General features: G+C 43.3%; 1 long non-coding RNA gene across 1 annotated transcript; it reads right to left on the reverse strand.

The window, feature by feature from the left end:
- Positions 1-31,070: 31,070 nt before the first annotated feature.
- LOC127530172 (uncharacterized) lies at positions 31,071-42,074 on the reverse strand. The gene is made up of 3 exons (XR_007936691.1): positions 41,747-42,074; positions 31,618-31,797; positions 31,071-31,542 (listed from the first exon to the last, which is right to left on the reverse strand). It is a non-coding gene; the product is annotated as an uncharacterized LOC127530172 (long non-coding RNA).
- Between the last annotated feature and the right edge of the window lie 30,015 nt (positions 42,075-72,089).

Consider the following 72,089-nt stretch of genomic DNA (forward strand, 5'->3'; position numbering starts at 1 on the left):
GCACTATATAATAGATAGATAGATAGATAGATAGATAGATAGATAGATAGATAGATAGATAGATAGATAGATAGATAGATAGATAGATATGAAAGGCACTATATAATAGATAGATAGATAGCACTATTTAATAGATAGATAGATAGATATATAGATAGATAGATAGATAGATAGATAGATAGATAGATAGATAGATAGATAGATAGATCGATCGATCGATCGATCTATCTATCTATCTATCTATCTATCTATCTATCTATCTATCTATCTATCTATCTATCTATCTATCTATTATATAGTGCCTTTCAAATCTATCTATCTATTATATAGTGCCTTTCATATCTATCTATCTATCTATCTATCTATCTATCTATCTATCTATCTATCTATCTATCTATCTATCTATCTATCTATCTATCTATCTATCTATCTATCTGATATGAAAGTCACTATATGATAGATAGATATGAAAGTCACTATATGATAGATAGATAGACAGTGAGAGAAGCGTAGTTTCTCTGAAAGGCTGCATCATCTGATTATTCACAGAGAACTCTGCCGCTGCTAATCAGGTTTCTTGGGGTCCCATAACTCGAGCTCTCTTTCCAGAATGAGGTTTGCCTGTCATTTTAGATCTCTGGGCTCTCTGAATATTTGAGTTACTGAAGCCCATATAAACTAATTGAGAGGGTGGGCTCTAATAAGTATGACTGTTATGGATGTAAAGACTGTGAGATATGGAGCACACTAAACAAAATAAAGAGCAACTTTTTGGTTAAATGCCTTTGTAAGAATGATGTCTTTTAAATCATTTTTATTAGGAAAAATTAAATTAAAGCTATAGGCTAGGCCTTCATTTTAAATCAATATTAATAAACCGCTTTTGTATGATTTATTGAACTAGGCATACTGTAAAAAATGCATATTTCTCAGGGATGAATTTTGGCTCCAGTGCATGCCAACATCAGACTGCCATCACGCTGGCATTTATTGAAACATCCTGAGTCACAGGTCAGCTGCAGCACTCAAATACCTGCCTGCCGATTTTAAAGGCAGCCTCACAGCTTGGGGTTCTCGGCTGCTTTTGCCAAATTGCTGACAGAGGCCTGTTTGAAGCCGCCCGTTTGGCCTTGGGGGGCGCAGCACACTGCAGGGAAAGGCAGGCGTGAGCCTCCCCTTATGGGATGAGTTCCTCTGCACTCACAGAAAAGGAATCTGCATCCTGAGTGTCAAGCAGAAGGAATTTCCCACAGAAAACATCAGGAGAGTCCAGTGAGCCACAATAGAAGGGGAGGTCTGCCCTTAAAACAAGACGGCATTGCTGGATGGTTAAAAACTGGAGCCAGACAACATGTGCTTAGTGAACGCCCGACTGCGCCTCCTCTGGTGGAATTGTCCACCTCTGTCATTTTGTCTTTCATATTTTATGTGGATAGAAGATTGGCGTGATAAATAACACTGCTGCATTACAGGTCTGGGCACAGGGGCAATCCCCAGCTCTGTCACTGTTTGTGGACAGCATGCATGTTCTCCCAGTGGCTGGGTGCCATTTACTACAATTACTTGTGTGAACTGGAGTTGGCTTATGCTTTGTGTTTGACATAACTGGTGAAGGTTCTGCATTCCCACAACTACATAAAGAAATAATATTAACAATAATAATAAGAATACTAGTAATAATGTTACCACTATAGTTTAGAGACAGCACTACTGCCTTGCAACAAGAAGACCTGGGTTTGAGCCCTCCATTGAGTTTTTGATGTTCTCCCCATATATGTGTGGCTTTCTCCTGTTTCTCCCACAGTCCAACAACATGCACGTTTAGTGAGTCGGCGATGTTAAATTGGCTCGTGTGTGTTCACGCTGTTTTGGTCTAGCACCCTGCCCAGCGATTGTTCCTGCCTTACAACCAATGCTTTTTAGGGTGGGCTCTGTGGCAAAGCTCTGGGAGAGATGGTTTTGTAAATGAATGAACTGATGGATGGATATTCCACCTAGAAAAAAGGATAAGTGTCTACGCATCTGTGTATCTGTATTTCTGTTCAGTTGCTGTGTCTCTGTCACTCCAACAGATGGTGCATCTGCTTTTATGAATTTCATACCAAATTTCATATAACAGAGACATATGCATTACATTTGTTATTCCATCAGATGAGGCATCACAAATATTTTTACAATACATTGCATTATTAGACATATTTATGCCATCCGTTGGAATGACAAATGCAATGCTTTTTATTACAACAAATGTATGTGATGCACCATATTTTTGAATGACAAATTAATTTTATTACTACAAGTGTTTGTGATGAGACCTCTGTTGGAATGAGAAACGCAATGCATATGTCTTTGTTATATGGCATTTTGTGATGGGCCAATTGTTGGAATGACAAATGAATGCACATGAATGCTGTTATAAGCCATTTGGTATGGGAGTTGTAAAAGCAGTACTAATGTTTGTGATACACCATCTGTTGGAATGGAAAACATGATGCATATGTCTCTCTTATATGCCATTTGGTATAGTATTCTTAAAAGCAATGTTAATGTTTGTGATGCACCATCTGTTGGAATGATAAACACAATGCATTTTATTATTGCAAATGTTTTGATACGCCATCTGTTGGAATGCAAATAAATATATATCTCTGTTTAATGCCATTTATTATGGAAGTTGTAAAAGCAGTGTGTTAATGTTTGTGATGTGTCATCCATTGGAATAACAAATGCAATGCGTTTTATTACTACAAATGTTTGTGATGTGGGCAGCACAGTGGTGCAGTGAATAGCGCTGTTGCCTCGCAGTTAGGAGACCTGGGTTCGCTCCTCCCTGCGTGGAGTTTGCATATTCTCCCCGTGTCTGTGTGGGTTTCCTCTGGGTGCTCTGGTTTCCTCCCACAGTCCAAAGACATGCAGGTTAGGTGGATTGGCGATTCTAAATTGGCCCTAATGTGTGCTTAGTGTGTGTGTGTGTGTGTGTGCACACCCTGCGGTGGGCTGGCGCCATGCCCGGGGTTTGTTTCCTGCCTTGTGCCCTGTGTTGGCTCTGATTGGCTCCAGCAGATCCCTGTGACCCTGTAGTTAGGATATAGCGGGTTGGATAATGGATGGATGGATGGATGTTTGTGATGTGCCATCTGTTGGAGTAACAAGTGCAATTCATTGTATTAAAACAAATGTTTGTAAGGTGCCATATTTTTGAATGAGAATGCAATATCTACAAATGTCTGTGATGCACCATCTGTTAGAATGAAAAGCACAATTAATTTTATTACTACAAATATTTGTGATGCTCCATCTGTTGGAATGAAAAACACAAAGCATTTTATTACTACAAATGTTTGTGATGAGCCCTCTGTTGGATTGAGAAATGAAATGCATAAATTTACCACAATTGTTTGTGATGTGCCATCTGTTGGAATAACAAGTGCAATTCATTTTATTACAACAAATGTTTGTAAGGTGGTATATTTTTGAATGAGAAATGCAATGCATTTTAAATGCAAATGTCTGTGATGCACCATCTGTTGGAATGAAAAGCATAATTCATTTTACTACAAATGTTAGTGATGCTCCATCTGTTGAAATGAAAAATGCAAAGCATTTTATTACTACAAATGTTTGTGATGAGCCCTCTGTTGGAATGAGAAATGAAATGTATAAGTTTACTACAAATGTTTGTGATGTGCCAACTGTTGGAATAACAAGTGCAATTCATTTTATTACAGCAAATGTTTGTGATGCTCCATCTGTTGGAATGAAAAATACAAAGCATTTTATTACTACAAATGTTTGTGATGAGCCCTCTGTTGGAATGAGAAATGAAATGTATAAGTTTACTACAAATGTTTGTAATGTGCCAACTGTTGGAATAACAAGTGCAATTCATTTTATTACAGCAAATGTTTGTAAGGTGGCATATTTTTGAATGAGAAATGCAATGCATTTTAAATGCAAATGTCTGTGATGCACCATCTGTTGGAATGAAAAGCATAATTTATTTTACTACAAATGTTAGTGATGCTCCATCTGTTGAAATGAAAAACACAATTCATTTTATTGCTACAAATGTTCGTGATGCACCAGCTGTTGGAATAACAAATGCATTTTATTACTACTCTGACACTACTCTGTGTGTTTGACCCAGGTGCGGAGAGTGTCACACAACTCATGCTGTTTTAGAACTATCTATTCCACTCGACCATTGGCTGGATTAACAGACATGTATCACCGTACATGTAACCTTCATTCGCTGATGAATTTTGATAGGTTTCACAGATAACAGAATGCTCCTCCTCTTCGTTCCAAGTGGAGCGGCCATCTTTACACTGCTACTATGACATCAGGTAGCTCATCTGCACCAGGCTTCCACCTGCTGGACTCTCCCTCCTGATGCCATTGCCAACGATGTTGCAAGCACACTTACATGACGATGGCAGAGTGGACTTTTGAGGCGTTCCTTTGACTCCCCTCATAGTTTGCACATTCTCCTTTTCTTTGAGTCACGTTTACTCCCACCCAGATGTTCGGTGACTCAGAGCATGCCCTGTGACTGACTGCAGCCCCGTCCAGGGCCATTTTCTGCCTGTCCCTGTGCCTCCTTAACCCTCATTTGGTCACTCTGAGGATACTTGTATGCCTCTCGGTGTGTCACAAGTGCTTTATGACAACAGCCTGATTCTACTTTCATAATACCGGCCCACCCAAAGCAACCCTCAGTGCCAAGATACATCCAATTATTAATGCAAATCGTTTGTTTCTTATATTTAATTTTTCAACTCGAAGCTTACACCCCACCCCTCCGCCCCAATAGCAAGTCCTCAAGACCCTCGAGTCTCAGGGAGTTAACTTTCTGCTGATGGCCTGCGCCCGTCTGCAGGCAACCCTGCAATTTGCAGAGCAGATTTTTATCGGCTGTATTTTGTTGAGGTTGTCTGGCGGTTATTCCCACTGTCGATGCTGCGGTTTTTATGAGACTGGGGGGCGGGGGGGGGACCCCCCCCCTCCCAAAAGTCCCTGCCTTTGCAATCACTTTACTGTATCGGAGCGATTTTGTCTCGTTCCCTGCGTTGACCCCGAACTGATTGCAACCGTATGTGAGGAGCTAATGACTGATAAACAGAACAGAGGCCTGAAATGCCGCTACAGGAACCATTCTTAATGGGCCTCGCCTTCAGCCTTTTTGCTTTACATTTAAATGGTGGGTGGGACGAGGTGGGGTGGGCTGGGATGTTGGGGGGGGGGGGGGATTCTGTGTTTCGGATTGAAAATGACTTGCTTGTGATTACGCTTCTAATCTTATTTGGTCCTCCCCTGACCATCCCGTCCCTCTGCACATGACTCAAGTCATTTGTCATTTCTTAGTTCTGTCACCATCCCGGTCTAAAATGACGACCAACAATACAATACAATAATGCAATTTATTTTTGTATAGCCGAAAATCACACAAGAAGTGCCGCAATGGGCTTTAACAGGCCCTGCTTCTTGACAGCCCCCCAGCCTTGACTCTCTAAGAAGACAAAGAAAAACCTTGTAGGAAAAAAAATGGAAGAAACCTCCGGAAAGGCAGTTCAAAGAGAGACCCCTTTCCAGGTAGGCTGGGCGTGCAGTGGGTGTCAAAAAGAAGGGGGGTCAATACAATACAATACACAGAACAGAACAAATTGTCAAGACAGTATAAAAATAAAAAATTATAGAAGTACGGAGTAGAATTTAACAGTAGATGATATCCCATAATATGATTTGGATTTGTTTAGAGTCCTGAAGACCTCATCCTCATCCATCAAGCTGCCTCCTCCTATTGGCCATTCCACAGCTGAGACAGCCAATCCGATGAAAGGAACCCTCTACCCCACGATTCCTGTGATCCTCCATCAGAGATTACTTTACCTTAGGCAGGCAAAACAACTTGGCAAGTGGGCAGTGGGCACCATGTGCCAGGTAGGTGGGCAGTGGGCACCAAGTGCCAGGTAGGTGGGCAGTGGGCACCAACTGCCACATTTAAGTACCGAGAAGACAAACAGAATAGGTGAGGGTTAGTATCAAATTCTAACTCTCATGTTACTTATGTGACATTCCACGTCCCAAGAGCCAGCTTCTGTAGCCGAGGATCGGACCGCCAAGGTCCCCGCCTTCGGCCACCACCCAACTCACACTGCACCTGACCTCCTTGACCCCTCCGATAGGTGGTGAGCCCATGGGAAGGGAGACTCACGTTGCCTCTTCGGGCTGTGCCCGGCCGAGCCCCATGGGTGCAGGCTCGGCCACCAGGCGCTCGCCATTGAGCCCCACCTCCAGACCTGGCTCCAGAGGGGGGCCCCGGTGACCCGTGTCCGGGCAAGAGAAAACGGCGTCCAAAGTTTTCATTCATCATAGAAGGTTTGTTTAACCGCTCTTTGTCTCATCCCTCACCTAGGACCAGTTTGCCTTGGGTGGCCCTACCAGGGGCATTAAGCCCCGGACAACAGAACTCCTAGGAACATTGGGATATACAAACCCCTCCACCACAATAAGGTGGCGGTTAAAGGAGGGGTGAGAAGATCAGTCATCCGGGAGGGGCTCAGAGTAGAGCCGCTGCTCCTCCGCATCGAGAGGAGTCAGATGAGGTGGCTCGGGCATCTGATCAGGATGCCTCCTGGACGCCTCCATGGTGAGGTGTTCCGGGCACGTCCAACCGGGAGGAGGCCCTGGGGAAGACCCAGGACACGCTGGAGGGACTATGTCTCACGGCTGGCCTGGGAACACCTCGGGATTCCCCCGGAAGAGCTAGAAGAAGTGGCCGGGGAGAGGGAAGTCTGGGCATCTCTGCTCAAGCTGCTGCCCCTGCGACCCGACCTCGGATCAGCAGAAGAGGATGGATGGATGGATGGATGGATGGATGGATGGATGGATGGATGGATGGATGGATGGATGGATGGATGGATGGATGTTCCTTATGTTTTAGTGCTAATGACTAACCACAGAGATGCAGTCTATTCAGTTAATCAGCAGCTCTAGTCAGGGTGTGCTAAACTGAAGTTGTGAGTCTTCAGCCGGGATTTGAGACCGAAGGGGCATCTCTTATAGTAGCAGGCAGACCACTCCACAGTTTAGGGGGTCCTGTAACTAAAAGCTACAACCCCCCACCCCTGTGTTATTTTATTAATCCTTGTAATCCTAAGCAGACCGGCATCTTGAGATCTTAATGTGCGCTCAGGTTTGTAAGTCCTGATAAGTTCAGACAAGTAAGCCGGACTGCGGCCATTTAATGCTTTATATGTTAAAAGGAGGATTTTGAAATCTGCCCTAAACTTAACTGGGAGCCAGTGTAAGGATTTAAGAACCGGAGTTATGTGTTCGTATTTTCTTGTTCTTGTAATCATTCTTGCAGATTAACTGGCGGCTGTATAAAGAACAGTCTGATCATCCAGTGAACACTGCACTGCAGTAGTCAATCCTACTAGAGATAAATGCAGGAATGAATTTCTCAGAATCCTGTTTATTTAGAAAGCACCTTAATTTCCTAACATTTTTAAGATGGAAGAAACCTGATTTGGACAACTTTGTAATACGCGCTTTAAATGACCTGCTAGAGTCAAAGAGAACTCCGAGATTGTGGGCTGATTTACTAAAATTAATTGGGATTCCAACTGAGTTAAATGATGACAGAATATTGTTGTGATCAGCGTCATTCCCTCCAACAATGGACATCTCTGTTTAAAGACAAGTAGTTCTCATCCAGTCCTGCGGTGGGTTGGCACCCTGCCCGGGACTGGTTCCTGCCTTGTGCCCTGTGTTGGCTGGGATTGGCTCCAGCAGACCCCCGTGCCCCTGTGTTCGGATTCAGCAGGTTGGAAAATGGATGGATAGTTCTCATCCATCCACTCCTTTATTTCACTAACATAACTAATTAAAGACAACATCGGAGAAACTTCATTTGATCTAAAAGAAAGGTGTGTCATCTGCATACGAGTGAACATGAACATGATGTTTCCTAATGAGAGATCCCAGTGGAAGCACGTAAAGTGAAAACAGTAAAGGTCCCAGTACTCAGCCCTGCGGGACACCATATTGAACTTCTGTGTGTAATGATGGAGTCCTGTCAGCACATTTCTGTACATATTGGAATCGATTTGATAAATCAGAACTAAACCAAGCGAGCACGGGGCCTGTGAGCCCAACATCATTTTCTAGCCTGTGTAGTAAAATAGAGTGGTCAATGTTGTCAAACGCTGCACTTAAGTCCAACAACATAATTACAGTGGAGTTTCCTTCATCATAGGACATCAGAATGTCGACCGACAATCCTCAGTTAATGGGACGTCTACCAAGGCGTCACACTTCTCCCCGTCCCTGGTGACATCTCCAACAGCGTCATCCTGGAAAGGATGAGGAGCAAGCAGGTTTTGTGAACGGAGAGTGGAACTCCTCACGCTACACCTGCTTTACAGACCATCAGAAGGCGTCTGGCAGCCTGGTTAGTAGAAATGTGATGGCGGCTGTTATGTCACTGGGGGATTCCACAGAAGATCACCGACGTTATTCCAAACTTATACAACGACTTGACATGCAGGGGGGTGTGCATGGAGGACATCTGACTGAGGGGCTATCTATCTGTCCTCTCTCACCCTTCTTGGAATCCAGTAGACGTTATGGAGAAACCTGGATCTTGCTGATGATCTCACATTGTTCTTCCGCTGCCAATCAAAAGCCTCAGATCTGTTCAGACTCTCAGCACAAGTGGAGCTTAATATCAATGAGAGATAAGCTGCTGAAGATCAACACTGAATGTAGAGAGTCCATAATGTTGGTCGATAGACCACCAGAAGAAATAGAAGCCTTGGGGTCGTATGGTGGATAAGATGGGCAGGACAGCAGTGGGCATCATGGCACGGATCAGTTAGACAAGAATAGCGTTCACCCAGCTGAGGACTATCTGGAACTCAGCAAACAGCTGGCCAGTCCACCAAACGTCAATTCGGCATTGATCTACAGAGCAGGAACATGGAGGGCAAAAGAGGTCCCCCTAAGGAGGATCCAGACTTCCACTGAGGACCACCTATCAGTGCATCCTGAGAATCCACTGGCTGGAGACAATTAGCCAATATGGTGGAGGGGGTCACCCTCGATGTTTGGAGCGCACGCCACTTGTGTTACATAGTCGGGCCCCTCGTTGTCCTTAGCATTCATTAATTATTTAAAGATGGGGTCTCTCGGTGGTAGTCGTGTGTCCTCTGTTTATGTTTATAGTGTCGTTTGTTATTTTCCTGGTCCCCTTTCCTTATTCAGTTACATTTAGGGTCTTACTTGAAGAGGTCTGCGTACCCCCACCACCCCCTCCTGCCCATAATATCGATTGTCTCAGTCTCTCTTTCTTTGTGATTCTATCATGTGGTTTGTTGACCCTTGGGTAGGGTTCAGGTTTGGGGTCTGACATTTGGCTCTTCATTTTTGATTTCTTTATCTGGTGTCACAAAAGCAGACCACAGAGATATAAAAAGGTTTGGGACAGTCACCTGTCTACTGAGCCTTGGGCTGCAAATGGGTTTAAAAATTGATTGAGATGATCACAGGTTCAAGTCCAAAACAGAACTGAATGTAACAGGAAAAGATGGCTGGCTTTAAAGCCCGGGATTGGAAGTGGCATCCTGTGGACCAGAATTGACGTTATCACTGGCACCGGAAACTGGAAATGGTGTATTTTTTACCGGAAGTGGTGTCATCCATGCCGCTGGGACCAGGAAGTGACATCATCACTGGCGCTGAAAATGGAAAGTGACGTCGTCCATGGCACCAGGACCGGGAAGTGACATCATCACTGGCGCCAGAAACAGAAAGTGACGTCATCCATGGTACCAGGACTGGGAAGAGACATACTCATTGGTGCTGGAAATGGAAGTGGTGTCATCCATGGCACCAGGATCGGAAGTGACGTCACCACTGGCACCGGAAATGGAAAGTGATGTCATCCATGGCGCCGGGAAGATTTCACATGGATGGTCTGCAGAAGATTGAGAACGATGGTTAGTGAAGCTCGCCACCCCCTGGTCTGGCGTGGTATTACAATTCTTAAGGCCTTTCAGATGTCTCCAGTAGGCACCTCGGTTTGTTTTGCTGGTGTTCAGTTGTAGGTGGTTTGAGTCACACCATTTAACAAAGTCCTTGATTAAGGAGCAGAGGTTGGATGGTGTTGAAGGTGCTAGAGAAGTCCAGAAACATAATTCTTACAGCACCACTACCTCTGTCCAAGTGGGAGAGGGATTGGTGTAGCATGTAGATGATGGCATCCTCCGCTCCCACCTTCTCCTGGTATGCGAACTGCAGAGGATCGAGGGTGTGATGGACCCGTGGCCTCAGGTGGTGAAGCAGCAGCCTCTCCATGGTCTTCATCACATGTGACATCAGCATTCGGGCAATGCCCAGTGGGCCACAGACTCTGGTCTGGTCATGGGCTGGCCGTTTCATGAAATAAATAATAATAATAATTCATTACATTTATATAGCGCTTTTCTCAGTACTCAAAGCGCTATCCACACCGGGAGGAACCAGGAAGCGAACCCACAATCTTCCACAGTCTCCTTACTGCAAAGCAGCAGCACTACCACTGCACCACCTGTGAGGACGTTATGCACTGGTTACAGTTTTTCTTTTTTAATAAATCTGCAACAATTTCAAAAATTCTTTTTTTTGTCTGTCAATATGGGGTGCTGTGTGTACATTAATGAGGAAAAAAAATTAATTTAAATGATTTTAGCAAATGGCTGCAATATGACAAAGAGTGAAAAATTGAAGGGGGTCTGAATACTTTCTGTACCCACTGTACATTAGCTGTGTCTGCCTCCCTTATTGTCCCACTGACTCTTGGTCCTGATCCTTCATGTCACTTCAAGTTCTATGACAGGGACTCTCTGGGGTGTGGGGGGGTTTTAATGACTGACCCTTCTGAATTTGGCTGCATTCATCTTTCCCTCATTTCTGACGATCTAGTGTCCCTGTCCCTGCACTGCCACCACCGTCACCGTGCTTCACATTAGGTGGCTGGTGAGCAGCGCCTGGTCTTCCCCAGACGTATAGTTCTTGCAATTCCAATGAAAGAGTTTGATTTTTGTCTAATCTTTTCCCCGATGGTCTCAGAGTCCAAAACAGGTTGTCATTTTCCTGTCTAGACGCTCTACTATAAATGGAGGGCTGCTCAGATGGCGATCCTTCTGACAGATTCTCCTATCTCAGCAGAGTACTTCTGAGGCTCTACAAGAGTGACCATTGGGCTCTTGGTCACCAACCCTGACCCATTCCCTCTTTGCCCAGTTACTCAGTTTGAATGGATGGCCAACTCTACTGTAGGAAGAGTCCCAGTGGCTCCAAACTTCTTCTGTTTTGTAATTGAACTCCTAGGAAGGCTCAGAGCTGTCCAAATGGTTTAATCCCCAGGAGATCTTCAAAAGGGTCCCAGTGGTATCTTACACATCACTAGAAATGTAAGCATTCTGAGGGTCCAAGCTGGGCTGCAGGAGCATAAACAGATCTCATGATCTCACGCCTTAGCACAATTGAGGTCTACGGGTCTAAATGAAGTCTAATTGAGCCCAAAAGTCCAGTTCTGTCCACTTACAAAAGTGAGGACACCCCTCACATTTTTATAAATATTTGATTCTATCTTTTCATGGGACAACACTGAACATATGACACTGTGACACAATGTAAAGTAGTCCGTGTACAGCTTGTATAACAGTGTAAATTTGCTGTCCCTTCAAAAATAACTCAACACACAGCCATTAATGTCTAAACTGCTGGCATCAAAAGTGAGTATACCCCTAAGTGAGAAATGTCCAAATTGTGCCCAAAGTGTCAATATTTTGTGTGGCCACCATTATTTTCCAGCACTGCCTTAACTCTCTTGGGCATGGAGTTCACATGAGCTTCTCAGGTTGCCTCTCCTCCATAACGGAGCTGGTGGATGTTAGAGACCTCGCGCTCCTCCACCTTCCCCACAGATGCTCAATAGGGTTTAGGTCTGGAGACACGCTTGGCCAGTCCAGCACCTTTACCTTCAGCAAGGCAGTGGTGGTCTTGGAGGTGTGTTTGGGGTCGTTATCATGTTCAGTTTCCGAAGGGAGGTGATCATGCTCTGCTTCAGTATGTCACAGTACATGTTGGCATTCATGGTTCCCTCAATGAACTGTAGCTCCCCAGTGCACTTATGCAGCACTCCCACCACCATGCTTGACTGTAGGCAAGTCCAAATTGTGCCCAATTAGCCATTTTCCCTCTCTGGTGTCATGTGACTCGTTCGCGTTACCAGGTCTCAGGTGTGTTACATTTGCTGTTATCGCTCTCACACTCTCTCTCTCATACTGGTCACTGGAAGTCCAACATGGCATCTCATGGCAAAGAACTCTCTGAGGATCTGAGAAAAAGAATTGTTGTTCTACATAAAGATGGTATAGGCTATAAGAAGACTGGCAACACCCTGAAACTGAGCTGCAGCACGGTGGCCAAGACCACACAGCGACAGGTTTGACACTCAGAACAGGCCTCACTATGGTCGAGCACAGAAGTTGAGTGCCACGTGCTCAGCGTCATATCCAGAGATGGTCTTTTGAAAATCGACGTATGAGTGCTGCCAGCATTACTGCAGAGGTTGAAGGGGTGGGGGGTCCACCTGTCAGTGCTCAGACCATACTGCATCAAATTGGTCTGCATGGCTGTTGTCCCAGAAGGAAGCCTTGTCTAAAGATGATGCACAAGAAAGCCCGCAAACAGTTTGCTGAAGACAAGCAGACTAAGGACATGGATGTCCTGTGGTCTGATGAGACCGAGATCAACTTATTTGGTTCAGATGGTGTCAAGGGTGTGTGGCATCAACCAGGTGAGGAGTACAAAGACAAGTGCGTCTTGCCTACAGTCAAGCATGGTGGTGGGAGTGCTGCATGAGTGCACTGGGGAGCTACGCAGTGGTGTGCTGGGGAGGCAGAAAAAAGAAGAGGGACGCCTCACACCTGGACAAACTGGTGAGGAAGGCAGGCTCTATTGTAGGCACGGAGCTGGACAGTCTGATATCTGTGGCAGAGCGACGGGCACTGAGCAGACTCCTGTCAATCATGGAGAATCCACCATATCCACTGAACAGGATCATCTCCAGACAGAGGAGCAGCTTCAGCCACAGACTGCTGTCACCATCCTGCTCCACTGACAGACTGAGGAGATCGTTCCTCCGCCACACTATGCGACTTTTCAATTCCACCTGGGGGGGGTAAACGTTAACATTATATAAAGTTATTGTCTGTTATACCTGCCTCACTCTGTCCCCTTGAACTTTATAACTTGCACTTCGTTTTTATCACTTTTCAATTAATATTGTTTTTTATCAATATGCTGCTGCTGGAGTATGGGAATTTCCCCTTGGATTAATAAAGTATCTATCTATCTATCTATCTATCTATCTATCTATCTATCTATCTATCTATCTATCTATCTATCTATCTATCTATCTATCTATCTATCTATCATATAGTGCCTTTCAGATCTATCTATCTATCTATCTATCTATCTATCTATCTATCTATCTATCTATCTATCTATCTATCTATCTATCTATCATATAGTGCCTTTCAGATCTATCTATCTATCTATCTATCTATCTATCTATCTATCTATCTATCTATCTATCTATCTATCTATCTATCTATCTATCATATAGTGCCTTTCAGGCATATCTATCTATCTATCTATCTATCTATCTATCTATCTATCTATCTATCTATCTATCTATCTATCTATCTATCTATCTATCTATCATATAGTGCCTTTCAGATCTATCTATCTATCTATCTATCTATCTATCTATCTATCTATCTATCTATCTATCTATCTATCTATCTATCTACCTATCTATCTATCATATAGTGCCTTTCAGATCTATCTATCTATCTATCTATCTATCTATCTATCTATCTATCTATCTATCTATCTATCTATCTATCATATAGTGCCTTTCAGGCATATCTATCTATCTATCTATCTATCTATCTATCTATCTATCTATCTATCTATCTATCTATCTATCTATCTATCTATCTATCTATCTATCTATCTATCTATCATATAGTGCCTTTCAGATCTATCTATCTATCTATCTATCTATCTATCTATCTATCTATCTATCTATCTATCTATCTATCTATCTATCTATCTATCTATCATATAGTGCCTTTCAGGCATATCTATCTATCTATCTATCTATCTATCTATCTATCTATCTATCTATCTATCTATCTATCTATCTATCTATCTATCATATAGTGCCTTTCAGGCATATCTATCTATCTATCTATCTATCTATCTATCTATCTATCTATCTATCTATCTATCTATCTATCATATAGTGCCTTTCAGATCTATCTATCTATCTATCTATCTATCTATCTATCTATCTATCTATCTATCTATCTATCTATCTATTATATAGTGCCTTTCAGATCTATCTATCTATCTATCATATAGTGCCTTTCAGATCTATCTATCTATCTATCTATCTATCTATCTATCTATCTATCTATCTATCTATCTATCTATTATATAGTGCCTTTCACATCTATCTATCTATCTATCTATCTATCTATCTATCTATCTATCTATCTATCTATCTATCTATCTATCTATCTAAACCTAACCAACTTGTGCCATCGGTGCCCACACACTTATTAAATGTCATTAAACGAACTGGTCATGTGACACGGTTTGACCCCTCGACGTCCTATCAGAGTGTGTTTTATCAGATTTGACTCGTGTGTTGATTTCCAGAATCCCAATGAAGTCCTCACAGTAAACATCAAACGCTGTGTTGACGGAGTGTCCTCAGTAGAGTGCAGGGTGAATATCATTTTCAAATGTCTCCTTTATTGTTTTTACTCACATTGTCTCTACTGTCCCAACATTTGTAGGATTGGGGCTGTAAATGATTTCAGAGATGCTTTTATAATTTTTTCAGGACAGCAAAATAAAAGACTTAAATGTGACACTCTTGAGTGTCCTTAGTCACAGCCGGGGGTTTCTCACGTCACCGGCTGAGACAGTCGTCTTTTTTTCTTCTTGTTTTGTTTGTTTTTCACATTTCATGAGGATTTCAAATCTCCTGGTAAACAGTCAAGCTGGGACTACAAGAAGCCACACGCTGACGTCTGGGAATGGATTTCCTCCTCCCTGAGTTTTAGTTTCCCACGTCCTCTTGCCAACACAATGCCCACCCACTGGGAATTTAAACAAAGCCGCTTACTTGTAAGAACCGAATCTGTGCCACAACCGCACACTGTAGGTGGGACTGCCCATATGGAGAGCTCTTACTGAGCCCCCCTTATTAATGAAGCTGTTAATGACGCTGCACACCAGCACTCCCAGGGGGCATTTTGGGCACTGGGTGTGAGCCCATGGCGAGCAGCTTTCATGATCAAGTGCCTCTACTGTCACCTCTATGATCCAGTGGCTGACACCCCGTGGTAGGATTGGCATTCATACCACCTTAAATTTAAGGACTTTGATGCTGGTGGTCCAAGCCTGACAAGCGTGCCACCCACAAAGTATACATGCCATCTTTTGTATAACAGGCTGTGGATGTCCTGTGAGAGTTTAGGACTTCATTTTAATAATTTCACTTTATTTTCGTATCTTCTTTGACTGACATCTTCATCCAAGGCGACTTACTGCATGTGAGATCCAGTCGGTTCCATTTCTTCCAACGCCAACCAAGTTAAGGATCTCAATTTAAAACACTAAACCTGACCTGAAAAGGTTCTGTGCCCGCTGGTTTGTGTCAAAGTTTTTGTGGTCCTTTTACACTTTGTCCCTTGATGCCCCCCAGTAGTGCAGGGCCTCAGTTGAGCACATTGACTATGTTTTCTGGACAAGGAAAGCAGGACTGCGTGTAGATGATAAGCCATTGATGCAGTGGTGCATTGGTAAAGACCAGCAAAATGAGACCATGAGTGCCAGGGGCAGAAATGAGGTTTCTTCACAAGGTGACTGGGCTCTCCCTTAGAAATCGGGTGAGAAACACAAACATCTGAGTGGGGCTCAGAATATAGTAGAGCCATTGACCCTCCGCACCAACAGGAGCCAACTGAGGTGGTTTGGCCAATTTTATACGGATGCTACCTGGACGCTTCCTTGTGGAGGTTTTATGGGCACAACCAGCTGGGAGGAGACTCCGGGGAAGACTCAGAGATCACTGAGAGGATTACATCTCCCACATGGCCTGAAGTCATCTGCCCAGGATGATTTGGCAAGTGCGGCTGGGGAAAGGGACATGTGGGCCTCACTGCTAAGACAGTTGCTGCTGCGACCCGGTCCTGGATGGACAGTGGAAAATGAATGGATGAATATTTAAGCCATACACCCTATTCTCACACTGTCATTCCAACAAATGGCACAGCACAAATATTTATAGTAATGAAATACATTTAATGTGTCCTTCCAACAGATGGCAGATCACAAATATTAAAACCGTGTTTATAAATCCCATTCAAAATGGCATACAAAAGAGACATGTGCATTGCATTTGTCATTCCAACAGTTGACACATCATAAATATTAAAACCGTGTTTATGAATCCCATTCAAAATGGCATATAACAGAGACATATGTACTACATTTGTAATTCCAACAGTTGGCACATCATAAATATTAAAACCGTGTTTATGAATCCCATTCAAAATGGCATACAACAGAGACATATGCGTTGCATTTGTCATTCCAACACATGGCACATCACAAATATTAAAACCGTGTTTATGAATCCCATTCAAAATGGCAAATAACAGAGACATATGCATTGCATTTGTCATTCCAACAGATTGCACATCACAAAAATTAACACTGTGTTTATGAATCCCATTCAAAATTTCATTCCAACAGATGGCACTTCAGAAACATTAACACTGGGTTAATGAATGTCATACCAAATAACATATAACAGAGACATATGCATTGCATTTGTCATTCCAACAGATGGCCCATCACAAACATTAACACTGTGTTTAGGAAGCCCATTCAAAATGGCACATAACAGAGACATATGCATTGCTGTCATTCCAACAGACGGCACATCACAAATATTAACACTGTGTTTATGAATGCCATACCAAATAACGTATAACAGGGACATATGCATGGCATTTTTGGTTCCAACAGATGGTGCACCACAAATATTAACACTGTGTTTATGAATGCCATACCAAATGACGTATAACAGGGACATATGCATGGCATTTTTGGTTCCAACAGATGGCGCACCACAAATATTAACACTGTGTTTATGAATGCCTTATCAAATGACATATAACAGAGACATATGCATTGCTGTGTTTATGAATTCCATAGCAAGTGACATATAATAGGCACATATGCATTGCATTTGTCATTCCAACGGATGGTGCATCACACACACTTAGTGATGCATTTTATTCCTACAAATGTTTGTGACATGCCATCTGTTGAAATGACAAATGCAAAGCATTTTATGGTTACCTGCATCATCAAATAGATTCCAATGAGTGGTTACAGTGCAAATGTGTGGGGACTCATTTGAATACATCAGCTGCTTTGTGGGGGCAAGCAAAGTGGCATTATTTGCAGATGATCAGTTGGACAGCCCTCCCCAACCACACGAAGCACCCCAGCTTTATAAGCACTGTACCCAGCCTTCCATAACACCGTGTTAGTCTTACAGATTGTGGCTATGCCTTGACCCCGAGTGCCCCCCTAATAGCGGTGAGCCTGGTTTGAACATGTCAGCTGTGTTGTGGTTAGATGTAATTGTGTATCGATGATAAGTCTGAGATGCCCTCCAGCCAGTGCCAGCCAGCCCTTTCCCAGCCCCACACGTCATATTCAAAGTGCAGCACTTCACATCTGTGCCAGGACGCCTTCGGTAAAGTGGGACTTGATTGATGATCAAAGCCTGCTGGGTACCAACAAGATGTAGAGAGCGGTGACCTGTTGGGGACAGTGGTAGCCCCCCATGTGTTGTTTTTTTTTTTTTTTTGAAGGGGATGTCTCTATTTTATACTCCCTGGCACCTCAGAGAAGGGCTCACTTTTTGTACACTCATGCTGGAAACACACAGACGGAGAGATAGAGAAGCGGACAGCCCCCCGGGCCAACCTCATGTGCCGGCAATGTGTGGATTCTGATGAAGGAGCTCCATTAGGGAGGAAGCCGGGGCTGCTGCCTGCGGAGCCAGTCGGAGGGTGGAATGTTTATCCTGTCCAGTGCCTTTGATCTCGGCAGTTAATAACTTCCTGCGCCACGTCCATGAACTGGGGCGGAGATGGTGCTGCTGGTGGATTCCACCTTCTTGGAGTTATTAGATGGCTAAAAATGATAAGGAAGAACCTCGAGGGATTTCGGCGGCACGTGAGTCATTCCGACGACCGTCTGGACTCCAGTTTGGGAGCTTTGCCAGGATCCGCGAGAGCGATTAGTCTTCGACACTGGTGGGAAGCAGTTCTGGCTGCTTCTGGAAAAACAGCTCCTTGTGAACCGACGGTGAGGCTTGGCATGCCACAGTGTGACTCGTTGGGTTCAACTGAAGAGTGGGCACAGGATTAGCTGGAAAGGGACGGAGCCCCGTTTACAGGTGTAACCCTATTGTGTGTGTCACAAGAACAGTCCACAGACATCAAAAGGTTTTGGGGCAGCCACCCGTATATTATGCCTTGGATGCAAAAGGGTTACTTTTGTTGAGTCATTTACAAGTTGGAGTCCAAAACAGAACTGATTCAAGTTACGTCGAATGGCAGCTTTAAAGGCCGTGACCGGAAGTGATGTCATCGAGCCTGGAAGAAACATCAGCCAGAGCGCTGGAATGGGAAATGGTGTCTTTGGGACCAAAAGTGACATCATCCATGGCACCGTTACCGGAAGTGGCGTCTTTGGGAATGAAAGTGAAGTCATCCATGGCACCGTTACCAGAACTGACATCATCCATGGCACTAATATCAGAAGTGGCGTCTTTGTGACTGAAAGTAACATCATCCATGGCGCTGGTACCAGAAGAGCTATCATCCATGGCGCCAGTACCGGAAGTGACATCATCCATGGCACCGGTAACAGAGGTGACGTCATCCATGGCACTGATACCAGAAGTGGTGTGTTTGGGACTGAAAGTGACGTCATCCATGGTGCCAGTACCAGAAGAGGTATCATCCATGGCGCTGGTACCGGAAGTGACGTCATCCATGGCACCAATACCAGAAGTGGCATCTTTGGGATTGAAAGTGACGTTATCCATGGCACCATTACCGAAAATGATGTCCTCTGGACCAGAACCAGAAGTGATGTTATCGAGCCAGGAAGTAACATCAGCCAGAGCGCCGGAACCAGAAGTAGGCATCTTCGGGACCAAAAGTGACATCATCCATGGCACCGTTACCGGAAGTGGCGTCTTTGGGAATAAAAGTGACATCATCCATGGCACCGTTACCGGAAGTGGCATCTTTGGGAATGAAAGTGATGTCATCCATGACACCATTACCAGAAGTGACATCATCTGGACCGGAACCAGAAGTGATGTCGTCGAGCCAGGAAGTAACCTCAGCCAGAGCGCCGGAACCAGAAGTGGTATCTTCGGGACCAAAAGTGACATCATCCATGGCACCGTTACCGGAAGTGGCGTCTTTGGGAATGAAAGTGACGTCATCCATGGCGCCAGTAACGGAACTGACATCATCCATGGCACCGGTAATGGAAGTGATGTCATCCATGGCACTGATATCAGAAGCGGCGTCTTTGGGACTGAAAGTGACGTCATCCATGGCACCATTACCGGAAGTGACGTCATCTGGACTTGAACCAGAAGTGATGTTGTCGAGCCAGGAAGCAATATCAGCCAGAGCGCCGGAACCGGAAGTGGCATCTCCGGGACCAAAAGTGACATCATCCATGGCACCGGTACCAGAAGTGGCGTCTTTGGGAATGAAAGTGACATCATCCATGGCACTGTTACCGGAACTGACATCATCCACGGCGTCAGTACCTAGTGGGATTTCTCTAGGATAGTCTGTAGAGGATGGAGAGTGAAAGTTAGTGCAGCTCGCCACCCTATGGTCTGGCATGGTACTACAATTAGTTAAGCCCTCCCATGCACACGTGTGACAGTAGTAATGGGGAACTTAATGAGGGTCCCCCCAGCTCTCCCAGGACTTCACCATTCAGGTCATAACTGACAGAAACAGAATCTGTGAGGCTATAATACGAGGGGAAAATCAAAAAGCAAAGGCAAATTGAAATATTCCGTGGTTACCGCAATGTATAGAAGCGCTCGTTCGTGATGGATTATGGGTATTTCAAACACACACTGTGCATCGCTCTCCTGCTAATCTAGTAGAAGCCACGGTCAAACAAACACGCTGGGGTGGCACCACTGTTGAACGATGGAGGGAGTGAAACCTCCTGATGTTGGCTCCGTAGGGAAGTGAAAACGGCAGGATGCAATGAAAACTTTATGAATCGGCGGAAAAGTTTAAGGTGGGAAGAGCAAGTGTAACTGATGAATCTCGATCAGAGAAGACCGACAGATCACATTGTGTCGCTGCACATTAGGATATCAGCTATGGATCTGCACGTTCTGGAATTACTTGGGGGGGCGTACTGTAAAGTCTGCACAAGATGGCTACCCAAACAGCTTCCTGATCTGCACAAGCCAACGCCCTTCGGTGAATTTCAGCAGGGTGCACTCCCCCTACGCCACGTTGTCCAACAATGGAAGAACCCGTCCATGTTCATCTGACCTCGGCTTCAACTAGAGGCTAACGGAAGAACGTGCTGCACTGTGTGTGATCGAACTTCCCATAAGCCATTGCAAACATGTTGTGTTGTGTCGGCTTCTGTCTATTGCAGTTCTTTGACATCACGTTCTGCCCCACCGAGTGCCTTCATGTCCTCCCTCACCACATCCATAAACCTTCTCTTTGGCGTGGTGGTCCCATCCTTGACATTCTTTTCCCAATGTACACTTCATCTCTATTCTTCACGTGCCCAAACCGTCTCAATCTTGCATTTGTCACTTGGTCACCAAACTGTCGTACTTGTATTGACCTTCTTAATATCCTCGTCCCTAATCCTGTCTACCCTCATTACTCCGAGCGAAAATCGTAGCGTCCTCAACTTGGCCACCTCCAGCTCTACCTCCAGTCTTCTTGTCACTGCCACCGTCTCCAGACCATATAATATGGCTGGTCTCACTACCATCCTGTTGTCCTTCCCTCTCTCTCTTACAGGTACTCGTCTATCACAAATCCCTCCTGCCACTCTTCTCCACCCAGTCCACCCTGCATTCACTCTCTTCTTCACCTCTCTGATGCTCTCTCCATTGCCTTGGACTGTTGAACCCAAGTATTTAAATTCCTTCATCAAATAAGACCGACAGATCACATTGTGTCGCTATACATTAGGATATCAGCTATGGATCTGCACGTTCTGGAATTACTTGGGGGGGCGTACTGTAAAGTCTGCACAAGATGGCTACCCAAAAAGCTTCCTGATCTGCACAAGCCAACGCCCTTTGGTGAATTTCAGCAGGGTGCACTCCCTCTACGCCACGTTGTTCAACAATGGAAGAACCCGTCCATGTTCATCTGACCTCGGCTTCAACTAGAGGCTAACGGAAGAACGTGCTGCACTGTGTGTGATCGAACTTCCCATAAGCCATTGCAAACGTGTTGTGTCAGCTTCTATCTATTGCAGTTCTTCTTTTTCATCTTTGTCATTCGTCTGCTCCCATTTAGGGGTCACCACAGCAGATCATCCATCTCCATCTATCCCTGTCTTTGACATTACTTTCTGCCCCACAACTACCTTCATGTCCTTCCTCACCACATCCATAAACCTCCTCTTTGGCCTGGTGAGCCCATCCATCCATCCATCTATCCATTATCCACCGCTTATCCAAGGTCAGGTCGCGGGGGCAGCAGCCTAAGCAGGGAAGCGCAGACCTCCCTCTCCCCGGCCACCTCCTCCATCTCCTCTGGGAGGACCCTGAGGTGTTCCAAGGCCAGCCGGGAGATATAATCCCTCCAGCGTGTCCTGGGTCTGCCCCCGTGGCCTTCTCCCAGTGGGGCATGCCCAGAACACCCCCCCACCCCAGGGAGGTGTCCAGGGGGCATCCTAACCAGATGCCCGAACCACTTCAACTGACTCCTCTCAATGCGGAGGAGCAGCGACTCTACTCCGAGTCTCTCCCGGATAACTGACCTCCTCACCCTATCTCTAAGGGAAAGTCCAACCACCCTGAGGAGAAAACTCATTTTGGCCGCTTGTATCCATGATCTTGCTCTTTCGGTCACTACCCAAAGCTCATGGCCATAGCTGAGGGTAGGACCATAGATCGACTGGTAAATCGACAGCCTCGCCTTTTGGCTCAGCTCTCTCTTCACCACGACGGACCGTTGCAGAGCCCACATTACTACGGATGCCACACCGATCCGTCTGTCGACCACTATCCTCACTCGTGAAGAAGACCCCGAGATACTTGAACTCCTCCACTTGAGGCAGCACTGTGCTCCCAACCCGGAGAGGGCATTCCACCCTTTTCCAGCTGAGAACCATGGCCTCGGATTTAGAGGTGCTGACTCTCATCCCCGCTGCTTCACACTCAGCTACGAACCGCTCCACTGAGAGCTGGAGGTCACTGTCCGATGAAGCCAACAGAACCACGTCATCCGCAAATACCAGAGACGAGATTCTGAGGTCACCGAACAAGACCCCCTCCGCTCCTTGGCTGCGCCTAGAAGTTCTGTCCATATAACTTATGAACAGAATCGGTAACAAAGGGCAGCCCTGGCGGAGTCCAACCTCAGCAGGAGAAGAGTCCGATTTATTACCGGCAATGCGGACCAAGGTCCTGCTCCTCCTGTAGAGGGACTGAATGGCACGTAACAACGCTCCTTGTACCCCGAACTCTTGGAGCACACCCCACAGGATGCTTCGAGGGAAACGGTCGAATGCCTTCTCCAAATCTGGTGAGCTCATCCTTGACATTCTTTTCCCAATGTACCCCTCATCTCTGTTCTTCACGTGCCCAAACCGTCTCAATCTCATGTCTCTCACTTGGTCACCCAACTGTCGTCCTTGTATTGACCGTCTTAATATCCTCGTCCCTACTCCTGGCTACCCTCGTTACTCCGAGCGAAAATCGTAGCGTCCTCAACTTGGCCACCTCCAGCTCTGCCTCCGGTCTTCTTGTCATTGTCACCATCTCCAGAACACAGAACATGGCTGATCTCACCACCATTTTATAGACCTTCTATTTCTCTCTTGCAGGTACTCGTCTGTCACAAATCCCTCCTGCCACTCTTCTCCACCCAGTCCACTCTCTTCTTCACCTCTTTGATGCTCTCTCTATTTCTTGGGACTGTTGAACCCAAGTATTTAAATTCCTTCATCACAGAAGATTGACAGATCACATTGTGTTGCTGCACATTAGGATATCAGCTATGGATCTGCATGTAGCGGAATGACTTGGGCGAGGGGGCGGGGCGTACCATAAAGAGAATGGCTACCCAAACAGCTTCGTGATCTGCACAAGCCAACACCCTTTGGTGAATTTCAGCAGGCTTCACTCCCTCTGCCCATTATGGCGTGTTTTCCAACAATGGTGCCACCCCGCATGTTCTTTTAGCCTTGACACCAGCTGAGTTCCAAGAAGGTGACAGGCAAGAGCAGAGTGTGCCCCAGGTGGCCCAGATAAGAACTTCTCACTCATTGTAAAAGACCATGGGTGCAGGTGGTCCTTAGATTATTTGGGAATAAAGGTGGGGGGGCAGTGTTTCCAGAAGCTACTAGAAAGCAGAATTTTTGAATGAGTTGCATGGATGACTTGCAGAAGAAGGATGGCATTGACTCTACTGAGCCTGGATTTTTGGAAGATGGAAGTCAAGTTAAGAAAGCTATGGGCTGAGATGAGTGAGGTCTGATGGGGGGGGGACTTCTTTGTTGAGCAGGACACATGGGTGGGCACTCCACATTCATTCTGTGATAACCGGACTAGGTGGGCAGGTAGAACTGAGTGTTCTGCTTGTGATCAGTCTACAGGGGGATTCTAATGGGCAGGGACCGCGAGTTATGATGCATTACTGTCTTAATAATGACGATCGCGGTATTCCTGGATAAATGTACGAACGAGGGAGTCATGGCGTCTCTTTTTGACTTGACAACCGTGAGATCAGTGACGGTTATTTCCAGCAAGATGGGGCAACCTGCCACACGTCAACTTGCAGCATGGCACAAAGTGAATCGTTTTTTTGTAGTTGGGTAATTTCGAAGGGATTATGGCTACCTCGTTCCCCGGACCTGCCACCTCTGGATTTCTTCCTCGATCAAGCCTCGTACACTGGAAACAATTATGGTGAAACACTGAACAGGAATTGCTGCCATCACCCCTACGATACCTTTGCCAATATGGTGTGCCAAAGAAGGCAGAACCGAATGTGATTGAATCGTTTTACACATCCATCAAGGTTGGCACCATATTTGTTTTGTTTCCATCGCTTCATTATTATGTGAGTAAACACATCATAACTAGGCCCCATACCCCCCTCCCGCCATTAGAATCTCCCTGTCCCAAACTCTCTGTGGTTCTTGGAGGTTGTTCTTCTCCTTCTGACCACAGGTTGGAGAATCTTCTACATGGTGCTCCGGTGAGCCACACCAAGCCCGAAGCAGTCGCCCGCCTCAGGTGTTTCTGCAGTAGCTCTTCTGGTGCCAATGAACTAAGATGGAGAACCGAAGTGAGGGCATCTCAGCTGGATGAAACCTGGAGCAGCAGAATCAGGTCTGTGGTGAAGTGTTACAGCCGGTCGGACTGCATTCCCAGGCAGTGAGCTAAACATTTGGATCACGGCCATGAGCCAGGCTTCATGCCCATGTGCCAGGGCTTCCAGTGAAATGGAGACTGTCAGGTAGCCAAGAAGCAGCAGCTCAATGAAAAAAAAAGAAAAAGAAAACAAATCAAAGCAGAAGTCTACCCTGGGGGAGAAAAAGGAGCAGCCTGGAATTTGGTGTTTAGGATCAGGTGTTTTCATAACCCACAGTGAAGAACATGAAAGCCTCACAGCTCACTTTCTCATCGTGGCGCCCACTGACCTGAGGACACAAGCGGTCCAGGAAATCACAAATTAACCACATGACTTATCGTCGACTCCGGGACCCTGGACAGAGAGGCCTGCTGGATCAGACCAGCAAAAGTCATCAAACACATGAGGGTGAAGAGGAGAAGATCTAACAGACACGAGAGTGAGAGGTAGCTGGGCGCCATTAACCCAACGCGGCAGCACCATGAGGTCCACACGGCTCTTCATCTTGTCTGTTGCAACTTCATTGAGGTGCCTTAGATGTGAGACCACTACATACACACTCAGAGCTATCCCAGCATTGGGGCTAACCTGCCTTTGAATTCTGCATTTAAACCAACCCATCCAAACATGGACATTTTTTTTAGTAACCCCCCCCCCCCCCAAAAAAAAAAAGTCAATAAAAACTGCTGTAGCCCCCAGTGACAAACTCAAGTGACTCCGAGGCGTAAAGTCTTCACATTCAATTCCAGCATGAATGAGGTCACTTAACCTGCCAGACCGGATGAACAATAAGAACTGGCGCTTGTCATCGGCAAGTCACATTGGGAGAAAGTGGCGCCTCAAAACAAAGAAGAAAAGAAAAAAGAAAAGAAAGGAAAAAAGACACCTTTGACTTTCACCTGACACCATGAAGATCTGGGGTTCAATGTGGTCCATCTGATGGGGTTAAAAGACCTGGGGCCTCATGTATAACGCCGTGCGTAGAACTCACACTATAACATGGCGTAAGCACAAAAGCGGGATTGTGCGTACGCACAGAAAAATCCAGATGCAGGAATCTGTGCGCACGCATACTTTCACGTTCTTCCACTACATAAATCCCGATTTGCGTGAAAAGTAACGCACGTGCACGCGCCTTCTGTCCCGCCCCAACTCCTCCCAGAATTACGCCTCTTTGAATATGCAAATCAATATAAATAGCCTTCTGTGAAAAGACAATGGGAAAAGCACAGGGGAAAATATAAAAATTTCAGCGAATACCAAGTGGAGGCAAAGGAAAAACCTACTATTTGTTGGTTTAAACAGTGATATAATCAACAAAAGGAAGTTGATCGAGTGACAGAGTGTCGGAAAAACTCGAAAGATCAAATTCACAAAGTCGCACAGTGCCCGAAATAAAAAAGAAATCACATATCAAAGTCGCTGTGAAAAGGCGAGTCGTAGGCCACCGTCTGAGTGTCATATGAAAGCTTATTAGGGTACAAACAAAAAACATAGGCACACAGTGGGGAAAAAAGCACGAAATGTCAACTTTAATCTCGAAATTTCCACTTTAATCATGTAGTTTATTTTGCCATTAAAGTAGAACATTATAAACTTCATCTTAAAATCGTTTATTTTACTAGTTTCTCAAGTAGCATGTTAAATGCTTTTTTCTGTGTTTGATCTTCTATGTGCTCTATGTGTGTGAATCACTACGTGCTTCCGTTCTTTCTCTTTCTCCGACAGGACACAGAATGCATTACATTCGAGATATTACAGCTCTCTGAATAATTAAAATACTGAGATGTATACGTGATATCATTTTCATGATGATCGGAATGAAAGCATGTTATTAAACATGGGAACACGGTGGCGCGGTGATTGTTCATAGCTCACGCAAAAGGCTTGCTGCACCATGTGTGATCTTCGATGAAATTATTTATTACAGAAGTACTGTCTCTTTCAAACGTACTAACCTCCAATTCCTGTCCATACTTTTCTTTCTCCAATCGCCACACAATCAGCTCTGTAATAGACGTTAAGCCATTTGTAAGCTTAGAACGCCGATTCTTCAGAACTTTTAAGGAACATTGAAATATCTTCGTAGTACATGTTTAATTATTATATCCGTCTATCCTTCCAGTGTCGCGTCAGCACCAGCAAGAATACAGCGCAAGGCAGGAGCTATCCTTGAACTAGCTATACGCTGCGGCACCGTGTCCTCACATGTTTAATTATTAGCAATACAGATTATTTAAATGAAGTTAAAGTTTTATCTGTATACTATAAGCAACACATTTTGCTGCATTTCATCTTAAAAATGATATTGCCATCATACGCGCTTTATAAAGTAGCGCAGGTTGTGCAATATTATAACTGTAGTGCAAGTTTACAGTGAGGTGATTGAGTGCGTTTATAGTTCTTGGGATGAAACTGTTTCTGAAACGCGAGGTCCGTACAGGAAAGGCTTTGACGCTTTTTGACGTGGTTGAGGTAGTGTGTACTTGAAACTGTATACCGATAATTCTCTTTCCGATCATCTGCTGCTGTGATTCACACTCAGATACAGTGATATAAATACTCCGAGTGGTGCAGTGAGAGTAATGTGGAAAAAGATGATCCGCAGTGGCAACCCTTAACGGGAGCAGCAAAAAGAAGAACAAGATGCAGTGAGCGTAACAACGCTAAAGCAGTTATGGTATTTGGAATACTATGGCTATTCCCTGGCCCATTATATTGCAGCAGGTTAATTACAATCAGATGCATTACACTAATAAACAATATGCAGTTAATTTCAGTGTATTTATAAAGCCGCGTCAGGAATGTGGAGCTGAGAAAGAAAGGATGAGCACACAGGAACAGTAGTTTGACCATTCTGTGGACCGTTATATTGTTACAGGTTAATTACAATCAGATGCATTAAATTTATGAACGATATGCGGTTAATTTCAGTGTATTTGATAAAGCCGCCGCCGTGGATGTGGATCTAAGATGGGTGACCAAACAGGAACAGTAGCACTGCTTTGACGCTTGGTGCCGCCAGTCTGCAAAACCGGGCGGATAAATTGCGTACGCCAAGGTATGAGTTACCGTGGAAATGTGCGTGGCTTTACGCCAAGTTTAGGTTTTATACATCGCGATTTGAGCGTGGAAAGGTTCGTACGCAACATTTCTGTGCGTACGCACCGTTTATACATGAGGCCCCTGGGCACTGCATGGATACCCATACTGTATATCAAAGATAGCATATATACATAAAGATTTATCAAATATCAAATAAATATATACAATACCTTTAACCATCCAAGTGTTTATCTATCTATCTATCTATCTATCTATCTATCTATCTATCTATCTATCTATCTATCTATCTATCTATCTATCTATCTATCTATCTATCTATCTATCTATCTATCTATCAGCTCACTTTGCTCACAGTTAGTTAACAGGCAGTGCCATTGTGAAGTTATTTTGCGTCCTACGCCAAGCTTATTATTGTGCCAACTGACCATTCAGTAGCTGGCCCATGTGGCTGGATGACCCCCACCCCCCCCCCCTCCCTTATGATCTGTGCCCTACATGAATGTCTAATTCACCTTAATGGTGGTGCTGGCCCTGTCTACATGTACATTCCAAACAGTCAAAACTCTGGCCCTGAGATTTATTTAAAGATATTACAAAAGCTAAAACAATTAGAAACAATTAGAAATTGTTGTCTATGCAAGAAGAATGGCAGTCTCCTTGCTGAAGTAACTTAATACACAGATGGAAAACGACTTCTCCTGTGTGATCACCCATCATGATTTTGCTGGTGATTGAATGTTTATGCCAGTTTACAGTTTGTAAATGGAGTTTATCTGTCGACTGCTAACACACCAGTGACTGCTACTTCAGTTCTTGGTGGTGCGGACGTATAGAAGGTGTTTGGTCTGACGTACAGTATGTGTAGAATTCAGTTGTATCATCATGAGAGTATCATTGCTGTGTTCTCCTAATGAAGATGGGAAACAAATGGTACATTGATGTATTCCATATGACGCACGGATTTGAAGAGAAATGAACGTTGCATGGAAACATCACAGGGAAGCGTTGCATGATTTCGTTCATCTTTTTACATCTGTAGAGTGTGTATATACAGTATGTGTGTAGAGAGCAGGGACAGGAAGGACAGAACATGACAAGATAATTTAGGGAGCCAATTGGGTTGTCATGTTTAATTAAAGATGACTCCCTGGCTTTGGGCTAAAGAAAAGAGAATAAACAAATGTTTCAGAATTTCTTCAGCTGTTTTAGGGAGGTCTGAGTTAGCGGTGTGTCTCTCTGGAAAAGTGACTCCTCATCCCTGGAGTCCGGTGGCTTTGGTCTCATGGGACTGGAAGGATCAGGGCTGGTGCTCTCACTGGGCAACATCTCTGTGCTGCAGGGAGAGAAGAAGAAGATTTTGACCAATATAGTGCCTTTAATTGTCTGTGTAAAGTTCACATGTTCATCTCTTGCTGTTCCTATGGGTCATCTCACACGTCTCCAAGAATTGTATGTTGAAAGGATCGGAGGTTATAAGTCCTAAAGTTGGTTCCTACATTAGAGGTAACCAAGAAAACTGGATCTCAGGTTGGTTAACAGGCAGAAGACAAAGGGCAAAGGTAAGAGGAGAATGTGGTCTTCAGTGGAGTCCCTCAGGGGTCTCTCCTTGAACTGTTACTTTTTAAGCTTCTGGAGTACTTGGTATATGTGAGACACTAAACTTGGGGGAACGGTAGAAAAAAAATTCAAATAGACGCAGAAATGCTGCAGAACTTCAGAACATTTGGAAAATACAGTGTGACATAGAAAAGTGTAAAGTGCTACCAACTGGAGCAAGGGAACAGGAATTATAAATCCAAGATGGGAGACACTGTACTATGGGATAGATAGATAGATAGATAGATAGATAGATAGATAGATAGATAGATAGATAGATAGATAGATAGATAGATAGATAGATAGATAGATAGATAGATAGATAGATAGATAGATAGATAGATAGATAGATAGATAGATAGATAGATAGATATGTTGCATAGACAACAATTTCTAATTGTTTCTAATTGTTTTAGCTTTTGTAATATCTTTAAATAAATCTCAGGGCCAGAGTTTTGACTGTTTGGAATGTACATGTGGACAGGGCCAGCACCACTATTAAGGTGAATTAAAAATTCGTGTAGGGCACAGATCATAAGGGGGGGGGGGGGGGTCATCCAGCCACATGGGCCAGCTACTGAATGGTCAGTTGGCACAATAATAAGCTTGGCGTAGGACTCAAAATAACTTCACAATGGCACTGCCTGTTAACTAACTGTGAGCAAAGTGAGCTGTCCTGGGGGGGGGGGGGGGGGGGATATCATATAGGAGAGGCACTATATGATAGATAGATAGATAGATAGATAGATAGATAGATAGATAGATAGATAGATAGATAGATAGATAGATAGATAGATAGATAGATAGATAGATAGATAGATAGATAGATAGATAGATAGATAGATGTGAAAGGCAATATATGATGATAGATAGATCACTTTAGTTTCCAGCCCTGGTGACATCACTTCTGGTTTCTGGATCTGGTGACATCACTTCAGTTTCCAGCCCTGATGATGTCACTTTCGTTTCCAGCCCTGGTGACATCACTTCCAGTTCTCGGCTTAATGACACCACTTCTGCTTTCTGGCTCTGGTGACGTCACTTCAGTTTCTGGCCCTGATGACGTCACTTCAGTTTCCAGCCCTGATGATGTCACTTTGGTTTCCAGCCCTGGTGACATCACTTCTGGTTTCTGGCTCTGGTGACGTCACTTCAGTTTCTGGCCCTGATGACGTCACTTCAGTTTCCAGCCCTGATGATGTCACTTTGGTTTCCAGCCCTGGTGACATCACTTCTGGTTTCTGGCTCTGGTGACGTCACTTCAGTTTCTGGCCCTGATGACGTCACTTCAGTTTCCAGCCCTGATGATGTCACTTCAGTTTCCAGCCCTGGTGACATCACTTCCAGTTCTCGGCTTAATGACATCACTTCTGATTTCTGGCTCTGATGATGTCACTTCAGTTTCCTGCCCTGATGATGTCACTTCAGTTTCCAGCCCTGGTGACATCACTTCCAGTTCTCGGCTTAATGACATCACTTCTGATTTCTGGCTCTGATGACATCACTTCAGTTTCCTGCCCTGATGATGTCACTTCAGTTTCCAGCCCTGGTGACATCACTTCCAGTTCCTGGGTTTAATGACACCACTTCTGGTTCAGGCCATAATGACATCACTTCCTCTTCCGGCCCTGATGACGTCACTTCCTCTCCTCTCCATCTTTGTCTCATCAAGACAGTTCTGTTTTGGACTCCAACCTCTACATAACTGTACACAATTCAACTATTTTGCAGCCAGGAATAAAAACACGGGTGGCTGCCCCAAATCTCTTTGTGGCTCGTTGTCTCGTCTCTGACAGTACAAACCATCACCACCACCTTATAACATTAGGAAAGACCTACAGTAGTAACTCCAAAAATTACACAAAAGTCCATTTTGGAAATAATGGCACCTCCTTGGTTTTTCCATTGCACGTGAGATGTTGCACTGTGACTGTCTCAGAGAATCAGATCTCCTTGGTCGACTGTGTGGAGTCCTCATCCAGATCTTCAAATTCCTCAAAGGCATCAATGAATTTTTTCAAGTTGACGGTGAATTCCGCAAACACGAGGACACCAACTGAAACGAAGGGGAAGAGCATTAAGGACTGAAGCCATGAAGGACTTCAGTGGGACTCTGGAACCAACAAACTACCGAGACGTGGAGTTGAAGCCTGGACCGCCATTAAGAAGGGTCTGGAGGAGAAATTGGGACATGTTAGCCATTAGCTCAACCAACGAGCCCGCTGGACTGAATGGCCTCCCCTCGTTTGTCAGATCTCTTCTGTTCTGTCTCGTCCCCAGTCCCCCATAACTCTCTTTTGGAATGCGTGGGCTGGAAAAAAAGAAAAAAACAAAAACGAAAAGTTCAGTTCAAATAGTTGAGTTCTGCCTAAAGGCAGCTCGACAAACACAAGAACAATCGAGCAAAGCCATTTTAATAAGTTTACTCGGCGTTTTCACACAAAACAAAAGAAAGCACAACCAATCTCACTGAATGGATGCGGCCTGAAGGCTTTTGGACGGGGGCGGCAGAGGCAGTAGAAAGGGGGTCTCTTAAAAACAAAGGTAATGCCACTTGTTTTCCATACAGGATGTTAGAAATGACAGAATCGCCCAGAGGATGCAAAACAGATAATGTTTTTAACCATCAGTGGAATCTGCGACATTTGCAGCTTTGATGTTTTTCAAAACGCTTGACAGACGTGTCATCGGGCTTTCAGATTAACAGTTAGGAGGAATGCAAAAATAGCAGCAGGAGGAGACCACCACACACCCCCCACCCCCACCCAAAATGAAAACTTGAATGGGGAGTAATATCTCGTGGGAGAAAGAAAGAAAGAAAGAAAGAAAGAAACAAAGAAACAAAGAAAGAAAGAAAGAAAGAAAGATAGAAAGAAAGAAAGAAAGAAAGAAAGAAATGTTTATATAGCGCCTTGCATGTCAACCAGTGACAGATAAAATTAGATAAAATTATAAAGAAAGAAAGAAAGAAAGAAATGTTTATATAGTGCCTTGCATGTCAGTGACAGATAAAATTAGATAAAATTATAAAGAAAGAAAGAAAGAAAGAAAGAAAGAAAGAAAGAAAGAAAGAAAGAAAGAAAGAAAGAAAGGTTTATATAGTGCCTTGCATGTCGAACGGTGACAGATAATATTAGATAAAAGAAAGAAAGAAAGAAAGAAAGAAAGAAAGAAAGAAAGAAAGAAAGAAAGAAAGAAAGAAAGAAAGGCTTATATAGTGCCTTGCATGTTGAGTGGTGACAGATAAATTTAGATAAAATTAAGAAAGAAAGAAAGAAAGAAAGAAAGAAAGAAAGAAAGAAAGAAAGAAAGAAAGAAAGAAAGAAAGAAAGAAAAGTTTATATAGCGCCTTGCATGTCAAAGTGACAGATAAATTTAGATAAAATTATAAAGAAAGAAAGAAAGAAAGAAACATCAAACAGTGACAGATGAAATTAGATAAAATTATAAATTAAGAAAGAAAGAAAGAAAGAAAGATTTATATAGTGCCTTGCATGTTGAACGGTGACAGATAATATTAGATGAAAGAAAGAAAGAAAGAAAGAAAGAAAGAAAGAAAGAAAGAAAGAAAGAAAGAAAGAAAGAAAGAAACATCTAATAGTGCCGTGAGGTCTACTGGATTTTGTTCATGCCTTCAGGAGCCTGTAGAAAGATCTTTTTCTGAATAACAAAATACTGGCCAGCCTGTGACTTGACAGTGACATGTCACCTGGCTGTCACCTAAACGCTTCAAGTGTATGACATGAATTATCGAAGGTGTGTGTGGTGTGCAGCTGAAGACTGGCACTATTTGTACTTGAGTGCCCAATGCTGCTTCAATTCAGCCAGAAGGTCCTGTAAGTAAACAGACAACAAACAGTTTTAGGGTTTGGGGCACCATTTGGTGATCCCCCATTTTAATTATTTAAAAAAAAAAAAGAAAACAAAGAAAACGCATTCAACAAGCGCTAACGTCTTCAGACACACAAGTCCAGTGGTGAACTCATCTAATATTGTGGATCTTCTGACTTTGAGGACTTCTGGTAGGAAGAGGCGGGTCCAGGCGGAGGACATCAGTGGTGGTTTAGCCATCAGACTCCTGTTCTGTAAATGGAGGAAGAGAAGAAACATTAGGACACAGCGCCAACCCCTGGACTGGCAGGGTATTACCATTCCTAGAGCCTATAAGCTGTCCATCAACTCAGATCCATTGGGTTGGGACGCCCAAACTGTGAGGTCATGAATGTGGAACAGAGCATCAGCTTTGGTGTGGAGAGAATCCCACATGATGGAGGACCTTGAATCGATAAACCTGAAGGTCCAAGAACCACCTGGTGGACATGCAGATTCAACTCTCTACGAAGCGCCATCCACTGGAAAGGTGCAGGGTCAGCCACGAGACAACTTATGACCCAGGAGGTGGTGCCTCAGTGGATTAATAGCCCACTTAATGACACTAAGGGGACATCTTCAGGGCTCCAGCCAGGTAAGATATTCCACCCTGAGTTGATTTGTGGGCAGACCCACAGCTGACGTAGACAGAGCTCGTTTAATTTCACCCTTTTTGATCACAGCAGATGCCGTTGTTCTCTCGTGTGCTATTCTTCCTTTGAATTTTATTGCACCATTAAATAGCGTTGTCCCAGCGTACCCCAAATCTTCAGGCTGACTCTCTCTCTTTTGTCTTCTTATATACCAGCAATGGCACCTGCCAAAAAATAGTTGCTATCTCGTGCCTTACATGTCCCTTTGGCGCTTTTCCTCGGTGTATTGCGTGTGTGTGAACGCCTCCTCACCAGCGCCCCCTCTCTCGAGCGCGCTCCTGTAAAGCCTGTTTCTGAGGCTCTGTCATGATTTTTGATGCGCCTTTCTCACCTCCAGTTCAGTTTTATACTTTGTCACACACGTGCGCATGGGAAACAGCTAAAGGGCCTAAATAATAGTAAATCTATGCCAGTCCAGGGGCGGCAGAGTGTGCTGACTGTCTCTCTCAGTCTCATGCAGACCATTCCTGGGAAATCCCGCTTGATTCCGGCACCACCGATGACATCATTCCTGGTTCTGGCGCCAACAACGATGTCACTTCCAGCCACAAAGATGTCACTTCTAGTTTCTGGCGCCAACAATGACATCACTTCCGGTCATGAAGACGACACTTCCCATTCTGCTACCAACGATGACGTCACTTCCAGATTTAGTGCCAGTGATGTCACTTCCGGTTTCAGTGCCAGTGATGTCACTTCCCCTACTCGTGTTTAAAACGGCCATTTTGTCTGAAGGCCAGTCAGTTCTGTTTTGGACTCTGTTCTACGCACATCGTGCTTATTTCAAATCAACTTTTTGCAGCCAGGAAACAATATAAGGGTGGCTGTCCCAAACCTTTATGATGTCTATGACTTAATTCTTATGACAACTTTCCGTTGTGGAAGGTTGAATCTCTCAGCGTACGCCTTTACTGCTCCTTGTGTGTCCCACACGTGCACTTCCACTTTTGAGGGGGTCACCAAAGCCGGCCTGACCAATCAGATTGCTCTGAGGGACTGGACGCACACACTTTAATGTTTTCTTATATGTACGGTGGTGAAAATAATGACTCAAAAAGTCTCGCAAAGAGTTGGGGAAAGAGCCCGTACAATGTCCTTGGACAAAATGAAATGAAAAATGTCAAAAAGGATCACAATAAGAACATCTGACACTTGAGAATTGAATACATTGGGTTTTTTATAACAAAATGGTGGCAGGAAATGAGGTTGACAGGAAATGACATCACAAGCAGGTGGACAGATGTCACGTCATCAGTGAGGACCGGAAGTTGCGATATTCTGTCAGGACCGGAAGTGATGTCATCATGGCAGAGCTGGGAAGTGACGTCATCTTGGGAAAGCCGGAAGTGACATCATCGCGGGATTATTGAGTGGAAGCCATTTTGAGTGACCGGAAGTATTGACGGTGAGTTACTGTTGGTCTACTTTAGTTCTGTTGATGGAGAGAGAGAGAGAGAGAGAAAGGCATTAATACGTTTAACCAACCCTTGTAGTGTCACTCACCTTAGGGCTTGTTGGCAGCACATGTGTGTGACAATATTAATATACAGTGGGTACGGAAAGTATTCAGACCTCCTTCAATTTTTCACTCTTTGTTATATTGCAGCCATTTGCTAAAATGATTTAAATTAATTTTTTTCCTCATTAATGTACACACAGCACCCCATATTGACAGACAAAAAAAAGAATTTTTGAAATTGTTGCAGATTTATTAAAAAAGAAAAACTGAAATATCACATGGTCCTAAGTATTCAGACCCTTTGCTGTGACACTCCTATATTTAACTCCGGTGCTTTCCATTTCTTCTGATCATCCTTGAGATCACCTTCATTTGAGTCCAGCTGTGTTTGATGATACTGATTGGACTTGATTAGGAAAGCCACACACCTGTCTATATAAGACCTTACAGCTCACAATGCATGTCAGAGCAAATGAGAATCATGAGGTCAAAGGAACTGCCTGAAGAGCTCAGAGACAGAATTGTGGCAAGGCACAGATCTGGCCAAGGTTACAAAAAAATTTCTGCTGCACTTAAGGTTCCCAAGAGCACAGTGGCCTCCATAATCCTTAAATGGAAGACGTTTGGGACGACCAGAACCCTTCCTAGAGCTGGCCGTCCGGCCAAGCTGAGCTACCGGGGGAGAAGAGCCTTGGTGAGAGAGGTAAAGAAGAACCCAAAGATCACTTTGGCTGAGCTCCAGAGATGCAGTCAGGAGATGGGAGAAAGTTGTAGAAAGTCAACCATCACTGCAGCCCTCCACCAGTTAGGGCTTTATGGCAGAGTGGCCTGTCGAAAGCCTCTCCTCAGTGCAAGACACAGGACAGCCCGCATGGAGTTTGCTAAAAGACACCTGAAGGACTCTGAGATGGTGAGAAATAAGATTCTCTGGTCTGATGAGACCAAGATAGAACTTTTTGGCCTTAATTCTAAGCGTTATGTGTGGAGACAACCAGGCACTGCTCATCACTTGTCCAATACAGTCCCCACAGTGAAGCATGGCGGTGGCAGCATCATGCTGTGGGGGTGTTTTTCAGCTGCAGGGACAGGACGACTGGTTGCAATCGAGGGAAAGATGAATGCGGCCAAGTACAGGGATATCCTGGACAAAAACCTTCTCCAGAGTGCTAAGGACCTCGGACTGGGCCGAAGGTTTACCTTCCAACAAGACAATGACCCTAAGCACACAGCTAAAATAACGAAGGAGTGGCTTCACAACAACTCTGTGACTGTTCTTGAATGGCCCAGCCAGAGCCCTGATTTAAACCCAATTGAGCATCTCTGGAGAGACCTAAAAATGGCTGTCCACCAACGTTTACCATCCAACCTGACAGAACTGGAGAGGATCTGCAAGGAGGAATGGCAGAGGATCCCCAAATCCAGGTGTGAAAAACTTGTTGCATCTTTCCCAAGAAGACTCATGGCTGGATTAGCGCAAAAGGGGGCTTCTACTAAATACTGAGCAAAGGGTCTGAATACTTAGGACCATGTGATATTTCAGTTGTTCTTTTTTAATAAATCTGCAACAATTTGAAACATTCTTTTTTTTGTCTGTCAATGTGGGGTGCTGTGTGTACATTAATGAGGAAAAAAATAATTTAAATGATTTTAGCAAATGGCTGCAATATGACAAAGAGTGAAAAATTGAAGGGGGTCTGAATACTTTCCGTACCCACTGTATATATATATATATATATATATACTGTGCATCCGGAAAGTATTCACAGTGCATCACTTTTTCCACATTTTGTTATGTTACAGCCTTATTCCAAAATGGATTAAATTCATTTTTTTCCTCAGAATTCTACACACAACACCCCATAATGACAACGTGAAAAAAGTTTACTTGAGATTTTTGCAAATTTATTAAAAATAAAAAAATTGAGAAAGCACATGTCCATAAGTATTCACAGCCTTTGCCATGAAGCTCAAAATCAAGCTCAGGTGCATCCTGTTTCCCCTGATCATCCTTGAGATGTTTCTGCAGCTTTATTGGAGTCCACCTGTGGTAAATTCAGTTGACTGGACCTGATTTGGAAAGGCACACACCTGTCTATAGAAGGTCCCACAGTTGACAGTTCATGTCAGAGCACAAACCAAGCATGAAGTCAAAGGAATTGTCTGTAGACCTTCGAGACAGGATTGTCTCGAGGCACAAATCTGGGGAAGGTTACAGAAAAATGTCTGCTGCTTTGAAGGTCCCAATGAGCACAGTGGCCTCCATCATCCGTAAGTGGAAGAAGTTCAAAACCACCAGGACTCTTCCTAGAGCTGGCCGGCCATCTAAACTGAACGATCGGGAGAGAAGGGCCTTAGTCAGGGAGGTGACCAAGAACCTGATGGTCACTCTGTCAGAGCTCCAGAGGTCCTCTGTGGAGAGAGGAGAACCTTCCAGAAGGACAACCATCTCTGCAGCAATCCACCAATCAGGCCTCTATGGTAGAGTGGCCAGACGGAAGCCACTCCTTAGTAAACGGCACATGGCAGCTCACCTGGAGTTTGCCAAAAGGCACCTGAAGGACTCTCAGACCATGAGAAAGAAAATTCTCTGGTCTGATGAGACAAAGATTGAACTCTTTGGTGTGAATGCCAGGCGTCACGTTTGGAGGAAACCAGGCACCGCTCATCACCAGGCCAATACCATCATACAGTGAAGCATGGTGGTGGCAGCATCATGCTGTGGGGAACTGGGAGACTAGTCAGGATAAAGGGAAAGATGACTGCAGCAATGTACAGAGACCTCCTGGATGGAAACCTGCTCCAGAGCGCTCGTGACCTCAGACTGGGGCGACGGTTCATCTTTCAGCAGGACAACGACCCTAAGCACACAGCCAAGATATCAAAGGAGTGGCTTCAGGACAACTCTGTGAATGTCCTTGAGTGGCCCAGCCAGAGCCCAGACTTGAATCCGATTGAACATCTCTGGAGAGATCTTAAAATGTCTGTGCACCGACGCTTCCCATCCAACCTGATGGAGCTTGAGAGGTGCTGCAAAGAGGAATGGGCCAAACTGGCCAAGGATAGGTGTGCCAAGCTTGTGGCATCATATTCAAAAAGACTTGAGGCTGGAATTGCTGCCAAAGGTGCATCGACAAAGTATTGAGCAAAGGCTGTGAATACTTATGGACATGGGATTTCTTAGTTTTTTTATTTTTAATAAATTTGCAAAAACCTCAAGTAAACTTTTTTCACGTTGTCATTATGGGGTGTTGTGTGTAGAATTCTGAGGAAAAAAATGAATTTAATCCATTTTGGAATAAGGCTGTAACATAACAAAAGGTGGAAAAAGTGATGCGCTGTGAATACTTTCTGGATGCACTGTACATGCTGGAGACGACTTCTTCATCTTCTTCCTCTTCATCATCATCTTCCTCTTCTTTGTCATCTTCATCATCATCTTCTTCTTCATCATCATCTTCTTCTTCTGTAGCTATTTCCCTTTTCATATGGGGGGTTACTATTTTTTTGACTAGATATCTCCAACAGAAGTTTCGGTGTGATTTTTACAGCCAGATGCTTTTCCTGACACAAACTCTTCCCATTTATCAGGGGGGTTGGGGGGTAGTTTGAAGCATGTGCACTTTCAGTAGCACAAACAGCGCCCCTTAGTGTACATGCTGCAGATAACTTCTTCTTCTTTATCTTCTTCCTCTTCTTCATCATCATCTTCCTCTTCTTTATCATCTTCTTCATCATTTTCTTTTATATTATCATCATCTTCTTCATCATCGTCTTCCTCTTCTTCATCATCTTCATCATCATCTTCTTTTTCTTCTTCTTCATCACCATCTTCATCATCATCATCTTCTTTTTCTTCTTCATCATCATCGTCAACTTCTTCATCATCATCATCTTCTTCTTCAACATCTTCATCATCATCATCATCATCATCATCATCTTCTTCTTCTTCTTCCTCTTCTGTATCTATTCCCCTTTATATATAGGGGTCAATATTTTTTTGACTTCTCCAATAGACACTTTGCTGTGATTTTTACAGCCAGATGCCTTTCATGACACCAAACGTCCCCATTTATCCGGGCAAGGGTCTCACTCCAAAGTAGATGCCGGATTAGTCGACAAAACAGAGCACAGTGGTCAAAAATCCAGAAATTCACAAAAGTACAAAGTTAATCAGAAATCCCAGAAAACTCACCAACCCCAGTGCACTCAATAAAATGCAAGGGACTGTGGGTTTTCACTGAGGGCAGCCCCTTGATGGTGATTGGCAGGTGGCCCCGCCTCTTAGGGTTCCACCCACAAGGCACACAGAATATAAACAGAACATACTTCTACCCAGCGCCTCTGATAGGTTATTTTATGCCCTAGACCAGGCTTATTAGTGTGCCAACCGACTGTTCGGTAGCTAACCCTTGTAGCTGGGTCCCCCGCTCCTTATGATCTGCACCCTTGGTGAATGCCTAATTCACCTTAATGGTGGTGCCAGCCCTTAACCATCATAAATGGTGCCCCCTCAGATGATGGTGCCCCCCCCCCACATGAAGGAACTTTAGGCGCCCACCTACATTGTCTAATGGATTGACCAGCTGTTCATTCACTGCTATATTTTATTTGTTTGCACAAAATGTCTGTTTCCTGGCTGTCTTCTTTATTGGTGTGTATTTAATGTTACGTCACAGTCTCTCCTGTAAGAACCCGTAAACGGACCGAATGTGCCTCTTGGGACGATACAATTGAAATGAATGATTCTACAAGCCCTGGGTTTGAGTCCCGGAAGGTTCCCCCAGTCCTGGTCAAAACCACTGATGACTGACCGATTCTGCTGCTTCAGCGTCACCACCATCAGGTAGAGCGGTCAACTGAAGAGTTTTCACAAACTGCATTACAGAAGGCCTGATGTTCAGAAAGATCAGCACAAAGTCACTTGAAATCAGAACCTTTATGAGAATTTTGGTTTAATTTCACTTTTCTTGATTTCTCATCCAGTTCAGGGGTTTCTTTTCATTTTTTTTTTTTTTTTTAAATTTTATTGAATTTATTAAGGGCAGGGACGGCACGGTGGCGCAGTGGGTAGCGCTGCTGCCTCGCAGCTTGGGAGACCTGGGGACCTGGGTTCACTTCTCGGGTCCTCTCTGCGTGGAGTTTGCATGTTCTCCCCGTGTCTGCGTGGGTTTCCTCTGCGCGCTCCGGTTTCCTCCCACAGTCCAAAGACATGCAGGTTAGGTGGACTGCCGATTCTAAATTGCCCCTAATGTGTGCTTGGTGTGTGAGTGTGTTTGTGTGTGTCCTGCAGTGGGTTGGCACCCTGCCCAGGATTGGTTCCTGCCTTGTGCCCTGTGTTGGCTGGGATTGGCTCCAGCAGACCCCCGTGACCCTGTGTTTGGATTCAGCGGGTTGGAAAATGGATGGATGGATGGATGGATAATCAAGTGTCTTGTCATTAAGCAAGTGGGTGTGCGGCCTGAACCAACCCTGACCAGTTAACTGGAGGGCACTTCGATACTCACAGGCAGCCAGCTTGGCTTTGCCAGTCGACTAAACCTGCAGGTAGTTGGCTTATCTTACAGTCTTCTTTATTTTATTTTTTTAAAGTGTAAATGTCTCATATTATAGTGATATTCAATGGCTAATACTGAAGTGATTGCAAGCAAAAAGGTAGAAGCTGCCCAGCTTGCATTGCATCGATTGCATTTCTTCGCTGACGCCTTTTCGTCCGCACCTTAATTCATACTCATTTATGAATCCTCCTTGACTTTGCGTCAGCTCTCGGTGCCATCTGGCTTTGCCCGAGTAAGTGTAGAAGAGCCACATCCAAAACTGTCACTGCCAGAAGACTAAAGTTCAGTCCTTCCGATGCTGTCACCTTCTAACAAAAGGTGTCTCCAGAACGTGGCCACCCGCCAATTTCCGAGGAGACTCGACAGGAAAGAACAGAGTGGCCGCCCAGCAGGGAGCGGGTTAAGTCTCTGAGGCGCAGGGTGTGGGAGCCAGTAGAGTAAATGTCACCGGTCCCTGTGTCTCCTGGAGACAATCAATGACACCCACCTAAAGGACAGCCCCATTCTAGCGTGCAAAAGCAACCTTAGACTCCGCTCTCCAAAAAAAAAACAGCTTGTTGTGCCCGAGGTGACGGCGCTCGAAATGCAGCGCCATGGGAGCTGCAGCGCCGCCTAAATCGCTAATGCGCCAAAGCCTCTCAGGTTTCCGCAACATCAAAAACGGCGATAAATGTGCCTTTAATCCGCCTTTCTTTCTCTCTGCCCCCTTCATTTTAAACTTACCTGTCAAGAAAGACGCTGGGTGCGCTCACTTCAAACGCTTAGCCGTGGAGCGCCGGTGCCTGGGAGTGCTAGCGAGGGGCGCCACTGCCAACGCCGGCTTCGTGAGGGAACTTCAAGCCATCCGTCAAGTGATCTGCCAGTGTGCCCGTCGGGCATTGCGAGCGCTCCTGCCACACGCTCCGCGCGTCAAGATTTAGAGCAAAGAGCACGACGTGAACTGCTGGTCTTCATTTTACACGATAAAGGATCAAGCAAATGGCCTCGTCTTGTGTACTGGTGCGCGTGCGCGTGACTGATGCGTACATTCACATATATTTTATACGACCCCCTCCCCCATGAAAAATGTCATTTTATGTTATAAAGTAGGCAGATTCGGCGTTTAGTTCATTTACCGCATTCCTATACTATACGATAATAAAGAGAAATGTTATTGCTGAATGTCTTCAGTCTTAAAAATAAAAGTGCCCGAGTGTCTCTTTAGGGGAACCATTTGACCCATCCACATGAAAGTTCCAGAAATATATATATATATATATATATATATATATATATATATATATATATATATATATACATCCATCCATCCATTTTCCAACCCGCTGAATCCGAACACAGGGTCACGGGGGTCTGCTGGAGCCAATCCCAGCCAACACAGGGCACAAGGCAGGGAACCAATCCTGGGCAGCGTGCCAACCCACCGCAGATATATATATATATATATATATATATATATATGTTTAATTTATTTAGATAAGTTCCAGGCTCTATAGTGTAAATAGCCATGAATAACACATCAATAAAATATAATTAGCATATGATTTTAAAAAGTCTCTCGCTCCACACATTAACACAGGCTAATTTCAGGTTTGCTTAATCTCTTATGTCCTGCTAGGTAACCCACCATAGATTAAAGATTTATTTCTACATATTAGAAAGTTTTTAATGTCAGAAGAAAAAAAAAAAAATTCATATGCAAAGAACCCAGAAGGAAATGGTGCTCAGTCAAGCAATGGTTTTACCAGACAACCCAGTAAAGAACCATCAATTGCTACTAAAGAACCATAATAGCAGATATCATCACACTAAAATGCGGTTATCATTGTCGTGTGCAGTGCCTTGCATGACTCCTAAAATGGTGCTGGGGCCACTGCTTGTTTTAATACAGGGCCTTTCTGCCTAGCAGTAAATACACGGGGTTAGGAGAGTGCGTGGCATCGGGCGCAGTAAACAGCCTCGCTGTCCTCCTAACCGGGGGATGAAATCAAAAGCGCTCTATCATCAAATAGGGACCCCTCAGCCCCCCGGGATCTACAGCTGTGGGTTTTCTTCTGACCGAGTCGCGTCGCTACAGTGCCAAATATAAAATAAACTAAATTGAATTCTTGTCCACCCACTTCGGTGCAGCTTGGTACGCCCCTAAACCAGAAACAACCGTCCGCTTTCAACCCCAAAAACGCCTGTGGTGATCTGTTTCATAAAAAGAGCGGCATCTTGATTTTCTCGTGCGCTCTCACGTCACGTGAGTCTGTAAGTTGGTCGTGATTGGCGATTTAGAGTGCCCAGCTGCCGGGAAAATGACAACGCGCTCTACAAAACAATACATGATTATAGCGAGCGACGTCGCCGGGAACATCTCAAAGCCGTCAGAAGAAGAAGAAGAAGAAGAAGAAAGAAAAGTATAAACTTTTATAGGGAGCCTGCTACTGCTTTATGACTGTCTTAGTGTTTCTCTGCAAACATGTTTCAGTTCTGTATAAGTTTGAACTCTATTTAATGTGTTATTTTTAAGCGTTTTATAAACCCATTCAGAAAACTGGGAAATAAATAACCTCCCACCCTCCACCCCCCAACCCACCCACACACACACACACACACACACACACACACACTAACACACCGGTCTTCCTTTTGCTTTCTAATAACAACCTGACAAGGTTAAAAGCGAGCAATCTGGAGCACCTGATGGTACCTGCTGAGGGGGGCGGTGGGGGAGACTGACTCGAGTTGTATCGGAGGAGAGCCGCCACATTCCTACCTTTAGATATGGGCTGTGGGTTCATTGTGGAGCCATAGGTAGGAACTTTAGATGGAGGCGCTGCTGACCTTTAGGTGTTGTGGTATCTAGGATAACTTAAAGGAGTGCCTTGGCCATTGCATTGTGAGCTACAACAGCCAGAGGCCATGAGAACAGTTTGCTTGACTTGTGGAGGAGTGTAGCATACCTGCTGAGCAGATTACTGTGTGACACAAACAGGCCCTGTAAAGGCGAGCTGATGACAGAGCTTAGGGGTACAGAGTGAGGTGGGGTAGAAAGTGTTATGGAGAAATCAGCTCAAAAGAAGACGGAGCAAAGTTAATAGATAGATAGATAGATAGATAGATAGATAGATAGATAGATAGATAGATAGATAGATAGATAGATAGATAGATAGATAGATAGATAGATAGATAGATATGAAAGGAGCTATATAATAGATAGATAGATAGATAGATAGATAGATAGATAGATAGATAGATAGATAGATAGATAGATAGATATGAAAGGCGCTATATAATAGATAGATAGATAGATAGATAGATAGATAGATAGATAGATAGATAGATAGATAGATAGATAGATAGATAGATAGATAGATATGAAAGGAGCTATATAATAGATAGATAGATAGATAGATAGATAGATAGATAGATAGATAGATAGATAGATAGATAGATAGATAGATAGATAGATAGATATGAAAGGTGCTATATAATAGATAGATAGATAGATAGATAGATAGATAGATAGATAGATAGATAGATAGATAGATATGAAAGGCGCTATATAATAGATAGATAGATAGATAGATAGATAGATAGATAGATAGATAGATAGATAGATAGATAGATAGATATGAAAAAAGTATGTACCCAAACAGACACACACAGATTCTGCAAGAGGGATTTATTTTTGGAAGTAAAATATGTTATTCTGCCTGTGCTACCTGCCTAAGATGGGTTGAAATGTAAGTAATAAATTTAGGCCTCACTATCTATTGCAATGTATTTTGTAATTCATGAAGTAATGAAATGCATTGCATTTGTCATTCCAACAGATGGCGCACCATAAACATTTGTAGTAATGAGTTGCAGTACCACCCAGTGACCCCGTATAATTGAAAAGCAGAAGAACAAACACTACTTGTAAAGAATGCCCTTTCAGACAGGAGTTCCACAGTGAACTGATCTCAAAATGGCCAAACCTCTAGTTAAATATTCTTCCGGTTGGAAAAGGCGGGTCCAGGCAGACGGACACTGGAACTGACATCAGAAATGTTACAGCTGTCAATCATCTAGTCTGTATATAAAGGAAGAGAACAGAATGCCAACCCCTGGAGCGGTGGGTGATTAAAGTCACCAGAACCATGACACTGTCCCCTGTGTACACAGGTGTGACAGCACTGCATTTGTCATTTCAACAGTTGGCGCATCACAAACAGTTGCAGTACTAGAATGTATTGCATATGTCATTTCAACAGATGACACGTCACAAACATATGTAGTAATAAAATGCATTGCATTTGTAATTTAAATAAATGGAGAATCACAAATGTTTTTAGTAATAAAATGCACTGTATTTGGCGTTCTAACAGATGGTGCATCACAAACATTTTTATGGCTTTTATGAATCCCATACCCAGTGCCGGTGCTATGTTATTTTGCAACCTAGGCCAGACTTATTAGTGCGCCAGCCAAATGTTCAATAACTAACCCGCTTTAATGGTGGCACCAGCCCTGCCCTTATCAAACGGCATGTGATAGAGACATAACAGCCAGTCGGACACACAGATGCACAAACACACACACCTTTTATTAAGGTGGACGTCGTTTGTTGAACCAGAGAATTGAAAGAGGATGTATCTCTTTTTTACAGCTGCATATACTCATGTATTAGGGAAGTACGGTGTACAAGTGGTTCTGGTGATTGGTTGGCACTCCATCCAGTGTTTTCACTTGCATTGTACCCGATGTTGCCAGGGCTGGCTTTGACACTTTTGACTCTGCCCTGGATTATGCAGATTAGAGAATATTATTTTATAAAGGCAGATTATTTGGTGAAGCCTTTTGCAGTAATCCACACTGTCAACAATAGAAGAACAATGCAAATACTGGCGCTCAGAGTGCTATAAAATAATCGCCTTACAAGAGAGCTTTCTCGGACAGATGCCTGACGCAATACATTTGAATCACAATGTGCTTCTTAAGTAGTTTTCAGAGTAAAATGTAATATGAAGACAGTGAGACAGGAGACAAGACAAGATAAACATGTTGGGCACCTTGAGGTTGTACCCTGTATAATCAACGGTAGTCAAGAAAATGGCAGTAGTGGCCTCTTAAGAAGAAGCCAGACTAGAAGGGGGCGGGGCCAATGGGGCCATAACCCGGAAGTGATGTCATTGGGACTACCAGTCCTCTGATCTGTAGGGGAGAACAACAGCGCCAACCATTGACTTTGTGTGGAATTACAATCAGACGAGCTTTCAGTTGTCTCCCTAGCGCTTGTGGGTGACAAGACTTCTGGGTCATGGAGAGTTGGGTGGCACAGTTATTCACAAATTGGGGGTCCGGGGTTTAGTTCCCAGCCTGGACTGCTTGAAATATTCACCTCCTTCTGGGGTTTATGTGTTTTATTCCCCACCTTTTCAGGTCCCAAGAAAAATCTGAAATAGGCTACTTTGTAACTTTTGTGTGTGAAACCGAGATTTGTAAGACCATAACATCACAAGAAATCTGACAAACGAGAGGAGAACATTCATTCCATCCAGCAATAAATAAGCTCTCCTGATATCTCCTCCAAATCCTTCCTAAACGTTTGCTGTTTCAACTCCAACTTACTGCAGTTTGTTCCAGAGTCCCACGGCTCATTGTGTAAAGAAGTGCATCCTGCCTTCAGTCCTAAATGTACTTCCCCTTCATTTCCACCAATGTCCTCCAGTACATGAGAGTCCCATCTAGAAGAAGAAGAAGAAGTCGTTGCATTGTTTTAGCTGTTTTCAAGACACTCAAAGCTCTTTACATAGAGTGGGGGGGATATGGGGGGGGGGGGATTGGGGAGCACTTGCACCACTACCACCGTGTAGGTGTATGATACAATGGCAGTCATTTTGCACCGGTATGCTCATTACACATTCTAGGGGTGGATGGATGCTGTGACTACATTCTGGTCCTAAAATGGCACTTCACTGGGTCCTGGGACAATGAACCCTAATTTTGTTCTGTGGAGAGCTCTGTGCATATGAAGTTGGTTCTTTGGGTTTCTAATATTTGGCTGCTAATGAGTAGCAGACTAGTTGGTGGGATATTAACAGATCACGAACACCTGAACTGAGCCTGTGCAACACAATCCATTGAGGGACCGTTGGACATCAGGCAACCATTTGGATTTCACAAATCGGCTACCATCTATTCATGGTGTCCCGCACGTGTGAGTATAAGGGGCAATCTCAGGGCTTGTGTACAGACTGCAATATCACTCCGGCTCGTGAGAGGGCGCTGTCATTGACAACTTCTCTTATATCTGCAGGCTGGAGGCTCCTAGGGTGATGATTCATGAAGACCCGCCTACTTCCACAGGAAGCCACTCCCCTTCAAGAAAAAAACTATAAAATGGTCTCAACTACATCAAGCAGACAGTCTAGTTATGGACTCGCATCTGGAAAGACGCTCCACACTTGACTGCTTTTATTTTTGCAGTGCAATATATGCTTTCTACAATATACAGTGCATCTGGAAAGTATTCACAGAGCATCACTGTTTCCACATTTTGTTATGTTACAGCCTTATTCCAAAATGGATTAAATTAATTTTTTTCCTCAGAATTCTACATACAACACCCCATAATGACAATGTGAAAAAAGTTTACTTGAGGTTTTTGCAGATTTATTAAAAATAAAAACATTGAGAAAGCACACGTACGTAACTATTCACGGCCTTTGCCATGAAGCTCAAAATTGAGCTCAGGTGCCTCCTGTTTCCCCTGATCATCCTTGAGATGTTTCTGCAGCTTCATTGGAGTCCACCTGTGGTAAATTCAGTTGACTGGACCTGATTTGGAAAGGCACACACCTGTCTATAGAAGGTCACACAGTTGACAGTTCATGTCAGAGCACAAACCAAGCATGAAGTCAAAGGAATTGTCTGTAGACCTCCGAGACAGGATTGTCTCGAGGCACAAATCTGGGGAAGGTTACAGAAAAATTTCTGCTGCTTTGAAGGTCCCATTGAGCACAGTGGCCTCCATCATTCATAAGTGGAAGAAGTTCGAAACCACCAGGACTCTTCCTAGAGCTGGCCGGCCATCTAAACTGAGTGATCTGGGGAGAAGGGCCTTAGTCAGGGAGGTGACCAAGAACCCGATGATCACTCTGTCAGAACTCCAGAGGTCCTCTGTGGAGAGAGGAGAACCTTCCTGAAGGACAACCATCTCTGCAGCAATCCACCAATCAGGCCTGTATGGTAGAGTGGCCAGACGGAAGCCACTCCTTAGTAAAAGGCACATGGCAGCCCACCTGGAGTTTGCCAAAAGGCACCTGAAGGACTCTCAGACCATGAGAGAGAAAATTCTCTGGTCTGATGAGACAAAGATTGAACTCTTTGGTGTGAATGCCAGGCGTCACGTTTGGAGGAAACCTGGCACCGCTCATCACCAGGCCAATACCATCCCTACAGTGAAGCATGGTGGTGGCAGCATCATGCTGTGGGGAACTGGGAGACTAGTCAGGATAAAGGGAAAGATGACTGCAGCAATGTACAGAGACATCCTGGATGTAAACCTGCTCCAGAGCGCTCTTGACCTCAGACTGGGGCGACGGTTCATCTTTCAGCAGGACAACGACCCTAAGCACACAGCCAAGATATCAAAGGAGTGGCTTCAGGACAACTCTGTGAATGTCCTTGAGTGGCCCAGCCAGAGCCCAGACTTGAATCTGATTGAACATCTCTGGAGAGATCTTAAAATGGCTGTGCACCGACGCTTCCCATCCAACCTGATGGAGCTTGAGAGGTGCTGCAAAGAGGAATGGGCGAAACTGGCCAAGGATAGGTGTGCCAAGCTTGTGGCATCATAATCAACAAGACTTGAGGCTGGAATTGCTGACAAAGGGGCATCGACAAAGTATTGAGCAAAGGCTGTGAATACTTATGGACATGGGATTTCTCAATTGTTTTATTTTTAATAAATTTGCAAAAATCTCAAGTAAACTTTTTTCACTTTGTCATTATGGGGTGTTGTGTGTAGAATTCTGAGGAAAAAAATGAATTTTATCCATTTTGGAATAAGGCTGTAACATAACAAAATGTGGAAAATGTGACGTGCTGTGAATACTTTCCGGATGCACTGTATGGGGTGTATATATATACATATATTGTCACGGGAGGCTACGGGGACAGACCCAGCTGGGATGCCTGGAAGGACCGGGAGGTGGCATATATGTCCACCGAGCCACGAGGGGGCAACTGCCCTGGATCTTGAGGGGACCACTGGAGAGGAGCAAAGAGGCTCAAGCCCACTGGGGCCAGTGGACACCACCAGAGGGTGCGCCGAGCCTCACATCCGCCACACCCTGGAAGATGGAGGAGAACCCTTCCAGGAACGCCCGGAGTGCTTCCGGGTGCTCTCCTGACACTTCCACCACACCAGGAAGTGTCGTCAGACGGAGCACCTGGAGCCCATCCGGGTCACTATAAAAGGGGCTGCCTCCCTACAATCGGGGAGCTAGAGTCGGGAGTGGGAGCAGGACGAGGCTCCCGTGGAGAGAGGAAAGGCGGCCCACGGGCAGTGAGTAGGGGTGATTGGTGCTGGGGGCACAGTGTGCTGTGCGGGACTGTGTCTATTGATGAAAATAAATGTGTGCTTTTATAAAGATGTGGTCTCAGTCCGGTGGTGTTCGGGCATATCTCACTATATATATATATATATATATATATATATATATATATATATATATCTGTATATATATATATATATGTATATATAAATATATATATATATATATATATATATATATATATATATATATATATATATATATATATATATATATATATATATAGTGGCGGACGACAGGGTCCCATTCCCGGCCGGGACGCCCCTTTAATATACTGTATATTCAGGGGGAGCAGCCCTGGACGGTGCAATACCTTCCCCTAGATGCTGGATGGCCGACCCCCTGGGTTGGAGTGGTGCCTCAGTCTCCCACAAGGCTCCATGGGAGATGGAGTTCTCCACAGCCCTGTTGGGATCTGGGGTGGCCACCACGGGGCGCTGCATGGGCTCTTGAGCCCAACTGGACAAATCTTCAGCTCCAACCGGGAGTGCAACCGGAAACAGGTGATCAAGCATCTGCAGCACTTCAGAGTGGGCCATAAAAGGAGCCAGCAACCACCACTCAATGGCCAGAGTCGGGTAGAAGGAGGACAAAGCTTGGAGGAGTGGTGGTGGTAGACGAGAGGAGTGTGGTGATTTACATTTGTGTGTTGTTTGGGACTGTGTTGTGTCTGTGGGGATTACGGGGAAGACGTGCCCCACAGGTGAAGAGAAATAAAAAGTCTTTTGATTTTATACGTGCATCCCGTGTCCAATCTGTGTTAGGTCGGGCACTTATATAGCGCCTTGTTACAATATACATATATACTGTATATAGACTTCTCAAAACATTTAAGGAACACTTTGAAAACACATCAGATATTAATGGGAAAAATCTTGCTGGCCATCTCTACTGCTATGGACTGATATGGTGATGTGTGAGGAATGAAAGGATGGAAATGAAAATGATCAACCGACAGAGGGACACCCCAAAAATCAAAGGGAAAAAATGAGGTGGAAGGCAGGCAGGCGAGTCCATTTTGATGAAATTTAATTTCAGCAACTCCAAATCCTATTCAGTAGTTTGTTTGCCCCAAACCCCCAATGCCTGATAATGTCCTAATGAGACAATGGATGGTGTCCTGGAGTATCTCCTTCCAGATCTGGACCAGGGCATCTCTGAGCTCCTGGATAGGCTGAGGCGTCGGATGGACCCAAACATAATGTCCCACCCAGAGGTGTTCTATTGGATTGAGGTCAGGCGAGAAAGCGTGGGGGGGGGGCAGTCAATGGGATCAATTCCTTCATCCTCTCACCACATGAGGCCGGGCATTGTCGTGCACCAGGAGGAACCCAGGAACCACTGCACCAGCATAGGGTCTGACGATGGATCCAAGGATTTCATCCCAATACCTAATGGCAGTCAAGGTGCCTACCGTTGTCTAGCCTGTAGAGGTCTGTGTGTCCCTCCATGGATATGCCTCCCCAGACCATCACTGACCCACCACCATACTGGTCATGTTGAACGATGTTACAGGCAGCTTAACGTTCTCCACGGGTTCTCTGGACCCTTTCACGTCTGTCACATGAACTCAGGGTGAACCTGCTCTCATCTGTGAAATGCACAGGGTGCCCACCAGTGACATTGACTTGATGCTATACTCTCATTAAAAAGTCTTTTCTTCATTTTGTTCAGCAGTTTATACACACACACACACACACACACACACATATATATATATATATATATATATATATATATATATATATATATATATATATATATATATATATATATATATATATATATATATATATATATATATATTGTGGCAAATGGCCCTTTTGACATTGGCTCTGGGGGAGCAGTCATGTGATGCACACTACATTTCCCAGAACACCTGGTGGCAGCCCCGCTGGGTTGCATCAGGGCCGATATTTTAGAGCACTGGAGCTCATTCCTGTAATGCTCCATGGCCGCCACCAGAGGGAGCTGTACGGCCTAACGAGCCCATCTGGGCAGGAACGCAGCCACACCTGGAGGTGCAGCCATAAGTAGGTCAACAAGCACCTGCAGCACTTCCGGGTGGGCTATGAAGGGAGCCCACTCCGGGTGCCAGAATTGGGAGGAGGAGGACAAAGCTGCCTGGCAGGAGTGAAGGACGAAGAGTGATTTTAGGGTGTTTTTAGTGTTTTCTTTGGTGGTGTTTTGGGACTATATTGGACCTGTGGGACACGGGGAAGACATGCCCCACAGATGAAGAAAAATTAAAAACCTTTTTGTTTATTTTTATACGTGCCTCTGCTGTCAGTCTGTGTCGGGTCAACACCTATATAGCGCCTTTGCCACTATATATATTCCAGTTCCAACCTAGCAGCAGCTTCCTTCACTCAAAAGACGCCACCTTCTGGAAATCCAACGACTTTAAATCCCAGGTGTGGATAGGGCGGAGCCGAGTGCCACCATGGGGCGGAGTCAGGTGCCCTCAGGGGGCGGGTTCTCAGTGCTGCAGGGAGAGAAGGAGAAGCTATTTTTAGTGGCACAGCCCCCTTCTGGTACGGCGGGTCATTACATACAGTAAGAGAGCCCAGGAGGAGGTCCTGAGACACACATGCGTGACAGGGCTGGCACTGGCTGGTGCCGCAGTTCTTCGTCTGTGTTGACTTCTGTGTTTGGTGGTCCTCTGTCTGGAAGGACCTTTGAAGTTTCTTGATTCATTGAATCAGCACTACAGACTCCTGGCTAGAGCTCCACCTAGTGGCTTCTGGTGTCCCTACAAACACAGAGCTAATTTTGACCTTAGAGGAGCAGGCCAGTGCGGTGGCATCTTCAGTTCATCCTTTTGATGATCACACGATGTTAGACAAGTCAAATAAATCAAACAAACAACAGATAAAATCACGTGAAAAATACGCAGAATCTGCTTTACCTTAAAAAATCAAGCTCTGTTTGTTCTGACCAAAGCCCGACTGGACTTCCTGGGTGGCTGCTGATGTTGCTAAGTGGCCAGCGTGGCATTAAAGGGAAAGACCTGCTGCCACATGCAGGGTGGATGGGACGCATTCTCCAGATGCTTGGGTGTTGCACAGCCTGACAACTCCGATGAATACGAGGCACCGGAAAAACAAAGGAGGTCTGATGGGGGACAAGCGTCTGAGTGACTGCCTAGCTTGTTAAAGCCGTGAGTCACGCTGCTGTCGCAATCCGCAGCTTTACACAATAGCTACCTGCTCGGGCCGCCAAGATTACGGGTGGCGACAGGAGCAGCAGCCCAGCGTGACTCAGAAACAACAGCGTCAGCGTGGTCAGCCCTTAAAGAGGCCACAAACAGTCCATCCGCAGCGTTTGGGGGTCCGCTTTCCAGTGTGAAGACCACTAAAAAGTGTAAGGTGACAAAAAGGGACACTCATATGGTTTAAATGAGTGAGACGACATAATAAATGGAGATTTAAAGAAGGGGACATTTGATTATATAGCGTCTGTCACAGAGGGGGCAGCACTCAGCTTTTTTACTGAAAGAGTCTGAGATTTAAAGAGATTCATATTCATTAATTATTGAGTTTGAAAATATGAAAGTCAAGCAAAAATCACACAATAAGTGATACTATTGGTGTAAATGGGGGTGAGCTGCTTGCTGTCTGCAGTCCAAATGAGAGACAGATGAAACTGAAAGGCACTATATAATAGATAGATAGATAGATAGATAGATAGATAGATAGATAGATAGATAGATAGATAGATAGATAGATAGATAGATAGATAGATAGATGTGAAAGGCACTATATAATAATAATAATAATAATAATAATTCTTTGCCTTTAGATAGATAGATAGATAGATAGATAGATAGATAGATAGATAGATAGATGTGAAAGGCACTATATAATAGATAGATAGATAGATAATAATAATAATTAATAATAATAATAATAATAATAGGGTGGCACGGTGGTGCAGTGGTAGCACTGCTGCCTCGCAGTAAAGACACCCGAGTTCACTTCCTGGGTCCTCCCTGCATGTTCTCCCCGTGTCTGCGTGGGTTTCCTCCTGGCGCTCCGCTTTCCTCCCACAGTCCAAAGACATGCAGGTTAGGTGGATTGGCGATTCTACATTGGCCCTTGTGTGTGGTGGGTGTGTTTGTGTGTGTCCTGCAGTGGGTTGGCACCCTGCCCGGGATTGGTTCCTGCCTTGTGCCCTGTGTTGGCTGGGATTGGCTCCAGCAGACCCCCGTGACCCTGTGTTCGGATTCAGCGGGTTGGAAAATGGATGGATGGATGGATAGTAATAATAATAATAATAATAATAATAATAATTATTATTATTATTATTATTTGCCTTTAGATAGATAGATAGATAGATAGATAGATAGATAGATAGATAGATAGATAGATAGATAGATATGAAAGGCACTATATGATACATAGATAGATAGATAGATAGATAGATAGATAGATAGATAGATAGATAGATAGATAGATAGATAGATAGATAGATAGATAGATAGATAGATAGATAGATAGATGTGAAAGGCACCATTTCATGCTCCTCAGTATTTGAAGATGGCTGTGATTGGAGACTCTCAGTGCGCATGCTCACGATGGCCTGTTAGTTGACTCAGATGTGGGATTTGACTGCCTGCCATATTCCTTAAACCCCGAAGTTCTTTTTTCCTTGTCTTTCAACTTCTATTGTTTTATAATTGTTTTCTCTATTTATCTCCCACAAGTAACATAAACGTAACCTAACATTGTTAGACCTGCTTTCATTAGAATGATTTGCACTTCCATAGCTCTTTTCTAGGCACTCAAAACATTGTAGGCGGCCATTCCTGCCCCCGTACGCTCGCCATGTCTTAGTTGTTAGGTGTGAAGTGGTCAGACAGATGCTTAGCCAATACGTTTATGCAGGTTTTCCAGGTGTGGGTGTCATTTTTAACACAAAACTAGGCATTATAATAAGGTAGGGGCGAGGTGGGCGTCATACCAGTGCCTTGGCCGCAGAAGTCTGTTGAATTCAGCTCTGCGTGTGTTCCTCCTCTTGGTGTTCACCGCACGGTTTGGGACTGGGGCCATTTTTTTTTTTCATGGTGTAATAGTCAGGATTTCCAAAAATTCCTGCGTGCTCCCCGCTTGTCTCAGGTCTCCATCGGGATTTTGCTTCAAACCAGGTGGGGGTGCCGTGGTACGCTCGGTTAAAAGCCAAGTGATTTGGGTCGAGGTCCGTGCCAGCGTCGAGACCCCCGGGCTGCGTTCTGTCTGCACCGCTGAATTGTTCGCTAATCGCCTTACAAACCCGAAAGCCGCATTTTAATTCTGACCAGACGCGGTTGAGCCGAGTCGCTCCTGGCCTTACAGAAAATAACTTTGTCATGTGACTGGTTTTACAAACACGCTCGTCCCATTACTTATATTCTACCGACAATGAGCCAATTCAGATTTGGCAAACTAACCCAATTATTTTTGCAGGATTTTTTTTGGTTTGTTTAGTGGATGGGGGTTGTGAGTACCCGGATAAAACGTCACGTAAAGACAGACAGGACAGACTCCGAGACCCCACACAGTCAGTGACCCGGTGTGTCGGGACGCGAGCAGAAAATCCGTCACACTAACCACGTGTGCCGCCGTGCTGTCCACAGACCTCGTATCTCATTGAGATCATTCCAGTGACTGGTAGATTTCATATTTAGTATACTTAGACTTATTACAAATGATCATAGTATTAATAAATGGCAATAATCCAAGTAAATGTGGTGTATCTTTGCCGATTTATCAGCGGAAAGCACCTTGAGTTGCATGTAAATGGGAAGGTGCGCTATAAATAAAGTTATTATCATTCTATAAACTACTCCAGGACTGCAATATGGCGGCTTTTTGTGGCAAACAAAAGAAACTTTATTTAATGTCCCTTTTCGTAGCCACAATCATAAATAGCTTCATTATGACAGAATGTAAAGTCCTCTACAATGAAAACTGCAATGTTAAAATGTAATGTCTTGTTTAATTATGTTATATTATAGCTTTGCCTTAAGATGATTAATTGTTTTTTTTATATAAACGTTTCATATTGGCCATTATTACTATTTTATATAGGTAAAGTGAAATGCACTTTATAATAGATAGATAGATAGATAGATAGATAGATAGATAGATAGATAGATAGATAGATAGATAGATAGATAGATAGATAGATAGATAGATAGAGTGAAATGCACTTTATAATAGATAGATAGATAGATAGATAGATAGATAGATAGATAGATAGATAGATAGATAGATAGATAGATAGATATGAAAGGCCCTATATAATAGATAGATAGATAGATAGATAGATAGATAGATAGATAGATAGATAGATAGATAGATAGATAGATAGATAGATAGATAGATAGATAGAGTGAAATGCACTTTATAATAGATAGATAGATAGATAGATAGATAGATAGATAGATAGATAGATAGATAGATAGATAGATAGATAGATAGATAGATAGATAGATGTGAAAGGCACTATATAATAGATAGATAGATAGATAGATAGATAGATAGATAGATAGATAGATAGATAGATAGATAGATAGATAGATAGATAGATAGATAGATAGATAGATAGATGTGAAAGGCACTATATAATAGATAGATAGATAGATAGATAGATAGATAGATAGATAGATAGATAGATAGATAGATAGATAGATAGATAGATAGATAGATATGACAGGCACTATATAATAGATAGATAGATAGATAGATAGATAGATAGATAGATAGATAGATAGATAGATAGATAGATAGATAGATAGATAGATAGATAGATAGATAGATAGATGTGAAAGGCACTATATAATAGATAGATAGATAGATAGATAGATAGATAGATAGATAGATAGATAGATAGATAGATAGATAGATAGATAGATAGATAGATAGATAGATAGATAGATGTGAAAGGCAGTATATAATAGATAGATAGATAGATAGATAGATAGATAGATAGATAGATAGATAGATAGATAGATAGATAGATGTGAAAGGCAGTATATAATAGATAGATAGATAGATAGATAGATAGATAGATAGATAGATAGATAGATAGATAGATAGATAGATGTGAAAGGCACTATATAATAGATAGATAGATAGATAGATAGATAGATAGATAGATAGATAGATAGATAGATAGATAGATAGATAGATAGATAGATAGATAGATGTGAAAGGCACTATATAATAGATAGATAGATAGATAGATAGATAGATAGATAGATAGATAGATAGATAGATAGATAGATAGATAGATAGATTTGAAAGGCACTATGTAATAGATAGATAGATAGATGTGAAAGGCACTATATAGTAGACGGGTAGTCGCTCTTTATAAAGTTCATGTGTATATTCTGTATGCCATCTGCTTCTTCATGTGATGTATAATTTGGTCACTGAGCTTTTTGATGTCAGATTTGCTATTCCTGCAGCCTGAGGTCCCCATTTCCCACGAGTGTGTTTGGTCCTCACATGGCTCCTCGTTCCCTTTCCGTCCCTCCCATCTCTGCAGCCTGCAATTCTGCATAATTAAGGCCCCTTTCCAGGAAGGGGCAGACATGCAAACAGCTATTAGAGCCTCCGCTGCCTCCCACCCTCCCTCCTTCTGTCAGCAGGCGTAGTGCAAATAAACATGTTGTGGATGGAGTATGGAAGCACTTGACTTAATTATTCCCAGCACTGTAGAGGAGTCCTCCCTGCGTCAGGCCATTTGAAGGATGTTTTTCATGAATGCTGGTGATGGTTTGCCTTCCAAGAGTCTGCCTTCCGTTATGGGGGGTCAGTCTAAACATTACCAAGGTGGGAATATCCCACGTTTGGTGTGACAGGTGTTGCTTGGGGGGGGGGGGGGTTACAAAGAGCTGTTGGCTCCCCACCCCCTCGCCGCCCCCCAGAGCCAATGGGAGGGCTCCTCACCTGTTCCTCTCAAGTCTGGGCAGGTTGAAGCCCAAGCTGCTCAGTAAACACGGGGTGGTGAGGCACAAGCAGCTCCTCTGAACTAAACAAAAAAAAAATGCAATCTGTCAACAAGGTGAGGCTGACAGCTCGCTCAGCAGGCCACTATTTCAAATTAAAGAGCTGATTTTATGTCCTCTCAAATCTAAACGTTTATTTTAAGACTTCATTCACTCCATCATTTGCTCATTTATTTATTTCCCAAAAGATAAAAACTTGCACAGCTGAGTCTTGATAGCACTGACCCAATGGACTTTGGGTCACTCCATCGCTATCTTAGGTGACCTAAAAAGCGCCGCTCACTTAACACACTGGACTGGAGGTCATGTAACTGTGGTGGGCTCATCCCTTTCATAGGCTCCCCTGCAGCCGACACTGAAGTTTTCCATTTGAGCGTGAAACGTCAGCTGATGTTGTTGAATCAGTGCTCGTGTCATTCCCAGCTGATGCAAACGTCACTACCGTTACACAGTTACTGTTGTCCTCGCAGGTGGCGCAGTGGTAGTGCTGCTGCTGCTTTGCAGTAAGGAGACTGTGGAAGATTGTGGGTTTGCTTCCCAGTTCCTCCCTGTGTGAATAGCGCTTTGAGTTCTGAGAAAAGTGCTATATAAATGTAATGAATTATTATTATTACACAAATAATAAATATCATAAAAGCAATAACAAAATCAAGATAAAGCTCAGGTGCACCTTACAGCATATCCTGTTAAATGCTTAGCCAAAAAAGAAAACAGAACAAAAAATGAAAACAAAAGGTGGTCTCTTAGCGCTCTTTTAATTCACGAGCTTCACCAGTCACAGACACGGCTACAAGAATGAATGCGGACTTCTAGTGTTGTGGGACCTTATATATTGAGCATGATGGAAGGGGCGGGGCTTCAGGGGCAGAGGCGGGAACAACAGCAATCCTCTAATCAGAGGTCCTCATTTCTAAGGGCACAAGAGAAGGAAATGTCACCGAGAGTGCCACCTGCTGTATCAGATTAGTATTACACCCTGATTCAGATGCCTTCACACACAAGTCTCATACACTGGCCTACAAAAAAATATTTTTTGTTTGCTTCGGGGAACTTCAGAGCAGTTGCTTATTAAATTTGTTACACTCATTTCATATATGAAATCAGAATTAAGCTAGCATGTCAGGTTTTTGAAATACACATCATTGATGTTTTGACACTTTTGAATATGAATATAATATATCAACACAACATTTGGAGTTTGGACTCTGTCCCACCAAAATTGGTTTGACGTGTTTATACTGAAAACAAACCAGAAGACGATACCAGAGACACGTTAAAGCATATTTATGTCTATTTACCTCAATATAAAAGTGAGGTCAGCGTGCCCAAAAATGTTGGAGGCCCTCACTTTTGCACTTGTACTGCACCTCCGTCTCTCTTTGCAAGAACCAACAGTAGTCATCCATCATGCTCGGAGTGAATTTTCCCTGATATCAGTTTTCCATCACCTTTATGAAATCTTTCCCCATGCTCATCTCTGACATCGCTTAGATTTGATGAAAAAAAGTTGAGATGACTGCGGTGGGTTGGCACCCTGCCCGGGATTGGTTCCTGCCTTGTGCCCTGAGTTGGCTGGGATTGACTCCAGCAGACCCCCGTGACCCTGTGTTCGGATTCAGCGGGTTGGAAAATGGATGGATGGATGGAAGTTGAGATGAGAATGTAAAAAATGCGTCTTCAGTGACATTCTGGCTCCCGTAAGCCGATACGCTTCAGCATATTATCCACAAGCTCAGCATAATTCTCTACTCTGTGACTGTCAAGAAAATTCTGGACAACCTGCATGAATGAGGGTGCTGATTCAGTTGGCTTCAGTCTCCTTTTGAACTCGTCGTCAAGCATCAGTTCACAGATTTCAGGGCCAACAAAAACACCTTCCTTAATTTTGGCTTCACTTTTCTTGAGACCAAACTTATTTCTTAAATTCTGAAACACATCGCCTTTACTGTCCAGTCACCTAAGTTGTCCAAGACCTGGAACATCATAACTAAAAAATGGGACGTGCGGGACGAAAACGTTTTTCAGATCTGGAGTCAGCAAGTGAAATTTCTTACAGTGCAGGTGAAAGAATTCCAGTAGCAAAATGCTTGTTGGCCAGTGTTTTATATATATATATATATATATATATATATATATATATATATACAGTGGGTACGGAAAGTATTCAGACCCCCTTCAATTTTTCACTCTTTGTCATATTGCAGCCATTTGCTAAAATCATTTAAATTAATTTTTTTCCTCTTTAATGTACACACAGCACCCCACATTGACAGACAAAAAAAAGAATTTTTGAAATTGTTGCAGATTTATTAAAAAAGAGCAGTTATACGTTGCGTTGTCACAATGAAAGTCCAAACACAGAATAAAAATTTAATGCAATATTGATGAAAAGTTAATTTAAAAAATTGTTTTTACTGAAGTTTTAAAGTAAAAGTGTAAGTTTAAAAAGTATCTGCGTGTTCATTTCAAAGCCAAACAGAATGAAAACGTATAACGCAACGAATAACTCTAATGCAACATGAAACAATTTTCTCTCAATTTATTACATTTCACTCTTTTTTACTAAGGTTAATTACTTGCTGTAATGTAAAATAGTTAGTTCTATTATGCATATGTAACAATTCCCATAAAAATAACAATCTGTTTAAATTGTACATCTGCTTCCCCAGACGTGAACCGAAGCGCCCCAAGTATATAAATATATATATATATATATCCATCCATCCATTTTCCAACCCGCTGAATCCGAACACAGGGTCACGGGGGTCTGCTGGAGCCAATCCCAGCCAACACAGGGCACAAGGCAGGAAACAATCCTGGGCAGGGTGCCAACCCACCACAGGACACACACAAACACACCCACACACCAAGCACACACTTGGGCCAACGTAGAATCGCCAATCCACCTAACCTGCATGTCTTTGGACTGTGGGAGGAAACCCACGCAGACACGGGGAGAACATGCAAACTCCACGCAGGGAGGACCCGGGAAGCGAACCCAGGTCCCCAGATCACCCAACTGCGAGGCAGCAGCGCTACCCACTGCGCCACCGTGCCGCCCTACATATATATATATATATATACACAGTATATACTGTATACATATACATACACAGTATATACTGTATTTTCCCTTCTTATCCATATTATCCATATTACTAACCGAGAATGCTAAACCGGATGGACGCAGGGACATCCGGCCATGGGCCGTAGCCGCAAAAAGACGTACTGCGCAGGCGCCCCAAGAAATGAGGGGCCGCGAGAGGCGGACAAGACCACAGAAAAAAGGAGTCAAAGAAATGAGGCGGCGCGAGCACAGAAAAAAGGAAAAAGGCACAGAAAAAAGTAGTCAAAAGCAGGCGCTGCACGAAACCCATTGCACACGAAACTAGCACACAAAAAAAAAGAAGACGCTCGCGCACAACAGCAAGGCACCCCCCCCCCCCTACAGGCACCGGACGGGACACACACAAGAGGGGGAATTTAACAAGCCCCTGGAACACAAAAAAAAAGAACACAAAAGCACCCCACACACCCTACAAGCAACGGACGGGACACACACAAAGAGGGGGATTCAACAAGCCCCTGGAACACAAAAAGAAAGAAGACGCTCGCGCAACAAAAATCATCACCCCCCCCCCCCCCCCCATATCTAAAGGAAACGTCCATATTAAACATACGTCATCTCAACACCTTCACACTAGGCAGCATAGGTGGATCTCCTTACAATACAGCACTATTAACCGTTCAACTGCAGAAAAGGCTCCATATTAACAGTGAGTGCGATCCTCCTTATTACTTATCCATATTTCGCACGCTGAGGAACAAACAAGACATAAATACACGGTCACGGGTACAAAACGATTCGGATCGGATAACGGGACCCAAACACACGAACACGAATGAAACAAGAAAATACACGGCGGCGCATACAACGCGCAAAGGAAACTCCGGGAGAAAAAATGTCTCGGATCAAAAAACGCAAAGCTCAAGTGACCCCGTTACAGAGACGTGCCCAAATGGACAGACACAATGAACGTAGACGCATACAGCGCGCGTCTCAAAGTGCTACATCGAAACAAGCACGATTTCAAAAGAAAGAGCTCGTGTCTCAGACATACAAAAAAGGGAGCGAAGAGACAGAATAAATGAACGCGGACGAGTACAATGCGCATATGACCTGCCACAAAACAAGCAAGCAAGACTCCAAAAGCAGAGAACTCAACTGACCGACATACAAAAACGGACAAGGCTCGATACAAACAATGCACGCCGTAGAGTGAAACGGACTTTTCGCAAAGCGGAGGCGAATCAATTAAAAGTAAAAAATAGCGCGTGAGAAATAATGGACATGCAACAACGCGGCACTCAAACGCCACAAGCAAAACATGCCCGTCGCGGACATCAACACCAGACACCTGCTAAACGCTTACGCCAGTTGGCTGACAACGCCTTCAATAATGAGTGCACTATTGAGGAAAATTCATTGGGATTAATGAATGTCATTTGCAATCATTGTCATTCACTTAACTTCCCAGAAGAAACAACTGGCAATACAAATAATGAATTTACACGTTGTTGTCAAAAGGGGCAGATTACACTGCCTCCTTTACATTCATATCCTGAATATCTACAGAAGCTTCTAACTAACGATGTGCCTGAAAGTAAAAACTTTATGAACTGCATTAGATCCTACAATAGTTCATTTGCTTTTACATCTACCGGAGTACATATCAGGCCACCAAAAGGCAATGGCCCATGCTGCTTTCGCATATGTGATTAACACAACGCACTATATTATGTCCAAAAAAAATATTAATGTTAATCACATTAATAACCAGGTCATTTCATTACTTCCTGGAGAGACACGGCTCTTTCTAAGCTCTGACAAAGTTGACTCTTATGACGACAATGAACATCTGAATTTCCCCTTAGAATATTTGAACACTATTAACCCGGATGGATGACCACAACACAACCTTACCCTTAAAAACGGAACAATAATCATGCTATTAAGAAACCTTAACACAAAACAGGGTTTATGCAATGGCACACGTTTAGTCGTCAACACCATAACACACGATGTTATTCAAGCAACAGTTCTTTCAGATTCACATGCTAACAATACTGTTCTCATTCCTAGAATTGACCTTACAAGTTCTGACCTGGAATTACCTTTTACATTGAAACGCCGACAGTTCCCCTTTAAACCTGCATTTGCCATGACCATCAACAAATCACAAGGACAAACCATGGACAAGGTTGGCATCTACCTCTCTGAACCCGTTTTTGGACATGGACAACTTTATGTTGCCTTCTCACGTGTTCGACGTTCATCTGACGTTAAAGTTAAAGTTATAAATGATCCATGCCAAGGAAGACTCATTCAAAGACAAGACACCATCTTTACTACTAATGTTGTATACAAAGAAATATTCCAATAAAACATTACTCTATGCCAAACACTCTATTTTTTATTTATATAGGCATCATCCAAACCTACACACTATTCTATTTCTAATTCATACATCTCACTCTTTTTCATGCCCCAACGCCAGGGGTTGGCGAGCAAAGCGAGCAGGGGGCAGAGCCCCCTAGTACCAAAGAAAACGCGCTGGCATGAATTACAGTACATATAGGGGTAACACCAGTATTTTACATTCTAGTACTGCAGGAGACATAGCAGTACCGTACTGTGCAGTAGACGGGTTTACCTTTACATTCTTTTTAAAGTATTAAGCTGAGTTTGAAATGAAAGTGTTTTGGGGGCATATTTATTGGTTAAACTATAAAAATAGGCATTTTTTTGACCACATCCAAAATTCGTGGTTATTCACACTTCGTGGGTGCTCTAGGAGTGTAACCACCGCGGATTTCCGGGGTCATCTGTATTCAAATAAAGTTTCTGTTTCTTTGAAAACCCTGCAATGAACACCTCTGTGCCACTTTGTGACCCAAGTGTGTGACAAGTGGTACCAGAAGTGGTCACAATGTGCCAGTTTGTGACCCAAGTGTGTGACAAGTGGTACCAGAAGTGGTCACAATGTGCCAGTTTGTGACCCAAGTGTGTGACAAGTGGTACCAGAAGTGGTCACAAAGTGGCACAGAGAGACATGGCAGTGAGAGAGATGATACTCCCCTCTAAAGTAACAGCTAGTTCTTGCTCCAGTTGGACCTGCTTTATCAGGTGGGAGATGCTATAAGATTTCCGGAGGGTCTCCTGCACGTCTGTATTTCCTGGTTGCGTTCCATCTTTCACACTTTGTTTATATGTCGAGTAAGAAATGCTTTGCGTGCTTTTTATAGCACCTTTCACTGAGAAAGAAACTTTAAAAACTTGAAACTTTGATACAGTGTGGACTCATTTATGTTTAAATACTCGACCGAGCGCCGTCGATTTCCCTCATTCCCTCATTTATTGAACCCCCCACAGTCACTTTTGGTGACAAAACCCATTTTGGGTCTCAGCCTTTATGTCAAGTGTAAAGTGGCACCTGAAGGAGTCCCATTTAATGTACCAAACGTCTGCCATGCAGCATTCTTTCTCAGTGATGATGTGGGCACATGGCGGGGCAGATGGGGTTAAATCCTCTGTTCGCATTCACACGGGCGCCACTGACCCCCCTCAAAACCACAAGGACATGGCTTTGCTGTTTTGCAGCCCAAAGGCTTGTCATCCTGTGGCCCAAATCCAAACTCGGAGACATTTTTTTTTTTGGTCTGCCCTTACGTCATGGAAATGATGATTAGAGAGGCCCACTTACGGTTTTGGGTAAGGGACCCCCCCCCCCCCCCCACCCCAATCCGGGCAGGGCAGCTTAACCTGGAGGGTCAGGACTGAAACAAAAAGACGCTTGAGGAGCTCCGAGAGGCCCTGCTAAGTGCTGGCATGTGCGCGATTCAGCGTCCATAAAGGGGGGGGAGCAGGGGGGGGGGGATGGAAGGGGGGGTTCTTACCCCCACCCACCCACCACCACATTTGAAAAAGATGAAACTTATGGAGGCCATAATTGGCCTCCCCAATGGGGTGTCACTCAATACGGGGAGCAGACTGTGAGGCAGTGGTGGTCTTCATCCTCGGCCTTCTTGAGTGTAACAGGATTAGAAAGAACCCTGGAGTGAAGAAGGGCGTCCGGTCCTCAATTTTTCATTTGTTTCTATCAGACTTGCTGTGTGACCACTGAGTCCCGTGACAGACTGGAGTTTTTGTCCATGAAATATCACGGTGGAGCACCGGTGGAGATCAATGGGGAAGGCGATGAGGGGCAGCCAGAACAACGGATTCTGGATGTACAGGTTAGAGTCGGTTAAAAATGTACCCGCCATTCGACAGATTTTGTTTTTTTTCTTGGAAATAGTGGATGAGCCAAAATGAAGTACCCCATTTCTCAAGGTCATTGCGCACGATGGGATGGGGTGGGAGGGGGGTTGCGATCCCTTGTCGTTTTCAGTCAGCCACATGCCTTGGTCCGGTGCGTGCCGTTGCTTTGGCTGTCGATGTGTTCTTCAAAAACGACGACTACATCATCACTACGCAACACGCCTTCCGAGCGCACTTCAGCATTCCTCCTGACGGCCGCCTCCCAAATCGGAAAAGAATTATAAATTTAGACAAACGGGTACAACATTAAACAGAAAATCTCCAGGCCGTCCTCGGACTTGACGAACATCTAAAAACATCCAAGCTGTAAGGGCATTCATTTTGCAGTCTGCTAGACGTTCAGCACGCGTCTCCCTTCAGCATTTCCAACACATCTTTGAGGAGGATTTTGCACAAGGACCTTTATTTCCATCATTACAAAATGATGGCAGTGCAGGAACTCACTGAGAGAGACTGGGAGAGCCATAAAGAGTTGTGTGCCAACATTCTGCAAAGCGTTCATCGAGATGCCATCATCTTGTGACATCAATGACCAGGCACATTTTCATTTGAATGCTTGCGTGAATAAGCAAAACTTTCTCCACTGGGCTGAAACCAACCTTCGTGAAATTCATTAGAGAATGTTCTTGAATGGCCCAGCCAGAGCCCTGACTTAAACCCAATTGAGCATCTCTGGAGAGACCTAAAAATGGCTGTCCACCAACGTTTACCATCCAACCAGACAGAACTGGAGAGGATCTGCAAGGAGGAATGGCAGAGGATCCCCAAATCCAGGTGTGAAAAACTTGTTGCATCTTTCCCAAGAAGACTCATGGCTGTATTAGCTCAAAAGGGGGCTTCTACTAAATACTGAGCAAAGGGTCTGAATACTTAGGACCATGTGATATTTCAGTTGTTCTTTTTTAATAAATCTGCAACAATTTCAAAAATTCTTTTTTTTGTCTGTCAATATGGGGTGCTGTGTGTACATTAATGAGGGAAAAAATGAATTTAAATGATTTTAGCAAATGGCTGCAATATGACAAAGAGTGAAAAATTGAAGGGGGTCTGAATTCTTTCCGTACCCACTGTACATACATTCATACAAAAATAAATAAACAAACAAATAAATAAATAAATAATTGCATACATACATTCATACATAAATATGTACATACATACATATATAAATAAATACATACATACATGCAAATATAAAAATAAATAAATACATACACACATGCATAAATAAATAAGTATCCTGCATGTAGAGCACTTTGAGTAGTGAGAAAAGTGCTATATAAAAGCAAAGAATTATTATTATTATTATTATTAATATTACTATTATATCCATACATAAATTCATACATAAATATGTGCATACATACATACATATTTAAATACATACATACATAGATGCAAACATAAATAAATAAATACATAAATAAATAAATACATACATACTGTGACAGTTTAAGGTCTCCGTGACCCCTTGAACCCTCAGACTACATGTCAGACACCAGGTAAAAGTCCAAATATGAATATTTATTATAATAATAAAGTGCACAAAGTACACTCCTCTCCACAATACTCAATAATAAATCAATAATACCAATACAATAATCAATCCTCCACTCCCAGACGCGTTGCCACCCTTCCAACCAGCTCAGCTCAACGTCTGGGATTTCCCATCGTCCTTTTATATCCCCTGACCCGGAAGTGTTTCTGTCCAATCAGTCCACAGTTCCTTTTCCCTTCCGGGTCAGGGAAAACAGTCCTTTTCTTCACCCCGGGAGCACGTCGTTCCTTCCTGTCACGTGACCGTGACATACTCCCGGGTTATAGGGCACATAAGAGTCCACGAGCTCCCTTACAGCGACTCCCGGTGGCCCCCAAGATATCGTGGACGTGCCCCGAGTTCCAGCAGGGCCTCATGGACTATGTAGTTTTTATACACAGCCCTGCTGGAACTCGGGGCACATCCACGCTACTGGGAGAGCTCCTCCTGGCGGCCTGGGGGTGAGGGCCGGAGTAAAAACCTGACAATCCTTCACAATACATAAATACACACATAATGCATAAATAAATAAGTAGTGAGAAAAACGCTATATAAATGCAAAGAATTATTATTATTATTATTATTATTACATGCATAAATAAACAAATATCTAAATAAATAAATAGATGCATACAGTACAAACATGCATATGTGCATACATAACTGCATAAATAAATACATTAATTTATACAAACATAAATAAATACATAAAGCCATAAACAAATAAATAAATAAGTACCCTGCATGTAGACCATTTTGAGTAATGAGAAAAGCACTACATAAATGTAAAGAATTATTATTGTTATTATTACATAAATAAATAAATACATACATACATACATACATACATACATACATACATACATACATACATAAATTAATAAATAAATAAAGAGCATTTATGTTAAGCAGAATGTCTGGTGGGCATTACTCCAGCTTAAGCTTTTTTCTGTCCATCCTAGCCAGTTGACCTTATCCTTGGAAAGTTTTTTTTTTGTTTCTTTTCACAATCCAATCTTGATTGAGGGGGAGCCGGGGAGCCGAGGAGCCCCCCCCCCCCCCCCCTTGGAGAATCTCCGCCATGAGTCATAGTGGGACAATATTGATTACTTAAACTGCCGGTAGTGAGCCATCTCAAGAAACTTCACAAACTGTATGTGACCCTCTCATGTTGAATACAACACTGAGTCACAGCAACCCTGCGTGACCCAAAAGGTGACAACCCACAACCCATTTTGGGTCGCGACCCACAGCTGATAAAACTGTGATTTACAGATTTCAACACAATTCAACATGAGAAGACTCTGCTTCTCTGATTTACAGATCTATCTTATGTAAGTGTAGATTGATTATTTTTGAAATGCTATTTATGCATTATTATTCTTTTCTAATTTTATTTTTTTTCTTGTAACTATTTTATAATAATAATAATCGAAAGTTTGCTCAGAGAAAAACAAAAAAACATCTGGCAAGTGGCTGTTCTGTGGATGGTAAAGCCTTGATGAGAGGAGGTCAGAGAAAAACAGCCAGACTGGTTTGAGTGGACAGAAAGGCTAGGATAACTCAGATAAGGAACTGTGGTGAACAGAAAATAGATAGATAGATAGATAGATAGATAGATAGATAGATAGATAGATAGATAGATAGATAGATAGATAGATAGATAGATAGATAGATAGATAGATAGATAGATAGATAGATATATGAAAGGCACTATATAACATAGATAGATAGATAGATAGATAGATAGATAGATAGATAGATAGATAGATAGATAGATAGATAGATAGATAGATAGATAGATAGATAGATAGATAGATATGAAAGGCACTAAGATAGATAGATAGATAGATAGATAGATAGATAGATAGATAGATAGATAGATAGATAGATAGATAGATAGATAGATAGATAGATAGATAGATAGATATGAAAGGCACTATATAACATAGATAGATAGATAGATAGATAGATAGATAGATAGATAGATAGATAGATAGATAGATAGATAGATAGATAGATAGATAGATAGATAGATAGATATGAAAGGCACTATATAACATAGATAGATAGATAGATAGATAGATAGATAGATAGATAGATAGATAGATAGATAGATAGATAGATAGATAGATATGAAAGGCAATAAATAACATAGATAGATAGATAGATAGATAGATAGATAGATAGATAGATAGATAGATAGATAGATAGATAGATAGATAGATATGAAAGGCACTATATAACATAGATAGATAGATAGATAGATAGATAGATAGATAGATAGATAGATAGATAGATAGATAGATAGATAGATAGATAGATATGAAAGGCACTATATAACATAGATAGATAGATAGATAGATAGATAGATAGATAGATAGATAGATAGATAGATAGATAGATAGATAGATAGATAGATATGAAAGGCACTATATAACATAGATAGATAGATAGATAGATAGATAGATAGATAGATAGATAGATAGATAGATAGATAGATAGATAGATAGATAGATAGATAGATAGATAGATAGATATGTATTAGTCCCCAAGGAGAATTTGGCAAGTCCTATCCACATGAAGGTCCCAGGAATATCCTTTGTGTATTTCAATCTGTCACAGGCTCCATACCTGTAGATTACTCTGTACAGGTGGTCACAGATTTGTGAAAGCCCAATGTCTCCTGATTTCAATACAATAACACCAGCTAAATTCAGATTTTCTTAATCTGTTTGTATCCTACTAGGTAGACTGCCATACATTCATTTTTTTTCTGAATATTAGGAAGTTATATAGGGACCCAGCCCTTCCGAGAATGCAATGGTGCTTTGTCAATCAATGACTCTACGAGGACAACCACAAAAGAACCATAAAACCTCGTTTATTAAGAGTGTAAAAACAAACTGATTTCATTGGGTGGACCTTCTTTTTCAAAAGATTGGGTAAGCAGAGGTGCGGGAGAGAGTAACCAGTAGACCGGAGACTGGCGCTCCCACCAGCATATTAAATATTGAAGATATTTCGTATTTTTTTTTTGTTTTTTTGTTTCTTCTCATCGTCACGTGGGCGTGAGGCGCTCAATGAGACAACACCTTTGAAGCACGAAGCGCGCCTCGGGTGCACCCTGGGCTTTGGCTCAAGGGTCCAGCTACCTTAGAAACCCGCTGACATCAGATGTTGACGGCCTTTTGAGTGACGGGGTTTTGGCGTGGCCTGTAACCTAAAACAGACCCTCTTTTGCAAAATGACCTTGTTGATGTATATTGCCACTCTGTAGCCAGGGAAATCGAGCCGATGCCGACAGTTTTGAGCCTCTGGCTACTTGGCTTGTGACACTCGGAAGACCATCCCACCAGTCGCGGCGGCAGGAAGTTATTAATTGCAAAAAAAAAAAAAAAAAAAAAAAGCAAAACACATTCTCGGAAAACTCGCTAAAACGATTCATGACGAGAAGAACAACAGACTGAGTTGGAGAACGAACGAGCGAGTCCTGCATGGCGCTGGAGGGGGGACACTGCGCCTTACGGTGCATGTGCGCATGTGCGGATTCCGGTGCCTTTAAAAGGGTGCAGAACTTGCTCATTGAGAAAGAAAGAAAGAAAGAAAGAAAGAAAGAAAGAAAGAAAGAAAGAAAGAAAGAAAGAAAGAAAGAAAGAAAGAAAGAAAGAAAGAAAGAAAGAAAGAAAGAAAGAAAGATCTGTCTATTTTCTTTATCCTGAAGCTCGCATCAACCACAAGACGAAAGGCAGGAACAATTCCTGGACAGGACAGCCAGTTCGGTCCGGGATATGTGAACCAAATATTTATAACATCTTTATAGGTGCATCGACTCCTAACAAAATACAACATTTAAAAGTGCTTCCAGCTATCCCTTTAATTCACCCTACATATCTGATTTACAAGTGCGCATCAATTTATTTTCTGGTAAAGTCAACTAGATAATTCCATCGGCAGATCATCTGAGGCTTTTAACTCGCACCTTCGTTCACAGAATCCTTCAAATCCAAAGGTACGACCTGCCCAGCAATACTCAGCCAGTGGTGTCTTGCGCCATTCAGTCCCTTGGTAGTTCAAGAGTGCCATCGTGTGGCTGCTTTAGAAAACATAAATAAATAAATAAAATTTAAATTACTGAAGAATCAGTCCCCAAGAAAAGGAGAAACGTTGTATGTGCGGATATTGTGTTTCTGAGTTTGAACTCATATGGAGCGTTTTATAGGGTCCATTAAGATCTAAAAATTCAACTCACTGTGTCCATGAGAATTCTTTCGGGACGCTTTCAGTTTCGTTTGTTTGGCAATCCTGGCTCACCAATACGAGAAATCTCCCACATACTGCTCGAGTCGTCTTGATGTCCAGTTATGAAAGATATCAAAACTGTTTGAGCCCCCAAACTGTGATCCCCCAAATCCCCACCCCGACACAAAACACCCTCCTTTTTAGCCAAATTAAGGACCATATTTTATTCAGGGAATTACAACCTTATGCTAAGGAATGAACACAAGTTGGAGTCTTCGGCAAAAATGATCGGAATGTCCTGAAGTTGGACAGCCCAGGGGTCCACCGCTTAATGGTACACCAGGGGTCAAAGTTACTCCGTGTCAGAAAACTTATAAAAATTGGGATCTGCAATAAAGACACGTGGTGTGCCGTTTAATGCCATTTCAAGGTTGCTGATTAAGAACAGAATCATATTTTTGATTTAATCTACCGGTGGTCTGAGCAGACAGATTTAAAAATTAAGCATGTTTTAGACATTTTCAAGGTCAGTGATATCGAATATGACGTTATGATTGGTGTCTTTTACTAAGAACATAGCCCTTCATGCACCTCCGTGAGAGGCTGACAAATGAAGAGTTTCTATTGCCATTCGAGAATATTTAGACGTCAAACATTTAAAGTGAAACACACATTTGAATATTTTCAAATATACCTATATAAAAAATCAAAATCAAATGATAGATAGATAGATCTGAAAGGCACTATATGATAGATAGATAGATAGATAGATAGATAGATAGATAGATAGATAGATAGATAGATAGATAGATAGATCTGAAAGGCACTATATGATAGATAGATAGATAGATAGATAGATAGATAGATAGATAGATAGATAGATAGATAGATAGATAGATAGATAGATCTGAAAGACACTATATAATAGATAGATAGATCTGAAAGGCACTATATGATAGATAGATAGATAGATAGATAGATAGATAGATAGATAGATAGATAGATAGATAGATAGATAGATAGATCTGAAAGGCACTATATAATAGATAGATAGATAGATAGATAGATAGATAGATAGATAGATAGATAGATAGATAGATAGATAGATAGATAGATCTGAAAGGCACTATATAATAGATAGATAGATAGATAGATAGATAGATAGATAGATAGATAGATAGATAGATAGATAGATAGATAGATAGATAGATAGATCTGAAAGGCACTATATAATAGATAGATAGATAGATAGATAGATAGATAGATAGATAGATAGATAGATAGATAGATAGATAGATAGATAGATAGATAGATAGATAGATAGA

Source organism: Erpetoichthys calabaricus, chromosome 14, assembly GCF_900747795.2.
Source record: "Erpetoichthys calabaricus chromosome 14, fErpCal1.3, whole genome shotgun sequence".
In the NCBI taxonomy this organism is placed as follows: domain Eukaryota; kingdom Metazoa; phylum Chordata; class Cladistia; order Polypteriformes; family Polypteridae; genus Erpetoichthys; species Erpetoichthys calabaricus.